Genomic DNA, 72089 nt, shown 5'->3' with positions numbered 1-72089 from the left:
ACGGTTTCCGAAAAGGAAAGTCCCATGCGTCTAGCTGCAACTACCATTCCGCGTTCAAACTCTGTTAATGCCTGTCGTGCGGCCATAATGACTTCGGAAAACTTTCCACATGAATCACCTGAGTACAAATGACAGCTCCGCCATGCACTGCCGTTTTACACCTTGTGTACGCGATACGACCGGCATCTGTATGTGTGATTATCGCTATCCCATGACGTTTCTCACTTTCGTATATATCGTTGTCATTAGGACGTACGTCCGGAATAGCATTGTTTCTTCTTTCGACATTTCGGCTGATAACCTTACAGCCATCTTCAGGGTGAGTCACTGGTGGAGTTTAAACCACTTTACATAATACCGTGGAACAATACAGCGCGCGTCACAGGTAACACTGTTGGGAACATCACAGATCAAACTCTATGCGTCTAAGAGGAACACAAAGCAAACGCAGAGTCTGCAAATCTACTGTCTTATGAATTCTGTGGTTGACTGTTAAAATGGATGGCGTGTGTTGGAATGACAGGCAGTGAAGACTCGAAACTGAGAGCGCAAATTGGAAATGAGCAGTTTCCATCTTCTGTCGTGCTCAAACGGCAGCGACACACCAGCTTTCTACAATGCAATAAATATGCAGTGGCTGAACACAAACCCGCTTTCTACAGCGTGACAAATTTACAGTGTTTGAGCACTGTATTTCAGTGACCATTCCGTGGATTACGGGATGATCGAAATACTGACCACAGCTTCGCCTTCTTGGGATTTAGTGGTCAAGGAAGCTGTGGAAACACACTTAGCAGAGCCTGCTCAACCAAGACCCGAGTTTCCAGCTCTACAAATTATGGAAACCACTCATTTCGCGTCTGCGATCTTTTTTGCCATGCCATCCATTTTAAAAATCAGCCACATAATCAGAAAGCTGTGTGAATTTGCTGACTGCAGTTGCTTTCATTACCCTTAGAAGAAAAACACTTATCTATGATTGACACACTTGTTGCCATGGCTGCTTTTTCAAACATGTTCAAATGTGTGTGAAATCTTATGGGACTCGACTGCTAAGGTCATCAGTCCCTAAGCCTACACATTACTTAGCCTAAATTATCCGAAGGACAAACACACACACCCATGCCCGAGGGAGGACTCGAACCTCCGCTGCGACCAGCCGCACAGTCCATGACTGCAGAGCCTTAGACGCTGCTTTTTCCTTTCATGATTCGCAGTGTAGTGGAACACGGAATTGCCCTCTCTGTCGTAACCAGATCTTCGTCCAAGAAGGTTTTCACGCCTTGTGAGAGGACGCCTGTAGTGCTAACAGGAGCTGATCTAAGAGATAGGGGGTGGGGGTGGGGGTGGGGGAAGCAACATGGGGGTCATGATTTCTCCATAAAATGTTTCTATAAAAGCCTTTTTTTAAAAAATGTATACCAGTTCCCACAGTGGTTCAGGACCTTTCAAAGATTAAGGTAGCATGATAACTAAGAATCTCGAAAATGCCAAGGGATTTCAGAAATTAGATTTGAAAGGGTTACTTATCATTTGCTTGTGTGAACACCTGACCTTGTGGACTGCCTTGAGGACTGACTGCCTGTGGAAAACATTCCAGCCAGGAAAAGGCGCTCATTCACAGGCAAGTAGTGGAACAACAGGGGCACCAGCACATTTTGTTAGTGTGGGTTGCCTACATCAGGGGCATTTATGCACTCAGAAGCAAACCAATTGTTCTCTTTTGATTGACAGGTGCTTAACCTATTTTTCTTTTATGATTGACAGGTCTTAATCTATTGTTCTGCTGAAAGGATCCTTCCTTTTGATTGACAGGCTCTTAACCTATTGTTTCCCAGCCCCCTCACCTCAACCCTCAGGAAACATCCCCCTCGCTGCTTCAGGTACACTTTCAGGTCAGAATTATTGGAATAGCCCCTCTCACTCTTACCAATTTGATTGACTGTTTAATTAAATTGATCAGTTAATTAACCTCTCCCCCTCTGGCAAATCCCCTCACATCCAACTCTCTCTCCCGGAAATTGGAGAGAATAGGACTCAGTTGATTGGTCATTTGGAGGGAATTCGATTGTAGTGTATGGAATATTGTTTAAACAATTTAGAAAATATGTCGAATATTGTTTATTTAAACAATTTAGGGGACTCAAGGCAGTGTATGGAATATAATTTACTTATTTATTTATTTAAAGAATTTTTCAGGAAGTCGATCACCACCCCCACAACCCCATCTCCGCCCCCCCCCCCACCTGGATATTGGCAGCTCTGTGATGGAGAGGAAGGATCTCCTTTTTTATTTCGACTGCGCAAGGAATACAATCATGAAACACACATCACACGTAAACCTTTCGATTGTGAAGCATGCACCGCCCGCCATCCCCTATCCACTGGACCTCACAGGACGCTACCGCCACTCTCCCAGGATTTGGGATGCACCGGCGGCCCCTGCAAAGTGACGACGCGGCCGTCAGCTGCCGAGCCATGCACAGGTTTACATTCAGGTACTGCAAGCATGAGGCGGTGGCATCCTTTTCATACTTGACACCTGAGATATTCCTGTAGAAATATGTGTTCCTCTAGGCACCATTGCCGGCATGATGACACAGAGCTGCGGGTCCAGCGCTATAGAAATCTGTCCCTATGCTTCCCAGAATAGCTCAGGGTGCATTGTTTCTAGTAATCCTAGAGGGACATGTGAGATGCTTAGGTTGCACACGTGTGTTTACTTGCCCAGCGAGGCTGACGCATCGCCACAAGATGTGTGCATAGTGTGGCTGGAATTTTCGGTGTCCTACAGCTACTGGTCTGGAGATGTCCTAATACCACAATTTTGGATGAGGGACAGCATCATGCCAGAGATACATTGTCTGCTTCAACTTTGTTTGAACACATGGTCAAAGAATACATCACCCTGCACTCAGAACTTTCCGTAGATAAACCTCACAAAAGTTGTCTACAGATCATAAAATACACAGAAGACTCACAAGAATATTGGGAACCAGGAAACTATTTACCAGTGTAACTACAAATAAATATTACGATTGCTGCTGCAGTTTGACACTGATCGATGTACAGGTAATGTCTCCCCTTGATGGCTGTGGTTCTGCAAAGGCTGTGGCACTGAATCTATACATCCCTCATGATAGGACACACACTCATTTCCTCTGGTCATGCCACAACATAAGCCACACTAACATTACACTTTAATATATACACATTTTACACAACACAGTGCAATTGTCTTTTATATCTGTACAGCGGCCGAAAAAATTATGGTATGCCTACACTCACACTGGCTATATGTCTTGATTCTCCTCAGTGCTAGGAAATTATCTGACAAAGTCTTCGAATCAGCGCTTCTGGCAGGTGCTGCATCCTGACAAGATTCTCTCAAACAAGTGTTATGAAGGACAGGCGTCTGGCACTATGTGATAATGAATACCGCACAACAAGGAAAATGTGAGAGTGCACTTAGGGGTGCCGATGAGGGGACGTATTGCCCGTCCTATTTGTACACTACAGCAGGTCTAGTTGGACTCTTGTATTGCTACATTGTGCAGCTGTTTAAGAAATGAATCTATCACCACATACGTTCGGATATACTCCAACTGTGTTGAAATCACAATTCGCCATGTTCAATCTATCCTTCCATTACGAATAGACATACATAATTTTTTTTGTTATTACGTGAATAGTAGTTTGATTACTTCCCACAAACGTACGTTCAAGCAGCAGCATAACATTTCTGGCTATCAATTATATGCGTGCCAAAAAAATTGTGATACATCCACACTTGCACCAGCTGCAAAAAAACGTCCTGCCATTACGTATTTGTTGATGAATAACAATTACAAAATGTTTCAAGAAAATGTTCTTTAGCCGTCAGGCGGACATCGATCAGCATGATTGCCTTCATTGTTGCTTTATTTTTTACAAAGATATGAACAGCGGTACGACTTTTTCAAATGGGCCCCTGTATTTTTTATTCAGTAATTCATTTCCTCTTTTTTTATGTCACTTCTACCCATGTGATCATGACATAACCTCTCGTTCCGTGTTCTAAAACTGCTTGTAAATGTAGTACTGCTGCCAAAACCTAGCGCAAATTCACTATTTTTCTGATCGGGAGGCTTAATATAGCGCTGTACTCGATTGCATCCAATCGCCTCCACCCACATATTTCACATTTTCAGTTCGTTTGCTTTGTTTTCTCTATGTTTACAGAGTGAGTGACGGCATGATGTGTAATGCCACGTGTCGGACGCTGATACTATGCATTTATCTGTCTCCTTGTAAGAGGTATTCTCCCTTGCTAACGATAATTTTATGTAGGACTGGTGCGAGAATAGTATAATTTCTGAACCATGATCTGATGTGAACAGTGGATGCTATACATCTCCAGAAAACTAAATTGTGCACGTATCACAAAGGATCGCTATTTTAAGGAAATTGTTTTTTCGTTTTGCAGTTTGTAACCATAGTTTATCGAAGAGAAACCTGCAGGAAGGATGTATGTCAAGCACTGGAAATATATTTCTTACACTGGAATGTTACAGCGCCGCATTCCACATGACTCATAGGTCAGAAACAGGAACGATCTACCATTGTAGTGTATTTTAAGTGCAGAACCGTGTAGCCTTAGGAGTGCGTGTGTTTATGTTCCCTCTTACCAGTACTGTCCTGGTACTGATCCCACACACTAGAACAATACTTTAAAATTGGTAGTGTAGATGATTTACGTAAAGTGCTTCGAACTCCATCCGTCTGGAACTCCATAATGCATAAAAACCACCTGTTTCTTGTTCTTCTTAATCATCTGCTTTTACATCACAGCATTGTCAAATCTACTACTATACACCGATAAGGGGTGCTAACATCCTCGACACGCATCTTGAGAAATCTTGTGTACTTGGATGGGCGACGACTTGGCAAGCTCCATTCATTTGCGAAATGCGGAATGTAGAGGTTTTAGTGGAGGGGCAACACCTTATGGGGATGGCTAGCACGGAAACAGTGTTCACATCCATGACTGCAATATGAGGAATTAGTCGAAACGGAATGCAGAGCCATCAGCTATTCCAGCACTGTGACAGATGAGTTTCAATGTAGATATATTTATTTATTTATTTATTTATTTAACCTGGCAAGATTAGGGCCATCAGGCCCTCTCTTACATCTAACCAGGCATTCTACTTATTTTACATTCATATGTTTTAGTAGGCATGTTAAACTACATCTAGTACAAAAAGTGAAATAAACAATTTGAAAGGTACACCTGGAAAAATACATACATAAAGAGTTTATATTCTTAGGTCACAAGTACTGTTATAATTAGACATTATTGAAGAGACAGATTTTAGATAGGAGTGCTGGCAGCAAGGAGTATGAGGGAGACTCATGGTGAAGGGAGGAGAAGAATAGAGACATGATGAAACATAATTAAGGAAATATAAAGGAAAAGAAGATTGCGTGGCTAATAGAGATAGATGAAGAGGAAGGCATCTCAGGAGCAAGATAGGAGACGCTAGCTTTGCTATTTGACAGATGAGGGGATTGTCCTTGTACATTAATTTTGTGGAGAACTTTGTGAGGATGATAGTAGGAAATGCTTCAACTTCTTCTTAAAAGCAGCAGGAGATCGAATTTTGCGCAAGGTAAGGGGCAGTTTGTTCCAGAGGCGGACAGCGGCAACTGAGAAGGAGTTTGCAAAAGTTTTTGTTTTGTGAGTGGGCACAGTTAGGATACCAAATAAGAGTGACCTCGTGTTTCGATTATGATGACATGCCAGGTTTTTAATCTCTGAAGCAAGGTACTGGGGTGCTTGCGCGACGAGGAGTCGGTGGAGTAGACATAGAGTGTGGTAGTCACGCAATTTGTCCGGCCGCAGCCACCCTAGCTCGGAGTATGAAGCACTAACATGATCATATCGGCGAATGTTGCAGGTGTAACGCACACAGGCATTCATGGTTAGCTCTAGCCGTCTTTTGTTTTCACTACTCATGTCTTGTTGAATCACATCACAATAGTGGAGGTTCGGTAGAACGAGTGCTTGCACGAGCTGGCGTTTCAAGTCCTGTGGAAATATGTTCCGAAACTTTTTGAGAGCATAGAGACAAGCAGACGTCTTTCGGCACACTGCGACTGTATTCTCCGCCCAGTTGAGATGCTCATCCAAAGTTACACCCAAATTCTTCACTGTTTTCTGATATGGTATTGGAGTACCGTCGAGCAGAATAGGAGGTAACTGTTCGCGGAAATCTGAACTTATTAATTTCTGATGGGCTATTAAGATTACTTGCGTCTTTTTTGCATTTAGTTTAAGTCCCAGGTTTTTCGCCCATCTCACTACTGAAGGCAGATCATCATTCATCTGAGCGATTGCAGTGTTTACATCTTCAGGTCTGACGCTTAGGTAGAACTGGAGGTCGTCGGCATAGAAATGATATTTACAGGAGGACAGAACCGACGAAATATCGTTGACATATAAAGAAAACAAAAGTGGTCCTAAGACTGATCCTTGTGGCACTCCCGAGGAAACATGTTTCCAGGAAGATTTTTCATTTACGCAGACAACACATTGCTGTCTGTCTTTTAAGTAGCTTTCAAACCATCTCATTGCACTATCAGGGAAATTAAGCTGTTGCATTTTTCTGAGCAATGTGTCAAAGTTAACAGTGTCAAAAGCTTTGCTGAAGTCCAGTAGTGTCAATATTGTTGCCTTTCGATTGTCGATGGCATATTTCAGGTCATCAGTTACTTTAATTAGAGCAGTGTTTGTGCTGTGATGTTTACGGAAACCGGATTGAAATTTGTCATATAGGCTGAATTCATGCAAGTGTTCAGTGATTTGGTCATGAACGATATATTCAAGTGCTTTGGAAACAGCAGGCATTATGCTAATTGGTCGGTAATCACTAGGCAGTTGCGGGTTTTCTATCTTAGGGATGGGTCGAATTAGGCTTCTTTTCCATGCAGTGGGATATATTCCGTTCACGAGGGAAAAATTAAATATGTCAGTTAAGACAGGTATTAAGATATCGGCAACATTCTTAATCATGGTTATACCGATACTGTCGTTGCCTATTGCATCAGAAGAGATTCTCGTTATTGCTTTTCTTGCCGCATTTGTTGTTGCATGTTTTAGATGGAAGGTATCGTTGTTAGTTATCCTGTTTGGGGATTCTTGTGGACAGTAATTATCAGCTGTGCTGGTATTCAGAGGTGCAGAGAAGAATTCATTTAATTCGTTAGCTGACACATGAAAAGTAGTTTCCGATTTTGCCTTTCCGACCCCCAAGCTATGGAGATTCTTCCATAGAGACGTGGGCGTCAGATCGCTGCATACAAGGGAGCGAGCGTGCCTGATTTTAGCATTGCGAATGCATTGTTTCACTCTGTTCCGTAGCTTTCTATATTCTTCGAAACGCTCGGGTTTCGGATCTGCCTTGAAACGCCTGTGGGCAGCATCCCTATTAGTCATCATTTGACGTAATTCAGCTGTCAGCCATGGAGCAGGAGATTTTCTTACACGGATTGTGCGCACAGGTGCATGTTTGTCATAGAGGGCAGTGAGTTTATCACCAAGTTCATTAATTTTGCCGTCGATTGTGGGTTTTCTGAGTACTTGATGCCATGAGATTTCTGAGCAATCGGCTGTTAGAGCGTCAAGGTCAATACGTTTCATGTTCCTACAAGTTATGTAACGCGATTTGATCCTTGGGGGCTGCACAGAGTAGGCCAGGAATATTGCATCATGTGCTGAGAGGCCAGGGGCCGATGTTTGACCAACATCTCTTACTTTGTCAGTCTGTTTCGTTGCGATTACGTCTATAAGAGTATGACTGTGCGCCGTATGGTGTGTAGGTTGTAATGGAAGAATGTTCATGCTATTGCAACTAAACAGTCTTCTTAGGTTTATTGCGGAGGAAGTGTCTCTTAGCAGGTCTATGTTCAAGTCACCCATTACGATGACATGTTCGTATTGACACTGAAGTGAATGTAATTCCGACTGGAAGGAACTCATTGAGCTTATTTTTGGCGGCTTGTACACGACGCCAGTCAAGAATTTCCGACTTTGTATATTTATTTCAATGAACATGAATTCAGCCTCTTTTTCTTCAGCAGGATTTGACGTACATAAGACTTTCGCTTTGATATCTGTTCGTATATACGCGCCGACCCCTTCACCTCGCTTTTTTGATCTGTCTGCCCTAAGAAATGTGTACCCTGGGAGATGAAAAGATGCAGAGGATATGTGTGGTTTCAACCACGTTTCGGATAAGAGGATTACGTGGTAGTTTAATTGGTTGAAGAGGAGGCTAAGTTCTTCGTAATGCGCAGGTAAAGACTGGATGTTGCAGTGAGCTGCTAAAAGCTCTGACGCGTTCCGCTGAGCAGCCTGGAGTAGGGTGGCAGACTGGTTTGTCCCTTTGTTAGGCACTACCTGCCGCGAGGGGCACTGGCCGCTGCTTCCGCCAAGTGACATAACACAGGGGTGTCCGAGATTTTGCACGCCCTGTTTGTGACACCGCGAGTGCCGAAAGAAAGGCGACTGCTAAAGATTTCCTGAGGTTGCGGGAGTATAGAAAATGGATTAGTGGTATTCGGTGCAAGGAGAATATGACCAAAATAGTGACGGCTGTGTGTCACTGTGTATCCTCTGTCGTATGAGGAGAAATGTAATTAGCGTATTTGAAACAGCTTAGGGTGGAAATAAGGGAGAAGGGAGTGATTTAAGAGGCCGATGCTGCCAGCAGAGAGAAGTAAGCTTAATAATTAATAGATTATCGTAGGAAGCTAGAATTAAATTGAAATTTACTAAAGTGATACTGGTAGTGATTATCGTAGGAAGCTACAATTAGATTGAAATTTGCTAAAGTGATACTGATAGTGATTTTTGTTATGAACAATTTAAACCGAAGAGATGGGTGATTAATGAACTAAAGGAGAGACTAATAATTGCAATAGAACTATTTCAGAACGGAAGAGAATAAACTGAGAAAATGAAAAAAGTATTAGCAGTAACTAAAATTAAGTAATGGTTAGAGCTACAGACACAAAAAAATAGTGAAAAGTTAATACAGTTACAAAAACAATTAGTTGAAGGTACAAATATGGGTATAATTAAGAAATTAATAAAATTACAAGATTATATCTGAGTATTGGGGCTGTTACAATTGCAAATGGTGTTAAGTTTGCACTTTTGGCTCGAGTAGCTTCACTTAATACTATTCAGTTCTGTCATGTTTGTGACTGTCTTCTTTCCAGCTGCTGTCTTAATGATTACTCTGCCATCCTGAGTCCACACATTCTGAAGACCGAAATGGGATATGGCACTGTTTAAAATCTTTAGCCATTCGTGTGTCAGATCTTCCCTTATTGTAAACCCTGTCCTTGCTAACTTCTTCTTCTGGGTAAAGATCTCTGCCCTTTGCCCTTTTTCGGTACGAGACAAATTTAATTATTATTGGACGAGGTTTGGTGGCACCTGGTAATTTTCGTCCCACCCGATGGCTCCTGTCAACGTCTGCCTTGGTCACTTCAACGCCTAATTTTTCACGCGCAACCTGTATAAGCAGGTTGTCCGTGTCTTCTTCCTTATTTTCTACTACTCCAAACAGTCGTAGACTATTTCGCCTTTGGTACTGTTCTAGTTCGTCAGTTGCGGCAGATAGTTTCACTTCCAACTCTCGTGCCTTTTTCTCGTATTCAGACACCGACTTTTTTAGTGCTGTAATTTCGGCAGTATTGGCCTCAACAGTTTCACGCATTTTGGCCAATACTGCTGCCGTTACAGTATCTGATATAGTGCCTGCTATCAGATCGAGATTGTTTTTATCGCGAAGCGCAGCGTTTACCTCAGAGCGGACCAGCTCCGCTATACCGGGAGCCGCGGCCGCACCTTCCGCCAAGAGCGGGCCCGCCGCACCTGCTGCTTCCCCGCTGCTGGACGCGCTGCTGTTCACTCTTCTGTTTACCATTTTCTCGAAGATATTGGCGGAGCACAGAAAAAAAATAGCACTACTGCACAGAACACTGTTGTTTTCACGATTTCCACTTGTACTAGACAACACCACCTGCGAGAACACCTTCGAATTCAACTAAATTTCGCGAGCCGAACTTAACACGTGTTACACTGCAGCCGCCATGGTGGTCCTTTTTCAGATATAGTCAGTCACCTTCGGACAGCAGTTTGGAAACTATCCACAACGCCGCCAAACTCTTCCAGTTTCCTTATGTTGTAACTGTCTTTTATTTAAAGTCATCCAATGTGTGTGGTGTGTTGTCACAGGCAACAGTAACAACATGACTTATACCGTGTGACGTCTAGTTTTCTGTGAGAAGCAATGGATCAGAACGTGTTAATGTCAGTTTAGAACCTGACACAAACCTCGAAGTCATGGCGGAAAACAAAATGTATGGCAGTGTGCAATTCGTGTTACAGCAGAAAGAAACAGTGATTCAAACAACGACACAGGGTCACAGGGAGCGTCTCTTACGACTTACAGTATACTTTGAGGGGTACGGTCACCCTCCTACAGTACAGGTGATGCACCTTTATACTGGTCCGTGCAATGGATCGATAGCTGTATGATTAATAGGATAGTCACGTGTGCTCGATGTCGGCACGCAGACGGTATTTATTTTCGATATATGGGAAGAGAGAGACGCGTCGAAAATCTTACTGATTAGTCTAACAGATGAAGTTAGTGGAGCTTTTATAGCTCGTAATTTTTCGCCGATGGATGCTACAGAATAACGATGATAGAATGTTGGGGTGATAGACGTGAATGGACCCTGAGGGACTCGGATATGTAGTACCTGTGCCGCGCGGGATTAGCCGAGCGGTCTGTGGGCGTTGCAGTCATGGACTGTGCGGCTGGTCCCGGCGGAGGTTCGAGTCCTCCCTCGGGCATGGGTGTGTGTGTGTGTTTGTCCTTAGGATAATTTATGTTAAGTAGTGTGTAAGCTTAGGGACTGATGACCTTAGCAGTTAAGTCCCATAAGATTTCACACACATTTGAACATTTTTGTAGTACCTGTTTGTAGTCTGGAGAAGCACCACAATGCAGTAGCAAAATCCACATCCTTCCCCCAGTTTTCATACTGTCTTTTATACTACCTCGTGTTGCGGGAGCTGGCTTCGTTTCCATTGAATGGTCGAAACACAGTTCTGTCGCAGTAACTCAGCTTAGCCTGTTTCTACGTGGGTTGCAGATGGTGGTAGATATAGCTTTCTCCGACTTATACTCAGCTCCGACTTACATTGGAACAATCACATGTTCAAAGCTGCAGGGATGGTAGCACTGAGTCTGAGGAGCAGTTGCAAGATGCATAGGGACTACCTAAAACCACGTTGGAATTTTACTGTAGCAGATAGGTCCGAGAAAGGTGGCTCATTTCGAGATATGAGAGTGCCAGAAATATGATTCACTAGTGGCTGTAATCATTAAAGGACTTCTCCATACGATCCAATGCAGTTAAGTGGTTGAATGGAAAGACTTGATTCCAAATCCCAGACAGCATTTCTACCGAAAGCATAGCACTAGAGATCTGAAAAGCTAGTTTACATTTCTTACGACCTCAATCAGCACACCATCTACTACTGTTTGTGATCCTTCTCACTCAACTAACGTCTATAACCCAGTCGATATATCACCGAACCTCTGACATGGCATCGAGACAGAATGCGTTACAAATACTGGAGAAATATCTAGCGGCAGCGGCGTGAGGGACTTGCAAATACCGATTTCATACCACGCTCCTTTGCCGAATCACTTTCAAAATTCGATAATTTTATTACGACTGTGTACCGTAGGCGGCGTGTAACCGCACTGCTGTTGTGATACCATACAGTCTGCCTATCACCGTCTATATTCAGTGTCACGGTATTTATCTGGAAAAAACCACTTCATTCAGAGGTAATGCCATACGTAGATTTATAAAGTCAGTATAGCTTTTAACATGGATACTTGTATGCACCTGTAAAATCAAGACAGCTTGTGATGGCAATAACGTTGTCTTTTTTAATATCCGGCAGTTTGTAAGACGATTACGTCTCTCTTTCTAAGACACAGTGGTACGACTCGCAACAAAAACTGACGAGACATGTCCACCCACCGCTGATTTTCCATCAGGATTTTTCGTATCGCCAGCAATCAGTTATTGGCGAAGTATTATACTTAGTAGCAGGGGATGCGTGATAGGTTCGCCTTGAGCATCAGGCTTATAAAGTATGTGTTTGTGTACCGATATGTGCAAAGGAGATGACTGTGGAATACTGTGATAGCAGGGGGAAGATTATGTCAAGTCATAAGAATGGTACAGATATTCCTAATTCCAGAGCCATAGCCGTCAGCAGGGTGTATTTCAGATACTTCGCTCATTCTCGAACGTCGTTCAACTGAGACTGCAATCGTAGCATTTAATTCTAAGTACAGCGATCAAATATATATGTGGCCGATTTCGTACGACTATTCTGTCTATGCGTGGTTGGCACGGCGGCGCTAGTGGCATGTGGCGGGAATCATTCACGTTTCCCGCTAACGGCAGAGCCTTCCAAATGGAGAGGCCTGCTAGGATGCAGGAATGTAGTTGACTTAACCATGTAGTCCTCTAGACGGCCGAATAGCAGACTGATACTTAGTATGTGTTCGACAACTTTCGTGATCACGTGGAAATTTGAGAAGATTCAATATGGACGCGTGATTGCGCTGGACCATTATTCCCTCTCATATAAATTGTCCGATTGACTGCTTCTTCTCATTCCTGTCTTTATTTGGTTGACAGAAGATCGATTTTGTGGTGTGTGTTGAGTGCACGTAGCAGGTGAAAGTCGGGGAGAGGACACATTTGCTGGTTTCCTAGACATGAGAAACACTTTAGTTGACATTGTAAATTATAAGAATGATTGGGAATCTGTTATATCACCGACATCGGCATTCGAGAATGGAAATACCGGTTTCCTCTATCTTTTCACGTAAAGGTCTTCGCACACGGGATAAGTTTCTAGTTACTCAATGGCTCACAATGATTTCTTAGTCAGGGGAAAATTGTATGATTTTGGTGGTGGAAGCTGTGAATGGAATGCACTAAAGAAAATACCAAAAGGTTTCGTGGAAGCGGTGAAATCGATAACCTGAAAAGACTCTAGGGATTTTAAAAATTGTAATTACACTACTGGCCATTAAAATTGCTACACCATGAAGAAATGCAGATGATAAACGGGTATTCATTGGACAAATATTATACTACTAGAACTGACATGTGATTGCATTTTCACGCAGTTTGGGTGTATAGATTCTGAGAAATCAGTACCCAGAACAACCACCTCGGCCTTGATACGCCTGGGCATTGAGTCAAACAGAGCTTGGATGGCGTGTACAGGTACAGCTGCCCATGCAGCTTCAACACGATACCACTGTTCACAAGAGTAGTGACTCGCGTTTTGTGACAAGCCAGTTGCTCGGCCACCATTGACCAGACGTTTTCAATTGGTGGTAGATCTGGAGAATGTGCTGGCCAGGGCAGCAGTCGAACATTTTCTGTATCCAGAAAGGCCCGTACAGGACCTGCAACATGCGGTCGTGCACTATCCTGCTGAAATGTAGGGTTTCGCAGGGATCGAATGAAGGGTACAGCCACGGGTCGTAACACATCTGAAATGTAACGTCCACTGTTCAAAGTGCCGTCAATGCGAACAAGAGGCGACCGAGTCGTGTAACCAATGGCACCCCATACCATCACGCTGCGTGATACGCCATTATGGCGATGACGAATACACGCTTCCAATGTGCGTTCACCGCGATGTCGCCAAACACGGATGCGACCATCATGATGCTGTAAATAGAACCTGGATTCATCCGAAAAAATGACGTTTTGCCATTCGTGCACCCAGGTTCGTCGTTGAGTACACCATCGCAGGCGCTCCTGTCTGTGATGCAGCGTCAAGGGTAACCGCAGCCATGGTCTCCGAGCTGATAGTCCATGCTGCTGCAAACGTCGTCGAACTGTTCGTGCAGATGGTTGTTGTCTTGCAAACGTCCCCATCTGTTGACTCAGGGATCGAGACGTGGCTGCACGATCCGTTACAGCCATGCGGATAAGATTCCTGTCATCTCGACTGCTAGTGATACGAGGCCGTAGGGATCCAGCACGGCGTTCCGTATTACCCTCCTGAACCCACCGATTCCATATTCTGCTAACAGTCCTTGGATCTCGACCAACGCAAGAGGCAATGCCGCGATACGATAAACCGCAATCGCGATAGGCTACAATCCGACCTTTATCAATGTCGGAAACGTAATGGTACGCATTTCGCCTCCTTACACGAGGCATCACAACAACGTTTCACCAGGAAACGCCAGTCAACTGTTGTTTGTGTATGTGAAATCGGTTGGGAACTTCCCTCATGTCAGCACATTGTAGGTGCCGCCACCAGCGCTAACCATGTGTGAATGCTCTGAAAAGCTAATCATTTGCATATCACAGCATCTTCTTCCTGTCGGTTATATTTCGCGTCTGTAGCACGTCATCTTCGTGGTGTAGCAATTTTAATAGCCAGTAGTGTACATCTTTTATTCATCGAAAAATACCTAATGGCGGGAGGCTTTTTTGCAATGCGTAAACGAAACCAAGCTGGTGCAAGTGTGGGTATATCACAATTTTTTTGGCACACATATAACTGATAGCCAGAAATGTCATGTTGCTGCTTGAACGTAAAGGTACCATTGCTTATGTTCTGACGTACGTTTGTGGGAAGTAATCAAACTACTATTCACGTAAAAACAAAAAAAAAATTATGTATGTCTAGTCCTAATGGAAGGCTAGATTGGACATTGTGAACTGTGATTACAATGCACTGAGGAGTATATCGGAACGTAAGTGGTGATAGATTCATTTCTGAAACAGCTGCACAATATAGCAATGCAAGTGCTTAACTGGACCTGCTATAGTGTACAAACAGGACGGGCAATATAGCTGTAACAATATGTCCCCTCATCGTCACCCTTAAGCGTACCCTAGCATTTTCCTTGTGCTTCTATCGATAGTGATGTTGGTTACAGTACACCATCCCACATCGGTGATGTCTTTCCAAGCATTACGTTCACGGGTGTAGTATTCATTATCACATAGTGACAGACTCCTGTCCTTCATAACACTTGAGTGTGTGTCCTATCTTGAGGGATGTATAGATTCAGCACATCGATAACTGTAAGGGTATGAGAGAGATTTTTATGTGGAAAATTATGTGTGCTGTAGATACTGAGATTCGTTCCAGAACCACAGCCGTCAAGAGGAGACATTACCTGTACATCGATCGGTTTCAGACTGCAGCAGCAATCGTAGAATTTAATTGTAGTTACACTGGTAAATATGTTCGTGGTTCCCAATATTCTTGTGACTCTTCTATGTATTTTATTATCTGTAGACAACTTTTGCGGTGTTTATCTACGGAAAGTCCATTTCCGTTCAAGTACAAGATGTTCATTCAGAACAATATCCCAAAATATCAGTAACTGAGCTGTCATAATCTGTTTAAACTATTAATATTGGCGCGCAGGTTTTATCTACTGAAACTTATGAGACTTTGATGGTAGTTAGGAGTAGTGTGCAACAACACTCAGGAAAGATTGTCATTAATCACATAAAATCTTATCTGACAAATCAAAATGAAGAGCCTTCCGCCAGTTAACTATACAGTACAATACACAGCTTACAATAACCTCAAAACACGGCCATTAAAAGAAAATACGGTGAAAGGGTACAGTACCGCCCAACATTGAAAATAGGTACGAAATTCTTGTCAGAACAACACATTTTTTGTGTAAAAGTAACTCAATTTCAATTAATACAGCGAAGCCGGATACCAGTGTGGGAAAGAATGACAATTTATTTATTTAATTCATCACATGTGCACTCCCTCAAAATAAATCCCTACATCCAGTTTGGTGAGATCTGTGAAAGGAATGAATGTATGGTCGTCTGCTAACCACAGATAGTGAATCGGAATGTATGATCATCTTTGAGTCGATCCTTTGGCTACCTTTGGTGAGACCAAAGAGATGGAAGTTACCAGAGCTTTGAGCGTCTGAAATGTGGCTGACCAATAAGGTAGCAAGGTGCTTCTCCCACTTCGAGAGAGGTGCGAGAGAATCAGAATACGGCCATGTTTCAGCACTCTGCCGCTGAACCTTCTGCTGTAAAGACCTGTTTTTTTGTTGTGCTCCGGAATGAAAGAGTGGAGGCATGGTATGGATGTGGAATATTTAAGAGTAGTTAGAATTAATAATTTCTCTTTCACAGGACCTTTTGTGGGGAAAATTACAAAGTGAGGCAGGTAATTTTAAGGGGATTGTAGTAAACCAACGGTCACAAAGAGCCCACGTGTAGATATAAGTTGAGATACTTCCGTGAGCTTAAGCTGAAATATTTAAGAATTAATAGCGTGTGTACAATAAGCTGAAATATTTAAGAATTAATAGCGTGTGTACAATAAGCTGAAATATTTAAGAAATAGCGTGTGTATCATAAGTTGAAGTATTTAAGAAATATCATTCCGTGTGACGCTGAATTTAAACTCCGAGAGAGAATCAAGGTGAGTCGGCCGTTTTTCCAGCAACGCCACATGGCTTGCATTGCACAGGAAGACGTGCGTTTATCTCTAGAGTTCACATTAGGAAAGTAGAAATTACAAAGTGGGGCAGTGTCGTGTGAAACTGGGATAAGTTGTAACCGTTCTTTGTGTAATATTTCATATTGTTGTGTTGTGTATGTCTTGTAATTTGGGTATGTGTGTTTTGCATGGGAGTAGCAAGGTAGTTTCGAAAGATTTGTGGGTATGCCTGTTCCTTCTGTATCGCTCGATCTGGAGGAAAGTTTCGTGAGGATTATTGTGAGAGGCGAAGTGTGAGGTATAATAAAAGATCCACCATCTGATCCAGGGAGTGCACTGTTGCGGTAAATAGATTACGAGACCATAGTATAGAGATTCACTAACGTAAAGCCATGCCCACTGGGCGGAATTTCTCATGTGATTTTGTTGTAGGTTGTAGAATTTGTGTGTTTAGGAATAAATCAAATAGTGAAAAGAAAGAGATTGGTGGCCTTTTTCATTAAATTGTATGTTATCGTAATGTCCCGAATTTATATAAAAGCCGTTAAATCAAAGACAAAAGGTAAATGTGGTATTGCCAGTGCGTAGTGTACAGTCAGAGTTCTATAAATCACTGATAGTCAGATGCGTGTTTCCGTTGCGTATTATTCATACAGGAGGATAATTTGTAACTAAATAGTAAGATACGAGAATTCATGTTGCTCGATAAATTAAGGAAGATTCCACTCGCTTGGCAAACCACACATCTTGCAGGCCTGACTGCTTGATGCCACAGTATGAGAAAGGCAAGTGGGTGCCTCTCATAATTTCGACCCTGCCAGGATTCCGTTTTTTGCCACGATAATTTTGTTACCAGGATATTTAATTTGTTGCCAGGATTCCGTTTTTTGTCACGATAATTTTGTTACCAGGATATTTAATTTGTTGCCAGGATTCCGTTTTTTTTTTTGCCACGATAATTTTGTTACCAGGATATTTAATTTGTTGCCAGGATTCCTTTGCCAGGATCGTTTTTGTTAGGATATTTTGTTGTTAGGGTTTGCTGTTAAGATTTTTTTTATGGAATGTATTGTGATAGCGCTAAGAAGTAAAATTTTTTCTGTTTGGAAATTCTTTCTGGATTGGTGAGGATCTTTTATTTTATTTTATGTAATTAATTGCTATATCGCACAAGGCTGGAAGATCGTTTCATAATTTTTTTTTTTGCGTAATGTCCGTAGTAACTAGGTCGCAGTCAAAAAGTGTAGCCACCATGGAGAATAGCGATTCTGGGGTGGACGTAGCAGTGCAGCAGGAAGTAACTGTTGACCATGGGTTAATGAGCGAGAAAGACAAACACTCCGAAGGGGCTGTATTGTTCAGTGGACCGCTGCAAGGGGATCCTTTATGCGGCGGGCTTTGTCCACAAACGCGGGCTTTTCCCGACGACGCGGGCGAGCCGAGACTAGGCCAGGTGTGCGGTGAAAGTGCAGCTACCCTTAGCGAAGCTACGGTTTCTCAGGCGAACGAGGTGAGCGCGTCGAAAGTAGGAAATAACGATGTGATACTGCAGTTTTTACAAGCGATGAGTAGGGAGACTAACGAAAGATTAGAAGCAATCAATAGAGATAATAAGGAGAGAGATAGGGAGGCTAAGGAGAGAGATAGGGAGACTAAGGAGAGATTGGAAGCAAATAAGGAAAGATTGGAGGCAATTGATAAGGGAAATAAAGAGGCAATGAGGAAGCTACACACAGTTATCGATGAGCGTCTGTCCGCAGTTAATAATCGGTTAGATGAGGGGGAGAAGAATCTGGATGCGGTGCAGCAAGAATGTGATGCTGTGAAAGAAAAGGCCAATAATTTGGAGGTACGAATAAGTGCAATAGAAAGCGATATTACAGAACATAGGGGCGTGTGGCCGGATGAGCGAATCAAAGAGATAGTGGAGGACTTACTTGCAGATAAACAAGGGGCATTAGACAGCGTGGAAGCTCAAGTCACACGGCAGGAAATGGCGCTAAATAAACACAGGGATGAAGTTGCGGAGGTAGTGGTCAGAATGAATACGATTAGCGCAGATGTAGGAAAGATCAGTATAAGAGGCGAAGCAGGCTCTGACAGTACGCAGCGAGAGGTTTATGCCGACCAGGAGGAGATACAATCACTATTACAGTTTAAAGAGGCACAATTAGAAACAAATAGGAAACATAGGGAAGAACTAGCACAGTTGCAATTAGCGTGCAGAAGCGAAGGTGAAACACCACCAGGTAGACTGCGGAGGGAGAGTGAGATAAATTCAAAAATCGAAAATAGGCAGAAAGAGGATGACGAACTCAGAGAGTTAGAAGAACGGTTGTGTCGGATAAAACAGGTGGCAAACCCAACTGGGTATAGCCCAAGGTCGGAAAACATAAATGCGGAAGAAGAATGTAGGAGACACTTCGTGTCGGTACAAACGTACACTTGTTTTCCGGATCCTGATAATTACCAACATCCATGCCTGTGGCTGTCTCAATTTCAAGATTCATTACCTTCATCGTGGGGACCGCTCCTAAAAATGAAGTTTGTGTGTAACCATTTGAGGGACGAGGCTAGAGCGAAAATGCAGGAAGTTATTAAAGACTGTAGTAGCTACAAGATGTTTTGTGACAAATTTTTAAATGAATTCTGGTCGAAAAGTAAGCAGGACCAGGTTAAGCAAAGCATATTGATGATGCCAAATTGTAACGAAGGTGGTATAAGAGATCCAGTGTCGTGTTATCAGGAAATGCTGAGACGAAACAGGTATTTGGATGTGCCATACGAAACTGGGGAGCTCATTAGGATCTGTATAACGAAGTTGCCAGTGAGATTGCGCAGAGATATAGTGATAGCAGGCAGAGGCTTAGACGATTCTGCGTCATTTCAGCACTTGTTACAGGAACTGGGTAATGAGAGGAACATCGTGAACGGAGACGCGACTCATAGGTCAGACAGAGTCGAGGATAGGAACCGCAGAAACTATCAGAATGACAGGAGAGCATGGAATCAGAGGAATGACGGGAATGGAAGATGGCGAGGAAGTAGGGGGCAGAATTCATGGGAATATCGACCGTCAAACCGGGAAAATAGAAGATGGGACAGAGATGGAAGAAGGGAAAATCAAAATGATGGGCGAAGAGAGGATAGGCAGTCATTGCGTTCACGACAGGACAATCATTGTCACAATAGAGACGATCAAGGGAAAACAATCTCGTGGGCTTCATCACATTTCTAACATCAAATTATGGAAAAGTTAAGGATAGATCTAAAGTAGGCAATTTATGGTAGATAGTCAGTGTATTTATTTGTGGTGTGTAACGTTGTGCAGGGTCAAATCGAACATAAGAATTTTCAGGCGGGATGTCAGGAAGTATGACGGAATAGACTGGTCAAATGAGTCATGAACAGGAGTCGACAGAGTGGTGTATGTATGTATTTTTTGTCGTATGAATAAGGATCAAGCAGAAACGACGTGATAATTTATGAGGGAATAAAGATGGTAGATAGAGAAGCGACGTGATAAATAGTAGTGGATAAAGGTGATAGGTAAGGGAAGAAGCGACGTGAAGCAGTGTGATTAATAAATAGAGATTCGACGTGATGAAACAGTGGTAAATAAAGGTGAGTAGAATTGAATAATGTGGAGATGTCTTAGATGTATGTTACAGAGAGACCTGTGTATGCTGCAATAGAGATTGATGCGAATGGCGAAGGAAGACCAGGAAATGATGGAGTAATGGATGGACGGAGAGCCGAAATACGAATGAAGAGATGAGGACAACTGCACAATGTGAAAGGACATAAAGGGAGTATGAGATCCAGATGGTGAACGTTGTGGAAAACTGACGTAAGATGTAATATAAGTGTAAGATCTAATTCTTAGCATAACATTTGCGATTTGGCAAAAATAATATTTATTGTTGTTGTTGTTGAAGCCTGGTACCAGGATAACTAATCAAAACGGTACCAAGAATGTGTACAGTTATTTTGCAGGTTGAATAATTTGTGTATTTTTGTTTCTTAGATGAAATGTCGCAATTCTAAGTTGATATTTAGCATGAAGTGAATGCGGAGGTAAGCCGATGGAGAGAGGTGCCAGAGTGAAAGGACGAATTCGGAGACTGGAAAGCTATCTCCGGAACAGCTTCATGTGTTATGTGGTTGAGTATAAGGGAGCAAAGGTATGGTATGTTGTCGTGAGTGTGGTGGTGTTATAAGTATAAGGGAGCAAAGGTATGGTATGTTGTCGTGAGTGTGGTGGTGTTAAGGTTAACTGACTTCTAGACCTATTCAGTTAGTGTATTAATGGATTGAATGAGAAGGAAAATGTGATGTCTGGTGAGTGAGAGTCGTAGAGTAGTGTGATCAATGCGCCCACTCCTGTAAAGGGGATCCTACCGATCTGTAACTAAAACATTATTGTGTATTGTTTGATTTGGATGAACCTCGATGGCAGGTCAGGATTTGACATCATGTGGATGGTTCATACATGTCCTAGAAATGTTGTTATATATAATAAAATGTAAAATGTATAAAGAGATACTAATTTCAGTCTGTCACAAACACAAAGGTGCATTGTATGTTGTAGATTTAGAGTCACCAGTTTCTAAAATGTTTATTGTCATAGGATGTTAAAGTAGTTTAATATTTAATAACCTGTGTTAGGTAATTGTGAGCTGTATAGATTATTTCTTATTTTTTTGTTAGAACACTTTCAAGTGGTATTAATTTCAATCTGTCACAAGCACAAAGGTGCATTGTATGTTGTAGATTTAGAGTCATGAGTTTCAAAAAAATGTTTGTTGTGTTAGGATGTTAAAGTAGTTTACTATTTAATAACATGTGGTAGGTAATTGTGAGCTATGTAGATTATTCTTATTTTTTGTTAGAACACTTTCAAGGGGTATTAATTTCAGTGTGTCACAAGCACAAAAGTTCATTGTATATTGTAGTTTTAGGATAAAGTTTCTAATATTTTCACTGTGATAGGATGTTAGAGTAGCCTACTATTTGATATTGTAATTATGAGCTGTATAGATTGTTTATTATTCCTTTTGTTTGTTTTTTTACACTTTCATGTTTTGTATGAGGGACGACAGGTACAATGAATAGCACGAGTGTGGGCTGTCTATAGAAAAGAGATAAATGTTGATGTTGTATGTGTAGAAAACTAGGGTGTATAATTTTAATGTAAGAATTTCCTTTTGTCTGTAATGTTGCGAGATGCACGGAAGGCTAACTGATTGGGTGTCGTAACGCCCATACCGCTAGCGGGCCGAGCTGACGATGCCATGGCGACAGGCGACAGAGCCGCGGCACTCCCCACTCCACTGTCGGACGGGGTACACTCCACGCGCCCGCTACAGCAGGTCAACGGCCTGGGGCGACACGCACGTACCACTGGCCATTCATGAGTTCCGCCACCCTTACGACTGGGGAAAGTATCCCGCGGAGGCAACAGCGGGTGGTTTCTTCTGCTCAACGGCGCGCGCAGCGGCGCTACTGGAGAATGGACGAGGCGCGGCAGAGCCCGGCGAGCATTTTTTTTTTACCAGCAGCTAATAACTAGTACTGGACTGTGGAGCCGTGAAACAAGATGACTGCGACTTTCCATAATGTGGAAAGTGAAGGACTGGTGTTTCCACGTTGTGAGTGGTGGAAAAGATTTTGTCTTTAGCAGACAGGACGATCGTTTTGTTTTGTCTTGACCACTGAATGGTGGGATCCATAGACTTTTGGCAGTGACTTGTTAAGTGTGCTTTGTGAATTGCACGTGGGACACTTGGTACACTTAGAGGACAGTTGTCGTTTGGTGAACAATTATTGTATGAAGGCAAGAAACTAGAGTGGGACATTGACATTTGCGTCTGTAGTAGGAGACATTTCTTGAACTGGTGCGGGAATAAGTGCTGTTTGTTGAAACTTACGACTTTTAATTACACCATGAACTGAAAGGACAGAACCGTGGGTAGTAGTAGTTGTAGGGCCATTTTTTTGGACGAACAGATTCGTGTGGATGGTACTCTGACAGTGACTATGACGTTTGTGTTTAATGTGAGATACAGTTTGCTGTCCAGTGCGTGTTCAAAATGCCGATTTGAGTGACTCAAAGACTTTCGTCCGGGTAACCATGGGAGAGCTTTGACACCGAGACAGTGGTTCTAGGAAAACTATCAGCAACTTTTTGACCACAAGAAAATCACAGAATGAAAGGTTTCCGTGTGACTCGCAAGATAGGAAATAATGTATTTGTAATTGTGTAAATGTTTTTTTATGTGTTTCATTCCTGAAGGGACAGCAAGTGTAATTGTATTTCATCAACATTTGTGTTTAGAATAGTTAGTGTTTGTTTTTTGTCTGTTCTGGGTTATCAAGTTCACGTAGCATGTTTATTAGAATATTTCGTACAATGATGCTCTAATTATAAGCAAGTGGCGTAATACTAACGTAGCGGTTCATGTAGCATTGATCAGTAAGATTGTCACAGGGGACAAGAGTTTGCATTGCACAACAAATATCGGAATTAACTGATGTATTTTGATGTCGTCCATAGTAATAATCTTGTTGGTGTTTTGACTGAAGCCACTTATTTTTATTATCACAGTGGTGACATTTCACATTAAAGTGTAACGAAGGCTAGTCGAAATGCAAGTTCTGGTCGTCTATATGTGTGACAACAGAGAAAGTATTTTTTATTTGTTTTAGAATTATTGAAATTTGGATTACTCATAAAAATAACGAAGATCCCAGTAACTAAAGCAAAATTTTATCTCAAGATTATTTTTTCATTTCTATGATGTGATGTTTTATTTGTCATGTAGATTGTTGTAAATTTGTATGTGTACGTTACTCCGGATTGTGGAGAGTACAATAATGCAACAACTGCCAATTGCGTAAAGTAACAACATTTGGTCGTCTATTTGAGGTCACCAGGGGCTAAGGTCTCCTCCTGGTTACTTTGATGATTTGCTACGTTTGTTCTAATACAGTTTTCTTAAAAAAATGTTCGGAACTACCCTCGCATTGCAAGGATAGTACCGTGCCATTTTTTTCTGCATGGGTAGCCGGTGGTGAAAGGGTACAGTACCGCCCAACATTGAAAATAGGTACGAAATTCTTGTCAGAACAACACATTTTTTGTGTAAAAGTAACTCAATTTCAATTAATACAGCGAAGCCGGATACCAGTGTGGGAAAGAATGACAATTTATTTATTTAATTCATCACATGTGCACTCCCTCAAAATAAATCCCTACATCCAGTTTGGTGAGATCTGTGAAAGGAATGAATGTATGGTCGTCTGCTAACCACAGATAGTGAATCGGAATGTATGATCATCTTTGAGTCGATCCTTTGGCTACCTTTGGTGAGACCAAAGAGATGGAAGTTACCAGAGCTTTGAGCGTCTGAAATGTGGCTGACCAATAAGGTAGCAAGGTGCTTCTCCCACTTCGAGAGAGGTGCGAGAGAATCAGAATACGGCCATGTTTCAGCACTCTGCCGCTGAACCTTCTGCTGTAAAGACCTGTTTTTTTGTTGTGCTCCGGAATGAAAGAGTGGAGGCATGGTATGGATGTGGAATATTTAAGAGTAGTTAGAATTAATAATTTCTCTTTCACAGGACCTTTTGTGGGGAAAATTACAAAGTGAGGCAGGTAATTTTAAGGGGATTGTAGTAAACCAACGGTCACAAAGAGCCCACGTGTAGATATAAGTTGAGATACTTCCGTGAGCTTAAGCTGAAATATTTAAGAATTAATAGCGTGTGTACAATAAGCTGAAATATTTAAGAATTAATAGCGTGTGTACAATAAGCTGAAATATTTAAGAAATAGCGTGTGTATCATAAGTTGAAGTATTTAAGAAATATCATTCCGTGTGACGCTGAATTTAAACTCCGAGAGAGAATCAAGGTGAGTCGGCCGTTTTTCCAGCAACGCCACATGGCTTGCATTGCACAGGAAGACGTGCGTTTATCTCCAGAGTTCACATTAGGAAAGTAGAAATTACAAAGTGGGGCAGTGTCGTGTGAAACTGGGATAAGTTGTAACCGTTCTTTGTGTAATATTTCATATTGTTGTGTTGTGTATGTCTTGTAATTTGGGTATGTGTGTTTTGCATGGGAGTAGCAAGGTAGTTTCGAAAGATTTGTGGTATGCCTGTTCCTTCTGTATCGCTCGATCTGGAGGAAAGTTTCGTGAGGATTATTGTGAGAGGCGAAGTGTGAGGTATAATAAAAGATCCACCATCTGATCCAGGGAGTGCACTGTTGCGGTAAATAGATTACGAGACCATAGTATAGAGATTCACTAACGTAAAGCCATGCCCACTGGGCGGAATTTCTCATGTGATTTTGTTGTAGGTTGTAGAATTTGTGTGTTTAGGAATAAATCAAATAGTGAAAAGAAAGAGATTGGTGGCCTTTTTCATTAAATTGTATGTTATCGTAATGTCCCGAATTTATATAAAAGCCGTTAAATCAAAGACAAAAGGTAAATGTGGTATTGCCAGTGCGTAGTGTACAGTCAGAGTTCTATAAATCACTGATAGTCAGATGCGTGTTTCCGTTGCGTATTATTCATACAGGAGGATAATTTGTAACTAAATAGTAAGATACGAGAATTCATGTTGCTCGATAAATTAAGGAAGATTCCACTCGCTTGGCAAACCACACATCTTGCAGGCCTGACTGCTTGATGCCACAGTATGAGAAAGGCAAGTGGGTGCCTCTCAACAGAACAAAGTGACTTATACAGAAATATATCAGATTTAATTCTTACACTAGCCAGTTTGCAACTGCCACAATTAAAATACGCTAAAAATCTCAGACAGATCTATCTAGTCACTTAAATCTACCTTTTTTTTAAAGAAATTATATTACACGTATTATTATTTCAAGTCTAGATTGATCCTTCCAAAAAATCTACCTCCAACAGTAATCATCAAAGGTTTCAAAGAACACTGTTTAGTCAAAATACGCCATACTCAAAACATTAGCAGTAAGGACGCTACCAGTTATCATAGACTGCCTTAGAAGAAAACATAGCAATTGACATTTAAATGGCAACGTTAAGTTACGTGGCCTATTCGGAAAATAAGGTCCGATCGGTCGCAAAATAGAAACCACTGTGAAAATCAAAAACGTTTTATTTGCAACAATAAGCTACAAATTCCAGCTACTTTTCTACATAGCCGCAGCTCTGATTTAGACATTTGTCGTAGCGTTGTGCCAACTTTCCAATACCCTCGTCATAGAAGCAAGCCGCCTATGCTTCCTCTGCGCTGGTTTACAGCTCAGTGTCTGTGACAGAACGTTGTCTTCATAGCTAGCGGTTCATGTCTTCAGAGATGAAACTCAGGGAGAGTCAATTACGGGCTCTATTGTAGGTGATCAAACACTTCTCGTCGATAACGCTGCAGGAGCATTTTCATTGCCCTTCAGGGTGCGGCCGAGAATGCAGAAGGAAACTTATGACAGTTATGTTATGTGGGCTGCATAACATCAGGCGAAATCTCACACCTGGCCCTCGTACTTGGCGGGAGGTACTATTGTTCTAAGCATCTTTACGTGTTCACTGTGCGCTCAAAACTGAAAAGAGCGACGTGACGCGATCGACGGGCATCCTATCCGACCTTATTTTCGGAATAGCCCTCGCAACTGGCGCTTACGACAACTAGTCAGTAATGAATACAAAATATTTATGCAAATAAAGAACAAAATAACCTTTAAACTGTGATTCTTGAGTTTCTCCCGGCGTATTTGATAATCAAAATATCCACGGGTATGCTGCCGGTCTATAGTGTCCAACGGGCACAATATTTCGGCGATCATACATGTCGCCATCATCAGGTGAACTGACGGACTGAGCTCCTGTGAACGTGCCGGCAGCCATAGCGTACGGATCTCCGTGCCGGCACATTCACAGGAGCTCAGTCCGTCAGTTCACCTGATGATGGCGACATGTATGATCGCCGAAATATTGTGCCCGTTGGACACTATAGACCGACAGCATACCCGTGGATATTTTGATGGTTCAAATGGCTTTGAGCACTATGGGACTCAACTGCTGAGGTCATTAGTCCCCTAGAACTTAGAACTAGTTAAACCTAACTAACCTAAGGACATCACACACATCCATGCCCGAGGCAGGATTCGAACCTGCGACCGTAGCGGTCTCGCGGTTCCAGACTGCAGCGCCAGAACCGCGCGGCCACTTCGGCCGGCCGATATTTTGATAACCTTTAAACTAGTCAATAGCGAGGTTTACAGGACGTCCGTAACGGAGTGCCCCTGACACCCAACAAGTTCCTAGCGAGCCAAAAATACAATACACTTGAGCTCCACTTCGTACAAGCAAAAGCTGAGCCGACCCCGACACAAAGTAATATTCCGGCAGAAAATCCTGTTGGTAAGTACCACTCACCGGCAGGTCGAGGCACGTGGCATGCTCAACCCACGGGGTCCTCGATGTGACGATAGACGATGTTTTGTTGCAGATGGATCAATAGAGCAGAGCTCGCCCGGGAAACCGCTTCGCCGAAACGGATCCCGGAGCGCCCCCTCAGTAGCTGCAGCGAGCGTGTGCTCTAGCGCAAGGCGTGACACACCCGTTCGGCGGGCGTTTAAAACGGTTCGGTGATGTGGCGCAATTGAACCGTCACAGATACAAATGAAGGGAGATAATAGCACTGTAGTGGAAAAATTCCAGCGCTTATTGATGTTGTCGAGTATTTGACGTCAATAAACTACATGTTATGCGACAGTCCACTTCAAACGTTTTCTTTCTCAGAACAGATGACCTGGGAAGAAAGTACTTTATAAAATATTGCACGTCGCTGAATAAAGGTCAGCCTGAGTATCAGTGTTTCTGAACATTTCAGGAGTAAATATAAGGTGCATTGTACGAAGTTTTGACGACATCCATACCAGGTATATTGTTCTACAGATGAATAAATAAACAAATCATGGCTTAAAATAATTAAAAGTAAAACACAGGTACCAGTAAATAATAAGAATCTTCCGTATAATGATATATCCAGGTTCTTTCTTCTCTTGGCGAGGTTGTCTATCACCTGCTATGGTGTAATACGTACTGAACGATGAGTGGACAAGAGGGTTAATCCATTGACTCTTCTCTGAAAGGATAAAATAAAATTAGCAATTTAATTCAACTGATAGAGCAACATATGCTATTTCTTTTTAGACTTTGTAAATACCAATAAATAACAACCTAATAATTGTTTTATGACTTAATGTGAGACAATAAAGTTCAGAAATTGCAAGAACTGCTATATTTCGCAGGTATGTGCTGATTCTCTTTAAAGTGGAGATCAACATCTCTGCTGTGGGTTTGGTTACAGGCCAAAAGCTTCAAAAGGTTGTTGAAACTTGGATACATGATTTTGTTGCGTAACTGCAATGCTTTCGTGGTAAATGAAGGTGTGCATTTTCCTTTCACAGATTTCGTTCTCCATAAATATAATTTAGCAAGAACATCGTCAAGTCCACATTACATATCCCCAATGTAGATTTAAATTAAGGGCTTGAACTCTTCTCGTTCTTCACTATTTCAGAGCATTTCACTGGTTGAAATCGGGAACAGTGAAGAAAATGCAGACAGCATTTTGTTATGTTCTGTAAGCTTTAACACTGTTGTAAAACACTATAAAAATGTGGTAAGAATTGCCCCTCGGTAGTACTCTTCAGGATCACACATCAAGTAGTTTTCTCTGTCGTTTTGGATATTAACCACCTGCGCACCCAAGACTGAGATGTCCAGTTGCTGATAAATTTCTGAAGTTCTCTCAAAACAACCCTGAAAGTTGTAGCATCAGATCTTAGAATTTCCAGTATTTCTCAAGTGTCTTCAGCTGATTCCGTGGGTTATCTCAAACACAGTGTTCATTTCTGAAGTCATGTTTCCACTCTTCAAGTGATTTTTACCCAACGGATCCGTCTAATGGAGCATTTCCCTTATTTTTAATGCATTAAAAAGGCCACTAGAGACAAAATGTTTACGGTTCATTTAAATGATAACGCCCTAACCTTAATATCGAATGTATTATACGTAAGTTACATTTATTGTCATGTAAAGTTAGCATGTTTAAATTAACGCAATTCTTTAATTATTAATAATACTTCACTCTTCCAAAATAAGAATAAAAGTGCTGATGATGAACTATCACTTTAGTGAACTGGACAAGCAACACAATCTCAGTCTGGCTAAACGCTGTAGCTCCCTTTTTGCTACCAGTGAGAAGAAACGTCTTAAAACTTCCACAGGCTCTATTCACGCATGTAAACAAATAAATCCTAAATGACTGCTCAGTGACCCTAGAACATAGCCATCAGGTGTTGTTACGCCATTTGAAATAGTTTCAACTTATGTATTACGTAAATCCTGGTGACATCACTACGAATGAAACTCAGACACGCTATAATATACCGTTTTGTTACGTTGCACTTATGTATTCCAATCAAATCTGTGTACTGGCAGTGCGTAAATTTACTGACTAGAGTTAACATTGTACGGTAGCAGTCTGCTGCGCTCCCTGAGCTTGGTCTCCATGCTATGTTCTGTTGTTTCTATATTTTATCCAGAAGAAGCATCTAATGTCATTATCTTTGGTTCTGGAGCGGGAAGTGTAATTGGACTTTGCATTATCGATGCCATTGCTCATTATACAAGTTGTAGAATTTCATGACGGAAAATTGATTAACATACGTCTCTCCGGAAACATGGTGAGGCTTAACTAGATTCCTTACGCCTCCTTAATATTTCTGATCAAGTCTGGCGAGAGTACAAGAATTTATTATGCTATGGAGAAACTGAGAGTTCGATAAGACTACGAGAGAGCCTGCGGACGGTCGTCAACTAATTTCACAATTCTCACATAAAAGTCCTGCCATACAATCCGGCGCGCATTGCCCTGAGAGCACCCATATTCCGGCCATTACTTTCTTTACAGGAATCAGAATTTTCACTACTGATGTTTCACTGAAATTTGTGAATGATTCCACAATCAATCTCAATTCAAAGTGAAAAGAGAACTACACAAACTTCACTAGGTATTTATTTCAGATTAATAAGTCTTCAAGAACAAGAGATAATTTAACACTATAAAGTCTAAAGCATTACAAGGCCTCAAGTTTTTGGTAATCACTGTGTTGTTTAAGCCATTTTTAATTTCTTTCAAGGTTCAGTGATCTCAGAGGCAATACGCTCTTTAGACAGCTTCAGTAGCTGCGGCTAAGTTAAGCTTCGATGTCAGTGGAGTGTAAGGTGTGGAGAAAGCAGGCAGGAGGACTTTGTCGACACGTTGAGGGGGGGGGGGGGGGGGCGTAGAAAGGAGAATGTTGTCGGTCTGCCACAAAATGATGCAACTTTAGGACTGCGTGCTCGCAGACAATCAGGAGCTGTGCTGTAATCTAGCCACGGAAGTAACAAGGTTATGTGAAAGCATGTCATACGGTTGTTCATGTTGAGACACACTCGTCACGCTATTAATTTTCGGTTGACACACAACACGAGTTCACCGGGGTGCTTTAGCACCCAGGGCCTGCTCAAGGGATTTTGCCGCCTCGTGCGAAAATTTCAAATGGCGCCCTTCCACTTCTTGCCTTTTCAGACATATTCAACATTTTTCACAATGTGATTCATCCATTACGTCTTATATTCACATATCACACGTACTCATACGGATTTTTGGCGTAAATAACTCATAGAACCAGTTATGAGGAATCAGTCAGCGAAACAGAAGTGAAACGAGCATTAGTCACAAAGATATTTAAGATAAAGAAAGCTGTGATGGCGAGCCATTAAGGGCTGCTCGTTACTTGCGTGGTGCAGGTTGCAAAACGTTTTGCAACCTGCGCGACGCAAGTAACGAGCAGCCCTTAGTGGCTCGCCATCACTTGCGTGGTGCAGGTTGCAAAACGTTTTGCAACCTGCGCGACGCAAGTAACGAGCAGCCCTTAGTGGCTCGCCATCACTTGCGTGGTGCAGGTTGCAAAATGTTTTGCAACCTGCGCGACGCAAGTAACGAGCAGCCCTTAGTGGCTCGCCATCACAGTTTTCTTTATCTTAAATATCTTTGTGACTAATGCCCTTTTGATATATTTATTATTTTATAAATGACATATAAGTACTGCCAGTCTTTCGCGATGATTCCGTACCTATATTCTGTATAATACGTTTTTAGTCATAATTCTGTGACCATGTTATAGACCATTCTTTGATTTAAATTCTGAGGAAGACACTCCTAGCAGTGTTGAAACCTGGTTAATTCGTTAAAAATAGTGTCAGAGGGCTGTTTTCTTCAATTGTAACTATTCACGGTCTCTGAACGTGCACCCATGTACAAAATTTTGAGAAGTGAAACGTTTAGAGTGTAATATATTTTGAGTTATAACTCCAGAATTAATTACGTCAACCAAAATATGTTATGTCACACGCAGAGTACGTAACTAAAATCTGTTAATTTGTTTTCGATCTCTGAGCAGAGAGGAGCAAGACCTGCACAGCGCGGTACTGTATTGTCGGCAGTTTGGTCGGAGTTCCTGCTATAGGATGTGGAAGGTCATAGGACACCGAGTAACTTACATATAAATACTTTATTTGTTGGCAAAACTAGTGTGTAAACCGTCAGTCCCCTCTTTAGTCAGTATATAGTACTTACAGGAAAAACTACTATGGTTGGATATCGAGAAGTTGTGCTTTCCGACATGCCACGACCGTATTTATGGCTCAAAACAAGCAGTTTTGAAAGCAGTTTCATTTATCGTAACGAAATGCAGCAGTTAAATCTAAAATATAATTGTAGAAATACGACGAGACTGGAGAAACAGTTCGTGCAGTAGAGTTAAACTGCTTCAGTTCCAAAGTAAGGTTTGATAGGTTTTTTCGGTATGATCTTAACATTAATATGTATTGATTATGCCTACAACTCCGAGAAAGGAAAAGGAATACGGGAAAGCTTGAAGACGTTGCAGATAAAGCAGAAAAAAAATATTTATAGAAACGTGGTAATAAGAAGAAGAATGTAAATGGCATTCATGGTAGATCCAGAGGAGATATATTGGCGGGGAGAATATTCGGTGCGTCTTTCCACGACGTGTACAAGCCTCTTAATCACGTGATTCAAATGACTATGGCATGCGATGGGCATTGTATATTTTACTGTCGGTGCATGGTAAAATTGAGTTGGCAACATTTCCATTAGCAACTTTTGCTATTTGAAAGACCCATCCATGGCGACCAACTCCAACGCTTCATTTGTCATCTGTTTCACAATATCGTACATTATTTCCAGTAAGGTACTGACTTTTACTAATGATTTATATTTCCAGCTTATCCTCACTCTTCTTCATTATGCTAAACTTCCATTGTCTTGTTTAATTCATCCTCTTATAGCCATATTAAAATTTACGATTTTGTCGCCACCAAAAATCTGCCACCCTGGGCGGTGGTGATTTCCTCCTCTCCCCCTCCCCCCCCCCCCCCCACTCCGACACAATACCGACATGTACTGGTAACAAGTAGGGAGCCAAATATCAATTTACAAGAGAAGAGTACGAAATTCCCCCCTCACGGATTTGATTCATAGTGTCAGGCTATGTAGGGCACGACTAGGACTTCAACATACGTGCACCGTTTTCAAGATAATTGAGTTTGAAAATTTTGGGCCTGCTTATGTGCTTTGAATGGTTGCTAGCATTCAAGTTATCTGCAGCTGAGCGAATAAGCGGTTAGTTTCATTAAGCGATAGGTATTTGGATCGGAGCTTGCTATCAATGTTTTTTTTTTTTCATTTCCACGTTATTCTTGTAACAAGCAGAACTAAAATAAACCCTCCCAAACAGACTCCGTTGGTTTAGCCAAATTTTTCCTTGTTGGCGAAGAACTTTATAAAAAGAGTATAAAACTGCGTCATCGAAGAGAATAGAGAGATAGCTTCTAGAGCAGTTTGGATAAAAATTCAGTGAGTCTTATACCATCAGTTGTCTGTACCAATCTTCAGTGATATGGTTCCATATGCGCAGTACGCCGCTGAAGTGTGTGATGACGAGAACCGCTTATGAATATAAACTAAATTTGTTTTAGAATACACACAACGAAAAATAATGCACATGCAAAAATTCGTAGTTCATTACACGTAATGCATGTCGCAATAATTATTGTTTCCCATGTTTCCAAGATCAGTATCATCCTGATTCGTGCAGTGATCCACGGATTACATATTATACTTGTTATAAAAGTAGATGCAATAATATAAATGAAATGACTATACTGATTTGATTGAAAGTTCTCGTCCGACGGTTTTTTTTCCAATCTCCTTATGAAAAAAACTTTTTCTCCATTTTTCAGGATTAACATTATGTAAATAATAAATAAATAATTAAATATTGATAATCTGCACAGTCGTAATATACCTGTTGGTAGAATTACGTGAGAAAGGAAAAAAATTGCCATTAGCGAAATTAGATCCAGAAGCCTTGTGCTTAAGAAATTACACGCTTACTCGCACGGCTGAGGACCGCTTAAATGTTAGTGAGAATAAAAATTGTATAATGACACCTACAATTTTCAGACACGACCTTCTCGACTATGGTTGTGAGTTGCGTCTTCCTGTTCACATATGTTGAAGTCCTACTCGTGTCCTACACATCCCGTCAATCTGAATCAGAACGGTGAGGGGAAGTTCGTACGACCCCCTTGTTAGCATCGATACCTTATAGACATCGTGCCACTTCTCGCTGCGGCCAAACTTCCAAACTTTGTAACAAGACAGTCTGTGTAAGAGTTCAACAGGACAAATTTAGTTTCATATTCATTACAACTAATAATTGCCGTATTTCAACGTGAGCCACTTTAAACCTACATTTAAAAAATAAAAAAAGCTTTGTGGTTCTGAGGAGGGGGGGAGGATCCCCTTGTCTCCTCATTCCTCCCTCCTCCCCCCCCCCAGCCCACCGTAAATACGCCCCTATCATTCACGCTCCATTGCCACTGCAGAGGCTACTCTGCGTGGTGTATTGGAAATTGTGCACGGGGATTAATTGTCAAATGATGAACAATCCACTTAGCAGAGCCTGAACAGGAAGACCTCTGAAGGAAAATGTCTACTCAAAAGATCCCTGCTTCTGAGCGTTAGCGCCTGCTGTGCGGAGAACCAGCACAACAGATAGCCTTCTTGTACTATTCCAGGGCACTCTCGTTTCAGATTTTGCGGCCAAGAAATTCTCTTCCCTTAAAGCATGCTTACACGAGCCACTAGTATTTCATATAGCTGACAATATGGCTCAGCAATGTTGCCTGGTGACATTGGCAGCCAAATGAATTGCACCCACATGAACGGCAAAATTTGCAGCCGCTGTTGCCAGGCAATGTTTGTGCCAATACACTTAAATGCTTACACGGGACGCGCTGTTAGCTCGACATGGACGAAAAGGAAGCAATGGCAATGCGGTTATCCATTTTTCTGAAGCCCGAGAGGAAAAAAGTTACAAAGAAGACGAGAAACAGGGATTTGTTGATGTGTTATTTTTAAGTATGTGAACTGATTCCGAAAGTTTAAGGAGATCTTGATGTCATGACCCTAAAAATATATACACTGAAGAGCCAAAGAAATTGGTACACCTGCGTAATATCGTGTAGGGCCCCCACGAGCACGCAGAAGTGCCGCAACACGACGCGGCATAGACTCGACAAATTTCTGAAGAAGTGCTGGAGGGAACTGACACCATTAAATCCTGGCAAGACTGTCCATAAATCCGTCAGAGTACGAGGGGGTGAAGAACTCTTTTGAACAACACGTTTCACGGCATCCCAGATATACTCAGTAATGTCCACGTCTGGGGAATTTGGTGTCCAGCGGAAATGTTTAAACTTAGAAGAGTGTTCCTGGAGTCACTCTGTAGCAATTCTGGACATGTGGGGTGCCGCATTGTCTTGCTGGAATTGCTCAAATTCGTCAGAATGCACAATGGGCATGAATGGATGCAGGTGATGAGACAGGATGCTTACGTACTTATCACCTATCAGAGTCGTATCTAGACGTCTCAGGGGACCTCATATGACTCCAACTGCACACGCCCCACACAATTACAGAACCTCCACCAGCTTGAACAGCCCCTGCTGGATTCATTAGGTTGCCTCTATACCCGTACACGTCCATCCACTCGATACAATTTGAAACGAGACTCGTCCGACCGGGCAACATGTTTCCAGTCATCAACAGTCCACTGTCGGTGTTGACGGGCCCAGGCGAGGCGTCAGTCATCAAGGATACACGAGTGGGCCTTTGGCCCCGAAAGCCCAAATCGATGATTGAATGGTTCGGACGCTGACATTTGTTGATAGCCCGACATTGAAATCTGCAGCAATTTGCGGAAGAGTTGCACTTCTGTCACGTTGAACGTTTCTCTTCAGTCGTCGTTGGTCCCGTTCTTGCAGGATGTTTCTCCGGGAGCAGAAATGTCGGGGATTTGATGTTTGCCAGATTCCTGATATTTACGGTACACTTTTGAAATGTTCATTCGGGAAAATACCTACTTCATCGCTACCTCGAAGACTCTTGTGTCCCATCGCTCGTGCGCCGACTGTAACACCACGTTCAAACTCACTTAAATCTTGATACCCTGGCATTATAGCAGCAGTAACAGATTTAGCAACTGCGCTATGCACTTGTTGTCTTATGTAGGCGTTGCCGACCGCAGTTCCATATTCTGTCTGTTTTCATATCACTGTGTTTGAATACGCATGCCTGTACCAGTTTCTTTTGCTCTTCAGTGTAATTCATGTGTGGTACCTCACCATTTTTTGTTTGAATGCTTTATAAAGCAGATGCGGCGCGTGAATGCCTAACTTCGCACAACTGTCAAACATAAAATCTTGCCTGCAAAAACTCGTTATTTAATTTTGGCGCCTCTATTTTCATAGCAACTCGTTTGTATAATATTGCAATCGATCTTTCTGTTGATACAAGTAGATGACTTGAGTTTACTTACGTTTATCGCGTGCGTGTTGTTAGCATGCCAGTTTTTCAGGTTGGTGTGATGGACGCCTCAATATGTTTTAGTTATGGAGTAACAAGCAGATTTAAAACCATGAGTAGACTATCCATCAAAACTGGGGACAACATGAAAAGAATGCTGCTACGAGTGGACAGGCAACGGGTCACTGAAGCTGAAAAAGCTGCTGGAAGCATGACAAAGGAAGCCAGAATAACAAAGAAAAGAAAGAAAACTAAGGAATATGAAAAGAAAACTGAGAATCAACAGAATGATGGAGCTGGTATATTTCAGTCGTCCAGTGGTCTGGACCCAGCTAACCTGGCCCAGGTAATGTCACAACCCCCTGGGTTTGGCAGAACACACCTCGGTTACCCAGGGGCGCAGCAAAGCATCCTTGCCAGATCCCCACCGACAAACAAGATCGTCGGCATGCAGAGCACCTGGTGTTCTGTGCTTTGTGCAAAGAAGGAGGGGAATAGCAGCCACCCAGTGCAGAGGAGTCGCTCACAAGATGAGCAACACCCCCTGGCCTAGCAGCCTTCTCCTGAGGGACAGATCTTCGGTCCCTGGACACAGCTCCACCTGTGTCACGCTCCCTTGACTTTCGCATCGGGTTGGGTCGCAGCTCTCCCTTCTGACGCAAGGCAATATCTGGACGGCCCCGGGAAATGCTGAGCTTGACGTCTGGCACCACGAGAAGGTGGAAAGAGCCACTTAGGAAGGAGAGGCTATGTATGATACATTACTTCTCCATGTGAGGCCTACCACGAAGCAATACGTCATGGTGCGAGATTCCGTGCCTTACGGCGCTCAGGCAGCAGGCGGGCCCGTACCAAGTGCACCCCACGAGCGACCAGGGAGTTGCGAGCCCAACCCATCCGACCTCACGCCAGAATGCATTTTTTTTTAATTCTTTATTCAGAAAAACTACAATGATACATATTAACCCACTACCTAACTACATTGGTGGGTCCCAACTGCAGCTTAATTTACTAATACTATAGGTATGTTAGTACTTCGACTATATATCCACTATGGGCATTTCTAATTTACTTTTATTCTATGCTACAAGTTTCCTTGGTTACTGATTAATTGTGGCTAATTCACTATGGCTGTTTCTGTTTCTTTTTTTATATATATGCTACTTTATCTATACTTAAACTAATCTACACTACCTGCAGCGTTACACGTGTGCCAGTGTGTTACAAACCTATGTTGTCAGCCATGTCCACCTAGCTAATCCCAGTGGGCATGCCCCAGACACTGGGCTGGCCTAAGACGTTGGAATCGCTGCAGTACTATCCTCCCCCTAATCCGAGACATGACGGATCCCAGCCATGAAGTGGCTGGCCAAGTCCAGACCCCAGCAGAACAGGACAGGTGCACAGAGTCTCATTCGGGTATTGCTCACTGTCGGTTGTTCCTTAGGAATTCTTTGAGAAATTTACTAGACATTTCGCCTGAAAGTTTGTTCAAGACGTGAAATGTGTTCTCATGCCTGAGCAGGTGGTGCGTGTCATGACTGGGAAATTGTTGCCTGAGTTGCCTGCAACATCGTCAAAGAGAGGGCACTCGTACACCACATATTCTGGAGTGCCCTATACAGCACCACAGTCACACGTTGGTGTAGCCCGCTTCCCGCACTAGGTAGGATTGGTGCCCAGTAAGAAAGTGCAGCAGTCCTCTGGTTGGTCTGAAGTATGTAAGCTGTAGGCGCTCCTTGATGTTTGGCAGCAATTCATGTGTTCTTCGCCCCATTTCATCGCTATCCCACTTCTCCTGCCATAATTCTGCCCCCCTTCTTTTGATTCCAGATGTATCCCCTACATAAACCACCATTATGTCAACTATTTTTTCCCTCTTTTCTTTCTTCACCCAATACCAGGCTGCCTGTTCTCTAATTTTTATGCCAAGGGGACAGAGTCCCATTAATACTAGCAATGCCCCCCCCCCCCCAGTAGTTGTTCTGTATGCCCTTACCGAGCGCAGGAGCTTGTTTCACTGCACCCTTCTTACAGTGGGCCTGACCCTCATGAGCCTGTGTGCCCAGACCCCTGGCCCATATCCTACAATCAAAGTTAGGATACTGTTATGATGTAATTTAATTAGGTCAGGTGGGAGGTGGAAACGTTTGTGACCAATCTGAATTAAGTTATTTAGCGTTTCCAAAGATCTTTGTGTTACGGTATCAATATGTGATACGTAGTTAAACCTCTCATCAATGACTACACCTAGATAACGAGCCCCACGGTGCCGAAGAACTGGTGAGCCGTTAGTTCTAATGGTTGGATTTCTTGAAAGTTGTCCTTTTAATAGCAGATACATGGACTTCCTAGGCGCTACAGTCATTTTGGCTTTACGGCACCATATGGCCCTATCGACTATCGGTTCTAAGCCTTCACAGCTACGACCACCAACCAGCAGGAAAAGGTCGTCTGTGTAGGTTATGACCTCTAGCACATCGTTACTGCTCTTTAAGTTGTCCAAAAGGGGATCGATATTAATGGCCCAAAAGAGTGGCCCCAGGACAGAGCCCTGTGGACACCCCTTCGTTATCTCTTTACTGATTTTTCCGCTAGGAGACGATAGTCAGACCTCCCTTTCTTCACAATAGCTCCTAAGACAGCCATATAGCGGCCCTGGACACTCATTCTCTTGCAAGCAGGAGGAGAGCGAAGGCCATCACAGGTTGTCAACGACGCCACTGATGTCCACCATGATGCCGACAATGTGCTTGTGTGGGACTGAGTCACAGACATCTGCAGCCAGGGAGATTGCGTCAGACGCTGATTGCCCTGACCATAAGCCGAATTGTCTGTCATTCATTCTACACAGCACATGGTGTGCTGTCAATCTATCTGTCAGCAGCCTCTCAAAAAGTTTCCCCAGCAGGTCCAGTAAGCAGATGGGTCTGTATGATTTTGCTTCTTTTGGGTTTTTATCTGGACCTTCTTTAATTACTACAACATTTGCTTTCTCCAGATAGAGGGAAATTTACTGAGCCGTAAGCACTCATTGTATAACTTAGTGAGAGGTGCCACCAGCAGGGGGACAAGGAATTGCACCACCTCCACTGTAATGCCATCTGGGCCAGGAGCTTTGCCCTTCTTAAGGGCTTTTATTTTGGCACCGACCTCCACTTTGGAGAAGGGATAGACCATGCTATTATTTTCAGACCCATTAGTTTTCTATCCTGATTCTTCGTTGTTCCTCTTAATCGTCCTCCTCTCTATCGCCAGGGAACAGGACCCAGAGGAGGACCCCAGAGATCTCTCACCAAGTCTCAGTCATCCGGCCCCCGTCCCTGACAATGGAAAACACCATTGGTGACCTTATCTTTTCCCGTACTAACTTGTTCGGGTCACCCCAAGGGTCAGCAGCTAGTTGGCTTTGAATATTTTTATCCCAGCTCCTCAACCTAACTGTCCTAAGCTCCTGTTGAAACTGTTCTTTTGCTTCTCTGTATACATGCAACGAATGTTGATTTTCTTCCCTGAGGACGCTTCGCTGGTAGTACACCCTCGCCCTCCTTACAGACTGGTGCATCTGTCTCAGTTTGGCTGACCATGGTGATGGAGAGGCCGCAACGGATCTCCTCCTGATTTGTATGGCTGCCCTCACCGTCCTGGTAACTGCTTTCACCAGTTCCTCTACATTGTTGTCACCCTCTGGCACTGTCGGTATGTCGCACTCCCTCGCTAAGTGGTCCCAATCAGTTTTATTGTAAGTGAGTTGTATTTGCCACCCCATGTCCCAGTGGCACTCCCTGTCACCCAATGAGAATGTTATTAGATTACATCGCTCGTGGTAATTTGATCCCAAACAGTCCAATCTTTCACCTTCGTTGCAAGGTTTGGCGTTACTAAAGTAACATCAATATTTGTGCCTGCCCCCCTTGACCAGAGTAAGTACGGGGGTTCCCTTGCTTGTTGGCAACCATTAGTTGCAGCGCCATGATGGTTTCCTCTGCTTTTTCTCCTCTGTCATCTCGGGTGCCACTGAACCATATGGGGGACTTCGCATTTATATCCGCTGTCACGACAAATCTGCGCCCCCGAAACGCCGTGGCCACCTGAGTTAATTTATCTAGGAATTCTTCAATCCCTGTGCCATACTGGAAGTACATGCTGACAGGGTATAGCACTCCTACAGGCGACTGTAATTCCACGACGTTGCAGTGGTCATCGGAAAGCTGTGCGAGGACTGTAGCTCTTAGTGCCCTATTTATAACTATGACTGTGGCTTTTGGTTTTCCTTCACAATGAATTGTTTGCCAGTTTGCTGCTATGAAAGGGATCTGCCCAGCTTGGAAGTCTGGCTCCTGCAGATGAAACACGTCCAGACTCCTCCCCTCCACCACTCTTCAGAGTTCTTGCAGTACTAGTTTGCTGTTGTGCGCGTTTATCAGTCCAATGTTTAAAAGGCTCATGTGGAAAGTATGTTCAATTATAAGAGTCTCGTCAGTTCTTGTTCCAATCATGTGCTATCTTCCCATTTATAATAATGGATTGATTGTATAACTCATTCAAATCAAATTTCTCATTCCGTTTTTCGAACACCTTTTTGACTAAGTCTCGCTGGACCCCAAAGTCAGTGAGGAGATTCATCGTCTTAAGCTGTATCCAATCCACAGCCTCCATTCCTGGGAAGGTGACATCTCTTCCACACTCATGTCCAACATGCACTACATGCCTTAAGACTGTAGTGAGGACAGCCAGCTCCTCCAGGCAAGCTAACTGCGGAGTGTGCTCCAGGTTGGGGTATAGCCTAGCAGGATCCACTGCCAAACCTCTCTGAGATGGTGGGCCTATTGGCGAGCTTTAACTGCTCACAACATTAACCTGCACTTGCTCTTTAGTACACCTTTCATCATGGTTTTTCACCGGTAGACTCCCTACTACAGGATGCCCTTGTGGTCGTACGAGATCTTCAGGCGACCTTAGTCCCCAACTTGGAGGAGAGGGAGCATTTTTCTGACCACAAGGGTCTGTTTGTATACATACATCTTTCATTACCACTGTAGGAGTTTGAAACTTGCTGAGCTTCTGAATAAATTGCCTAAATCTGCTTGCTCTCATTGCATCCCTCAACCATTTGCTCGGGGACTTTCTCTTACGCTTCCTGTGTACATGTGTAGCCTCAGCTATAATGAATTCGGGCAACAAGCCTTTGCTCTAACATCCTGTAGGTAGGGCAATTTCTTCCGGTAGTGTTGCAGGTTTTCTTCCCTCTTCACGTACAGGGGATGCATACCCCAGCTCTGCCACAGTTTTTTCTTACGTGGACTTCAGCCCCACACCTGGAGCATACCGGTCTCCATTCACAACGCTTATGCAAGAGGTCTAAGCCGCCACAATTGAGGCATCAGGGAACTACTAAGTAATCCCTGACATTGATGGCATGGATGCCTATATAAATCATGCCCATAGTGGTGAGCCTACGCCACATTTTCCCAGAGACCTCAGCAACGTGATGTACAACGTCCCGTTCCCAGGGCCCAGTTTTCAAATGTAACTTCAACTCGTTTTGAACGTATCCCAGTTCATGTTCTCGAAATGTTGTTGATACATTGTCTCGTAAATGTCATTTTCTTTTAGTTTGACTGGTACATCGTCAACGATTATCAGTGGGTTCCGCTTTTTAGGTGGCTCACACTTTATAGCTGTATTCAGTTTTGAATTATTTAAGCTTTTATTCCTATCTTCCTCCATGGCAACATCTACTATAACAACGTCTTTGGTCGCCTTTACTTTATTTATTTTAATTTTGGCTTTTTCAGGGTCTATACTGGTAGTAAAAATGTCCTGCACCTTTTTTATGTCCTGACCTCGCAGGGGTCTCAAGAAGACCACCGTGTCTGGTCTTTTCGATACTTTAGCACTCGTTTCCTTGGTAGTCTGCGTCGTTGTGGCTGCTTGTGCGGCCACTCCAACCCATGTTTTGATTGGTTGCTGACGCAGTCGCTCATTATCTTTTTCTAACTCCTCTACCCGCCCATCGTGCTTCGCACTAGCGATAGCCCATGCAGCGAGTTCGTTTTCGATTGCCAGGAGTGCTGCCTGGCTAATTTTCCCGTTCTTAACACTAGAATCTAGTATTTGACTAGTTCTAGTATGCCTCTCAAAGGCGGTTTCTTCGTTCTGTCCCAGGCCCTCTTCTGAGGTAGGAATAGTAAGCATCGACGGCCTCGAAAGTGCACTCGTGTCACTTGCCTCTTGGTCAGGCATTGTGAAGTGTAGATGAGTGAAAGGATGGGAACCCATCTCTTGCCATGGACCAGCTCCTCTGGCAAGGGGGGGGGGGGGGCGGGGGGGGGGGGGGGAGACTGCTGTAGCTCGCCCACCGGCCTCTCCCCTAGGCCAAGGGCACGCCTGAGCTGCCGGGTTTAGCACGCCATCGCCAACGTACTGGTCCCCCTCGGCGGCCCCGTCATCGATGATTTCACTCAGCACTCCTTGGCAAGCACATCCCACACTCCGGAGAAGCGGATGCACTTCTTGCCCTTCACCGCCTACTTGTCTGAGCCTTCACCTCCTCTCGACCAAGGACCCATTCAGGTGGTGGGCCAGTCACCCAGTCGTTCAGTGGTCTGGATCCAGCTAAACTGGCCCAGGCGATGTCACCACCTCCTGTTTTTTTTAATTATTTATTCAAAATTAGTTACAAGGATACACATCAGGAGAGTCCGAGCGGTTCTAGGCGCTACAGTCTGGAACCGGGCGACCGCTACGGTCGCAGGTTCTAATCCTGCCTCGGGCATGGATATGTGTGATGTCCTTAGGTTAGTTAGGTTTAAGTAGTTCTAAGTTCTAGGGGACTGATGACCTCAGAAGTTAAGTCCCATAGTGCTCAGAGCCATTTGAACCATTCTGATACATATCATCCCACTACCTTACTAAATTAGTGCGTCTTAATATTACAATCATATTGCAACTACTGCAGCTTAATTGTTAACCCTACAGGTATGTTAATACTACTTGTACTATTATTTCTCTACAGTTGTTATTGCTGATGTATATGCTACTATTTATACCTAACTAATCTGCACTACCTGCAGCGTTATAGACGTGCCAGCACTTAACAAACCTATGCTGTTGTTGGCCTTGCTCACTGACGTACCCCAGTGGGCGTGCCCCTGGCACTGGGCTGGCCAGAGACGTTGATTGCTGCAGTCCTATCCTAAGGTGTTTTCCTAGCTTATCCTACAACTAACATATTTCTTATCTATACTGTCATTGTCAGTGCATGTTATGTTTGGTGAAAAGTGTGCAGCCCCCTCCCCCAAATCCGAGACTTGGCGGATCCCAGCCGTGAAGCGACTGGCCAAATCCATGTCCCGGACGAACAGGCTCGGTGCACAGAGTCTAATTCGGGTATTAAATATTTTCGATTGTTCCGTAAAAATTCTTTGAGAACTTTACTGGAAATTGCATCTGAAAGTATGTTCAGGACGTGAAAGGTGTCCTCGTGCCTGAGCAGATGGTGCATGTCATGGTTAGGAAGTTTTTGTCTAAGCTCCTGCCGGCCACTGTGGCCGAGCGCTTCTAGGAGCTTCAGTCTGGAACCACGCGACCGCTACAGTCGCAGATTCGAATCCTGCCTTGGACATGGATGTGTGTCATGTCCTTAGGTTAGTTAGGTTTAAGTAGTTCTGAGTTCTAGGAGACTGATGACCTCAGATGTTAAGTCTCGTAGTGCTCAGAGCAATTTGAACCTTTTTCTGAGTTCCTCTGCAACATCGTCGAAGAGACCACATGGTCTGGAGTGCCTTGCATGGCACCAAAGTCACACATTGGTGTAGCCCACTTCCCGAACCGACATAGGTATGTCAGGTAGGGTCCATGTCTAGTAATAAAGTGCAGCAGTCCTCTAGTTGGTTTGAGATATGTGAGCTGTAATCGCTCCTCAATGTGTAGCAGCAACTCATATGTTCTTCATCCTGTTTCGTCATTATCCACTGCTCTTGCCACAATTCTTCCCCCTTCTTTTTAGTCCAGGCTTATCCCCAACGTATACCTCCATTATTTCCACTCACTTTTCCCTACATTCCTTCTTAACCCAGTAGCAGATGGCATGTTCTCTGATTTTTAAATCAAGGGGTCAGACCCCGATTAGTACTAGCAATGCCCTCCCAGGAGTTGTTCTGTACACCCCTACCAAGCACAGAAGCATAGAAGCATGTTTCGCTGCACCCTTCTTATGGCCATAGCAGGCATAACCCTCGTGAGCCTGTGTGCCCAGACCCCTGACGCGTATCCCACAATTGAGGTTAGATGCTGTTGTGGTATAATTTAATTAGGTCGAGTAGGAGATGGAAGAGTTTCTAATGATGTTTGTGTTACGGTGTCAATATGTGATGCATAGTTCCACCTCTCGTCGACGGCTACACCTATATATCGTGCCTCCCGACGCCGAAGAACTGGTGAGCCATTAACCCTAACTCTTGGATTCCTAATAAGTTGTCCTTTGAGTTGCAAGTATGTGGACTTGCTTGGCGCAATTGTCATTTTTGCTTTGTGTCACCATGCAGTCAAAATAGATATAGCTCTTTCAACTTTTGGTCCTAAGTCCTCGCAGCTACGGCCGCCAACCAGCAGGAGGAGGTCGTCTACGAAGGCTATGACCTCTAGCACATTGTTACTCCTTTTGAACTCATCCAGAAGGGGTTTCGTGACATCCCAAAAGACAGGCGTCAGGACAGAGCCGTGAGGACAACCTTTTGTTATTTTCTTGCTAATTCTTCCGTTAGGGGCCGATAGCCAGACCTCCCTGTCTTCGCAATAGCTCCTAAGACAGCCATATAGTGGTCCTGGACAATTCTTCTCCTGGAAGTAGAAGAAGAGCGCAGGCGACCACAGGTTGTCAAAGGCACCACTGATGTCCACCATGTTGCTGACAATGTACTTGTGTGGGGCAAAGTCACAGACATCCGCAGCCAGGGCGATTGCATCAGACACTGATGGTCCTGACCAGAAGCTGAATTGTCTGTCACTCATCCCAGACAGCACATGGTGTGCTGTCAGTCTGTCTGCTAGCAACCTCTCAAAAAGTTTTTCCAGCAGGTCTAGTAAGCAGATGGGTCTATAAGATTTCACTTCTTCGGGGGTCATCGCGCCCCTAGAACTTAGAACTACTTAAAGGGGGTCTTTGGTTGGTTCAAATGGTTCTGAGCACTATGGGACTTAACATCTGTGGTCATCAGTCCCCTAGAACTTAGAACTACTTAAGCCTAACTAACCTAAGGACATCACACACATCCATGCCCGAGGCAGGATTCGAACCTGCGACCGTAGCAAAAGGGGGCCTTTATCCAGGACTTTTTGCTTATTACCACATTTACTGTTTTCCAAATGGATGGAAATTTTCTCAGCTGTAGACACTCATTCTACAACTTAGTGAGAGATGACACCAGCTGGCAGGCGAGGAACTGCACCACCTCTGCTGTAATGCTGTCTGAGCCACGAACCTTGCACTTCTTAAGGGCCTTTATTTGGGCACCAACCTCCTCTTCAGAGAAGGGATAAACCATGGTGTTATTTACGTAGTGCCATTGGTTTTCTCTCCTGATCCTGTGGTGTTCATCTGAGTCATCTTCCTCTCTATTGCCAGGTAGCAGGACCCGGAGGAGGACCTCAGCAGTTTCCCACCAAGTCCCAGTCATCTGGTCCCCATCCCTGGCTATTTTTTTTAAATTTTTTTAATCTTATGGGACTTAACTGCTAAGGGCATCAGTCCCTACGCTTACACACTACTTAACCTAAATTATCCTAGGGACAAACACACACACCCATGCCCGAGGGAGGACTTGAACTTCCCTGACTGTAGATAACACCGTAGGCGACCTTATTTTTTTCCGTACTAATTTGTATGGGACACTCCAGGGGGCAGCAGCCAATTGGCTTTGTATGTGCTTGTCCCAACTCCTCAGCCTGACTGCTCTGAGCTCCTGTTGGAACTGTTCTTTGTCTTCTCTGTACACTTGTAGCCATCGTTGCTTTTCTCCCCAGATGACACTTCGCTGGTAATACCACCTCGCCCTCTTTGCAGACTGACGCATCTGTCCCAATTCGGCTGACCATGGTGAAGGGGAGGCGGCAACGAGTCCCATCCTGATTGGTACAGCTGCCCTCACCGACTTGGTAACTGCTTTCACCACCTCTTCGGCGTATTCCTCTACATTCTCATCACCCTCCGGCAGTATCGGGATGTCGCAGTCCCTCGCTAAGCGGTCCCAGTCGGTCTTGTTGTAATTAAATTGTATTTCCCACCTCTTGGGTGTGGCAGATCACGCCCCGGTTACCCACAGGCGTGGCGAAGCGCACTTGCCGACTCGCGCCGAGGTCCCACGCCGACAAACGAGGTCGCCGGCATGCAGAGCTCCTGGTATGCTGTACTCTGCACAGAGAGGGAGAGGAGCATCAACCGCCCAGCGCAGAGGAGTCGCCCACAAAGTGAGCAACACCTCCCCCCCCCCTCCGGCTTAGCAGCCCCGCACAACCCTCCCCCCCCCCCCCAAGGGACAGATCTTTGGTCCCTGGAAACAGCTCCCCCTGGGCCACGCACCCTTCGCTTTCGCATCAGGTTGGGTCGCAGCTCTCCCTTTTGACGCAAGGCAACATCCGGGCGGGCCCGAGAAATGCCGAGCTTTACGCCTGGCACCACGGGAAGGCGGAAGGGGCCTCTTGGGAAGGAGAGGCCATATGAGACGCATCACTTCCACATGTGAAGGCTGTCGCCGGCACGCCCGACCAGAAGCGATACGCCCTTGTGCGAGATTCCGCGCCTTACGGCGCGCCGGCGGCGGGCGGACCCACACCAAACGCACCGTGCAAGCGACCGAGGAACTGCGAGCTTGCGTCCGCGCTCAACACGTCCGACCTCACGCCAGACTGCATTTACATATACGTGCCAGTTTTTCAACTGAAGCGAAACAATATTGTTTCACTGCTCAAATTTCATGACTTTCTACTAAAGAGCTCTCGCGGGAGAAAAGAGAATCAGCGGTGAAAGTGAGGAGGAAGCTTTTTAGACAGGGGCACGTGACGTATTTTCCACTCCTGATGGAAAACACTGGTAAAACTTCGGTCATACATCGGCAACATGCTGCAACAGCCTGCTCCATCCGCAACATTGCCAGGCTATACAGAAATATGCTGTTTATAGCTGCTACATTGCAGCACTGTCGACGGCAACACTACTGGGCCTACTACACCGTGCCGTAAAATACAGACATCAAAAAAAATTTTGCATCATCGCGGTTCCCAGAACTCCTGAAGATAGACGTTGACTGTGGATAATGTATCACACACACAGTCCCTTTGACTTTTCAGAGATGTCACTAAACCCGCCCAAAGATGTAAACAGCCATGCATGAGCACCGCCTATTAGATGGAGGGGGTCCGACAGCCGATCAGTTCCAGTCATTCAGCCAGGAAGGAGGTACACGGCTCGTGTTGTCTGCAATTCAACTATGCCTAGGGGGTCAGTACCTCGGTTAGATCGCGTCCGCATTGTTACTTTGTGCCAGGAAGGGCTCTCAACAAGGGAAGTGTCCAGACGTCTCGAAGTGAACCAAAGCGATGTTGTTTGGACATGGAGGAGATACAGAGAGACAGGAACTGTCGATGACAAGCCTCGATCAGGCCTCCCAAGGGCTACTACTGCAATGGATGACCGCTACCTACGGATTATGGCTCGGAGGAACTCTGATCATGTTGATTAATGCTTTTCTTGCAGCCACAGGACGTCGTGTTATCACTCAACCTGTGTGCAATAGGCTGCATGATGCACAGCTTCACTCCCGACGTCCATGGCGAGGTCCATATTTGCAAGCACGACACAATGCAGAGAGATACAGATGGGCCCAACAACATGCCGAATGGACCGTTCAGGATTGGCATCACGTTCTCTTCACCGATGAGTGTCGCATATGCCCTAAACAAGAGAATCGTCGGAGACCTGTTTGGAGGCAACCCGGTCAGGCTGAACGCCATAGACACTCTGTCCAGCGAGTGCAGCAAGGTGGAGGTTCCCTGCTGTTTTTGGGTGGCATTATGTGGGGCCGATGTACGCCGCTGGTGGTCATCGAAGGCGCTGTAACGGCTGTACGATACGTGAATGCCATATTCCGACCGATAGTGCACCCGTATCGGCAGCGTATTGACGATGCATTCGTATTCATGAACGAAAATTCGCGCCTCCATCGTGCACATCTTGTGAATGACTTCCTTCAGGATAATGATATCGCTCGACTAGAGTGGCCAGCATGTTCTTCAGCCATGAACCTTATCGAACATGCCTGGGATAGATTGAAAACGGCTGTTTACGGACGACTTGACCCACCAATCACTCTGAGGGATGTACGCCGAATCGCCATTGAGGAGTGGGACAATCTGGACCAATACTGCCTTGATGAACTTGTGGATAGTATGCCATGACGAATACAGGCATGCATCAATGCAAGAGGACGTCCTACTGGGTGTTGGAGGTACTATGTGTACAGTAACCTGGACCACCACCTCTGCAGGTCTCGCTGTATGGTGGTACAACATGCAATGTGTGGTTTTCATGAGCAATAAAAAGGGCCGGAATGATTTTTATGTTGACCTCTACTCCTATTTTCTGTATAGGTTCCGGAACACTCGGAACCGAGGTGATGCAAAACCTTTTTTTGATGTGTCTATGACCCGTGTAAACGCACGTTTAGAACCAGTACAAGCATTCGAGCTATGTCATGGCAGTGCTAAATACAAAAACATACACTGCAGTAGATGCGTAATCTCCGAAGATTTCAACACAATTCTCCACTTCTTTAACTTCTGCATGATTTTTACGAGGTACGTTCAGTAACTAAAACAACACATTTCTTATTACAGAAAGCAGGTTGGTTTTATTTAGGATTCACATACAGGGTATTATACGCTATTCTTTTGGCTGTATTTTTCAAGACAATCTCCATTCAGTTCGACTGCCTTACACCACCTTACTGGGAGGACCTGTAAGCCTGCATGGTACCACTCTACTGGCCGACGTCGGAGCCAATGTCATGTTACATCAATAACCTTCCCATTTTCCATTTACTGCTTACCGTGGAGTGCATCCTTCACTGGGCGGAACAGATGGAAGTTCTTTACGGTTCTCTGTTAGGCGGCGAGGAACTCAGCAGCCACACACATTGGGGTACACCAACTGGTGGACGAATGTGTTAGCACTACCAACAGAGACGTTTAACTGAGCGACGAGGTGTTTGATTTTGATCCTTCGATCACCTCGTATGAGTGTGTCCGCACGTTCCAACAATGTAGGACTCACAGCTGTTTGCGGCCCTCGGGCACTCAGGAGATCGTCGTTTATGCGACCTTATTGCGATGATGACAGACGCATCGCCCAACACTGCTTTTATTCACAGCTGGGTTTTCGCAGACATTCTGCAAGCTCTTATGAATATCTGCGATGCTCTGCTTTTGTGCCAAAAGAAACTAAATCACAGCTTTCTTCTTGGAAAGCTCCTTCGTTAAAGACGCCAGTTTGAAGACCTGTCGAGACTTCGTGAAACAATAGGTCTAAAGCTGGAAAATTTCATGATGTTCCACAGAAAATTCTGGATTTTTTCAGGCGAAACTGGCAGTGAAAAAGGTGTGTTGCATTATTTACTGATCGCTCCTCGTGCTTTGGGAGAAGCAAAAATGCGATCAGCAACAAGAAAAAAATGCCTATTTCATGTTGTGGTAATCGATGCTGGTTACTAAAGCGAAAGGTATGCGTTCGATTCCCGACAACCGCCTTAGAGGTTTCTCTTGTGGAAAGGTTTTGGGCTGTCCTTGAAGTGCTGGCAATAATCATTCCGCATCTTTGCTCCACATTTTCAAACAAATGGTTCAAATGGCTCTGAGCGCTATGGGACTTAACATCTGAGGTCATCATTCCCCTAGAACTTAGAACTACTTAAACCTAACTAAGCTAAGGACATCACACACATCCATGCCCGAGGCAGGATTCGAACCTGCGACCGTAGCGGTCACACGGTTCAAGACTGAAGCGCCTAGAACCACGTTTTCATGTAGTGTCAATTTGTGTATAGTAGACCACCACATTCAGTTATTTTACGAGGTAGCTCACTCACAACGAACATGTGGACATAACGTGGTAATTTTCTTTTCTTTTCTTTTTAACATACAACACAGGGATATCTACTTCATTTAATCATTCCATTTTAGATCGTGTCACTATGGCACGTTCTGCTTCTTGTTAGGTCTTCCACTCTCAACAAGAAATATCATTTTAGTACGGTTTTTTAGTAACGTGTGATACAAATTGCTTGTAACAATCTTTCGCACTAGTTCTTGTTGTCATTGTGTAATCAATACTTGGCTATATTTGTCTCTTTTATTTTCATATAAAAAATTTTCATACGCATTTTCCGTTTTCGACGACGAGCTCGTTACAAACAAAGCACGAACACATATTGTGGAAAATAGAAAGAGTATTTGCACTGCCACTGTGGAAAAAAATTAGATGAACCACGTAAAACCTACATCTGTGTGGTTTCGTATGACCATCCTCCCAAATATGAGTCCAGTGTGTTAACCGCTGTGCACCATCACTCAATGATCACTGTATTTTACTCTGATCGCGGTTTTCCAGTTGAGTAATATCAGCTGTATAGAATGTACGCAGGCGGTCCCAGGTGAGCTCATCTTCTTGGAATCTTTCCAGATGTGCTCCATAGAAATGACGTAAGGTGACTTGGCACGCCAAAATAAGCACTTTCGTTTCTGAGGAGTGTTCTTCAAACCATTCTGACGCAGTTCGATTGAAATGGGATGTTACGTTGTCCTGTTGAAGGTAAAGGTCGCTTGCAGAGTGTTGTAAATTAACAAACGGATGCACGATAGGGGACATTAGGTTGCTGGTGAGAAACGACGGCAGAGCTATCACGAGGGTGTGCGGACATTTGCCACGCCGGACATTTGCCACGATTTTACCTGCTCCGAAGGGTTGGGTCCCTTGTCTCTCCCTCCTCCTCCTCCTCCTCCTCATCGCTTACTGAGCCTTTCCGCTGATTTACATAACATAGAACCAGAATTTCTTTGAATTTTCCGCCACATTTCTAGAGAGAGTTTCTTTGTGGAAACTGTTAAATGCATCTCGCATTGAAATCAGCACCAAATTTCGAGCCTCAGTAAAACTTCGCCAATCTGGGAGATTTTGCGTTCGTCTAAATTATACTTGCCTTTTTCGGTGCTCCTGCAGCAGCTTTCTGTCGTGTTTTGTGTACCATGGGGGATCAGTTCCGTCTCTTATTAATTTATTTGGTATGAATCTCTCGTGTGCTGTTGATACTATTTCTTTAAACTTAAGCCACATACGGTCTTCACTTACATAGTTTGGGAGGATTGGAGACTGTCTCTTAGAAAGATGTCAACCGAATTTTTGGTTGTTTTTATAAATAGGTATATTTCGCGTTTAGTTTTGGTGAATTTCTTTGTTGAGCCTCGCTACGACTGTGTGTTCACTAATCCCTGTACCCGTCGTGATGCTCAGGATTATTTGTGGCCACGGGCTCAAGTGTGTTTCCGTAACCATATACAATCTGAATGGCCTCGTGAACTAATTTTTCAAAATAATTTTTTAAAAAAGCATTTAGAACAATTACGGAAGTTTTTTTCTATCTGCAATAGGGTCTGAAAATGTATTTTTGTTAACATACAGAAGGTAGATTGAAGTCACTGCCAACTATAATTGTATGAGTGGGCTACATATTTGTGATGAGACTCAAGTTTTCTTTGAACTGTTCAACAACTGTTTCATCTGAGACCGGGGGTCGGTAAAAGGAGTCTGTTATTAATTTATTCCGGTTGTCGAATATAAACTCTGTCAATACTAAGTCACAGGCACTATCTGCTTCAATGTCGCTTGTGAGCTGAAACACACATTACATTATTTTTCCTTAAGTTGTGCATCTTATTTTTGGTGTAGTGCAGATCAGTACAATTACGGCTTTTCCCTCCAAAACCTACGGTGCTATCTCTGTGATCCTGTAAATACCAGAGCTAAACAATGTAGAACAACAACGTACGTTACAAGCATAGCGTTCTGTATTACTTCATTTCCTTATTTCTAACATTTTAAAATGTACGTCGACTTTAGATGACATGTCAATCATAGATGTTCTTATTTCAATTTAGTGAACGTATTTTCAGTCATGTTTTGAACATTGTCCGGCTACACTTTATTAACTAATGTTCCACCGCAAGGGATATCGCATTTTAGAGAGTAAATTATTATGGAGTATGTCGTTCTTCTTTTCAAACATTCACATACCCATTTCTTCTTTCCTTATTGTCTTTTGGGCATGCAGCTGCAGCAATTAAAGTAGGCACAAATGCAGTGATCAAAAAGAAATGATTAGCGTACATTCGCATTCTCTTTACATCGCTCCTTTCTTGTTGCTCCCATGGCGATGGACTGTTTCTATCGCAATCAGTAAGCGTGAATGGAAGGTACCGTACAGTCAGAGGAATCCATATTTATATTTGGCAGAACTAATTATATACTGACATAATCGTCAGTATAAAAAGAAGCTCTGTATTTGGCCAAGACGTCGAAGAAGAAAGTCTCTTACGTACTGGTTGTATCGAGTAAGATATGGAGTCGGCGGATTGAAAGCGGACAGAAGTACGAGGAAGGGCGTCCCTTACCTGATGAATCGCTACCTTGCGAAGGGGCAATTGTGGCAAATGTCCGGCGTGGCAAATGTCCGTCGTGTCAAATGTCCAGCATTCATCACGAGCCCCTTTTTTTGTCCCTTGTACGAGGAGAACCTAAAGCCATCGGCACACGGACCGTGCATCCGAACGTTGAGCGTGCCGAGTTTCTGACGTCATAACGTGGAATAGCAGGCTCGGGAATCTTCCCGAACGTGCAGAGCAATATCTTGCATGTCAGATATTCTGAGCGTTGACCAATCAGATGTACAGTACAGAGTTGTGAGGCGCCATATTGGCATTCATTTGAAGCCTACATGTATATATGCCGTTTCTGAGCACCAGAAAATTGAGAATCACTGGAAAACCCGTTGTTAACTGTGTGATTCGTTCCAATAAAATAATGAGAAACATCATATTCGTGGCAAAATAATTATTGTAACTTGCATATTGTGAGAGTAGGCTATTTGAAGGCAGCGATCACTGAACATCCAGTCAAGACGTATTATTCTTGGTACAATTTGTTATAATTAAATTTCAATTAGTAACGTACCTACGATTAAGGTTTTCAGCATGGGGTGAGATAATATGAATAGATCCGAGTGCTGTGATGTTGGTTTAGCGTAATGAGTAGCGTCACTGTGCTATAACGAGTTATTTTTTGGAGCAGTGGTTCGCGCCTTCAACCTTCCAAGATTTCTTTCTTAACATTCGCGTTTTTATTAGGTTCTGAACTTTATTATTAGTTTAATATAAGCATATACTATAATATTTGATGTTACACAAATATAAGTTCACCTTTTTTTGAGGGGTGACTTTGTTCGATTGGCTTAATGTACAGGACAGCTTGCGCTACTTGTATAAAGATATTTTGCTACTTTTTCTTTTACGCTTCGTAATTCACATGTTGCAAAGATGCTGCTACTGGGTAGGAACAGTGATCAAGTAAGACTGACCTTGGGGCTTTACTAAAATGTGGGAATGATGAAATAATGTTTATCTTATGCGGAGAAGTATTCCAAATTTGTAACGCACTGTTTGTAATGGAACTTTTATAAGCCTGTGTCCTTATTGATTGGACATGGTACTTTCCTTTTCGTGGACGATGGAGGAAATGTGCGTTTTAATAGAGCTAGCATGGGAATTTTACACGCGCCCATTGACCATACAGTGTGATAACGAACTAGAAGCATCCCTCAATTGCCGCTGGAGTGAGTTGCGATCGCGTATACCACGTTGGGGCCCATTTACCGTATGCACAAGTCGCATCGTTCCTGAGCATTCAGCAGCACGTTGAACTTGGCACGCTCAACGTTAACGTTCGACGGCACGGTCCGTGTGCCGACGGCTTAACACCTGCGTGAATGGCGCTGTATCGACAAGCGGGATGCTTTACTTTGCGTACCCTGCCATCAGCACCTACTAATATGTGTAACGTGACATGTTATGTTATGTTAACCGGGGACCTAGAAACGACGGAGAGGCTCCGTCCCCGCTGCAGCCGCAGTGGTCCACAACCCCAGGAAGACTACCGCAGTACACTTCACCCCTCCGCCGCCCGACACCGAACCCAGGGTTATTGTGCGGTTCGGCCCCCGGTGGACCCCCCAGGGAATGTCTCACACCAAACGAGTGTAACCCCTATGTTTGCGTGGAAGAGTAATGGTGGAGTACGCGTACTTGGAAAACTTGTTTGCGCATCAATCGCCGACATAGTGTAGCTGAGGCGGAATAAGGGGAACCAACCCGCATTTGCCGAGGCAGACGGAAAACCGCCTAAAAACCATCCACAGACTGGCTGGCTCGCCGGACCTCGACGCAAATCTGCCGGGTGGATTCGTGCCGGGGAACGGCGCTCCTTCCCGCCCGGAAAGCCGTGCGTTAAGCTGTCTGCACATGGACCTTGCTGTCGAACGTTAACGTCGAGCGTGCCAAGTTCAACGTGGTGCTGAACGCTCAGGAACGATGCGACTTGTGCATACGGTACGTGAGCCCCAACGTGGTATACGCGATCGCAATGCACTCCAGCGGCAATTGAGGGATGTTTTTAGTTCGTAAATCCCACTGTTTACTCAACAGGCGCGCGTAAAATTCCCATGTTAGCCTTATTAAAACGCTCATTTCCCCTATTGTTCACGAAAAGGTAAGTACTATGTCCAATCAATAAGGACACAGGCTTATAAAAGTTCCATTACAAACAGTGCGTTACAAATTTGAAATAATTCTCTGCATAAGATAAACATTATTTCATCATTCCCACATGTTAGTAAAACCCCAAGATCAATCTTACTACCGAGCGAGGTGGCGCAGTGGTTAGACACTGAACTCGCATTCGGAAGGACGACGGTTCAATCCCGCGTCCGGCCATCCTGATTTAGGTTTTCCGTGATTTCCCTAAATCACTCCAGGCAAATGCCGGGATGGTTCCTCTGAAAGGGCACGGCCGACTTCCTTCCCCATCCTTCCTAATCTGATGAGACCAATGACCACGCTGTCTGGTCTCCTTCCCCAAACCAGCCAACCAACCATCAGTCTTACTGCCGGCCGCGGTGGTCGTGCGGTTCTAGGCGGTGCAGTCCGGAACCGCGGGACTGCTACGGTCGCAGGTTCGAATCCTGCCTCGGGCATGGAAGTGTGTGATGTCCTTAGGTTAGTTAGGTCTAAGTAGTTCTAAGTTCTAGGGGACTGATGACCTAAGATGTTAAGTCCCATAGTGCTCAGAGCCATTTGAACCATTTTTTTCAGTCTTACTTGATCACTGTTCCTACCCAGTAGCAGAATCTTTGCAACATGTGAATTACGAAGCGTAAAAGAAAAAGTAGCAAAATATCTTTATACAAGTAATGCCAGCTGTCCTGTAGATTAAGCCAATCGAACAAAGTCACCCCTCAAAAAAAGGTGAACTTATATTTATGTAACATCAAATATTATAGTATATGCTTATATTAAACTAATAATAAAGTATCAGAACCTAATAAAAACGCGAATGTTAGGAAAAAAATTTGGAAGGGTCAAGACGCGAACCACCGCCCCATTAAAAAATTCAATTTAATAGTGACACTACCCAGTACGCTAAACGAACAACGTTGTCATTGAATCGTATAATGCTAGCTTACCGTTCCTAAAAACCTTAATCGTAGATATGTTACTAATTGAAATTTAATTACAACAAATTGTACCAAGAACAATACATTTTGGGTGGATCTTCAGTGTGTCGCTGTCTTCAAATAGCCTATTCTCATGATACGCAAGTTACAATAATTCTTTTGCCACGAATATGATGTTTCTCATTATTTTATTGGAACGAATCACACAGTTAACAACGGGTTTTCTAGTGATTCTCAATTTGCTGGTGCTCAGAAACGGCATATAAACATATAGGTTTGAAATGAATGCCAATATGGCGCCTCACAACTCTGTACTGAAGGGAGACGGCGCCGGCCGGAGTGGTCGTGTGGTTCTAGACGCTACAGTCTGGAACCGAGCGACCGCTACGGTCGCAGGTTCGAATCCTGCCTCGGGCATGGATGTGTGTGATGTCCTTAGGTTAGTTAGGTTTAATTAGTTCTAATTCCCGAACGTGCTATTCCACGCTTGACGTCAGAAACTCGGTACGCTCAACGATCGGATGCACAGTCCGTGTGCCGCCGGCTTTAGACCGCCCGGGCCAACCGGGCGGGCCCACGTGACATGTTACTCCTTCTTCTAAAGAAAGGAAGATTGGGTTTAACGCCCCTTCGACATCGAGGTCATTAGAGTTGGAGCATAAACTCGGATTATGTCAAGGATGGGGAAGGAAATTGGCCTTGCCCTTTCAAATGAGGCATCCCGTCATCTGCCTGGAATGATTTAGGGAAATCACGGAAAACGTAAATCTGGATGGCCGGACGTGGGCTTAAACCTTGGTCCTCCCGAGTGCGAGTCCAGTGCGCTAATCACTACATCACCTCGCTCTGTACTCCCTCTTCTCTGCTTTGTGTTTCAATTGCGAGATAATACTTCCTGGTGTTGATTACAGCTCTTCTTTGGGAAAGAAACGTAAATGTATGATTGTACTTTAAGTGAATTTTGGCTCGTCAGATTTTGTCTATTTACCAGTCACATATCACTTCAGAATCGCTCTCTTTTATGATGAAGGCCAATTTATAATGTTGTAGCAGACAGGCTAGCTGCTTGTAATTAAAATTTATGTAGCTGGAGTTTTACTTTACAAACAAGCTAGATGACACAACGAAGAGGTTCAAATTGTCCTGGTTTATTTACTAACATCAGTTAATTATATGCACTAATTATTACAGTCATTTCAACAGCAGCCAGTTTTCAAGACAAACAATTTGAAAAAAAAGAAAGTAATACAAACCGAGAAACCTGCTGAGTGCTCAAAGCTCCTACAGTTCCACCATACGGAAATCTTCTATATCACAGTGTCGAAAAAAGGAAAGTCCAGAAACTTACACAGTCCAAGAGACACAGCTACTTCTAAGACAGACACATCTTGACTCTTTCGAATCGGTGTCAGAACTCCACTAATGCCGGAGACTCAGCTTCTTCTAAAACGAAAACGTACCCCCCCCCCCCCCCTTCTCAAGTCTCCGACTGAAGCCTCTAATCCAGGAGGCTAAAATAGACAGATTTTGACTCTTTCGAGTCCGAGACCCAGTTGCACACTTCCTGAAAAACAGCTGCGAAAACCAATACGTCTTGACTCTTTCGAGTCCATGACTCAAGTCCTCTTCGCGTCTCAACGTCAGTCCCCAGCTACACCTTCTATGACCTCCACTATAGCCTATAGTCTGCCTCCTATTGGCTCTTGCTTCTGTACTTCCCCCACCATTTTATTTCGTTGTAGTTACAACTGTGAGCTAAATAGCCAATCTTAAAAACTGCAACTAACCAAAAGTTAAATTCTAAATCGCACTTTAAACCCTACTTTTAACGGTACCAGAAATTACATACAGTGTGGGGCAAATAAAAGTGGCCCAGAGAACAGAGTTCCAGGGTACAAAGAAACACAGCAGAGTAAAGGAAATACAGTACTAAACTCACTATAGGAGATGCTGAAAGTGACCACCATTCAGCTCTTGCTCCTTTTGGGCCCTGGTCAGCAAGTTACGGAAGGTGGATTGAAGCTGAACTGCTGGAATTGCTGCAATCTCATCCGAAATGTTCTGCTGCCGTTCTTGAAGACTATGAGGATTGTTGCGATACACCTTATATCTGAGAGCTCCCCACACAAAGAAATCGCACAGTGACAGACCAGGTGATCTGGGTGGCCAACTAGGGCCTCGACAAGACTGACCTCTGCTAACAACTGTGTCTGGTGTGAAGACTGTGTAAATGTGCTCCAAGGTTCAAAATGTTCAAATGTGTGTGAAATCTTGTGGGACTTAACTGCTAAGGTCATCAGTCCCTAAGCTTATACACTACTTAACCTAAATTAGCCTAAGGAGAAACACACACACCCATGCCCGAGGGAGGACTCGAACCTCCGCCGGGACTGCTCCAAGGTTCGGCGTGGTGTGAGCGTCACCTGGAGTGGTTTTATGCATGCATTCACGTCCAATCGTATCCACTCGTCCGGACCACTTTTATTTGCCCCACCTAGTATTTACTAGGTCTAATCTCTCATAAACCTGAATTATTTCATTAACATGTATTCATTTTTTCATCAAATTAAATAGGGGAAGGTGAGGTAAAGTGGCCAGGACGGGAAAAGTGGACATTGCTAGTTTTCTGCCCTGAACATTGCTGCTGTCTGCCATGGAGTGATCATGCTAGTTCTAATACACACCGTCATTGTTGCGAATGAATCTGACAGAGAAAGCTTGTTGTGCCATCTTTTAGTAAACACCTTTCTGATTTTCAGTTTCCTGATGTAACGTATTGAGAGGCACCCACATGCCTTGCTCATACTGTGGCATCAAGCAGTCAGGCCTGCAAGATGAGTGGTCTGCCAAGCGAGTGGATTCATTCTTATTTATCGAGTAACATGAACTCTAGTACTCACAATTTGAGTTACAAGTTATCCTCCTATATGATTAATACGCAACGGAAACATGCATCTGACTATCAGTGATTTACAGAACTCTGACTGTACACTACGCACTGGCAATACCACATTTTCTTTTTGTCTCTTATTTAACGGCTTTTGTCAACACGTGGCCACCGCACTGAATATGAATGGCGCACACATTATAAATTCGGGACATTATGACAACATACAATTCGAAGGAAAAGTCCGGCAATCTTTTTCTTTTCACTATCTTATTTATTCCGACAGATTCTCTAACCTAAACACACAAATTCTATAACCTACAACAATAACACATGAGAAATTCCGCCCAGTGGGCATGGCTTTACAATGGTGAATCTCTATATTATGGTCTCGTAATTATTTTTAACGCTACAGTGCACTTTCTGGATAGGATGGTGGATCTTTTATTATACCTCACGCTTCGACTCTCACAATCATCACTAAACCTTCCTCCAGACCGAGCGGTACCGAAGGAACAAGCATAACCCACTAATCTTTTGAAACTACCTCGCTACTCTCCCATGCAAACCACACATACCCAAATTACATGACATACACCACACTACAACATGAAATACTACACAGAGAATAGTCACAACATTATCACTTTCAGCTTTCCCACTTCAATTAATATTTATCCCAGTTTCACACGACACTGCCCCACTTTGTAACTCTACTTTCCTACTATGAACTCTAGAGATATTTGCACGTCTTCCTGTGCAATGCAAGCCAAGTGGCGTTGCTGGATAGACGGCCGACTCACCTTGCTTCTCTCTCAGAGATTGCATCAAGCGTCACACGGAATCGTATCACGCAAAGTAATATTAAGAACATCACACACGCGAGTCCTCAAGTGATACCATGGGCGAGTACTTCTCTTTATCTTTTGTCTCATACACAGTTTGAGACTCACACAGTACTCACCACGTGGAAGTACTCGTCTCTAATTTCAAGTCCTGCACACGCCATTTCTTAAATATTTCAACTTATGGTACACACGCTATTTCTTAAATATTTCAACTTATTGTACACACGCTAGTAATTCAGCTTAACTTAAGCACACGGAAGTATTTCAACTTATTGCTACACGTGGTTTCATTGTGACCGTCGGTCACTTCCGAAGATTCCTACAATCCCATTAATATTACCTGCCTGACATTTAATTCTCCCCACAAAAGTTCCTGAAATAGAGAAATTAATATTTCAAACTACTCTTAAATATTCCACATGCATACCATGTCTCCACTCTTTCGTCATTACGGAGCACAACTAAAACAGGTCTTAACAGCACAAGATCCAGCGGCAGAGTGCTGAAACATGGCCGTTCTCTAGGTCCTCTCGCACCTGTGTCGAGGTGGGGGAAGCACCTTGCTATCGTATTGGTCAGCCACATTTCAGGCGCTCAAAGCTCTGGTAAATTTCATCTCTTTGGTCCCACCAAAGGTGGCCAAAGGATCGACTCAAAGATGATCATATATTCACATTCACTATCTGCGGTTAGCAGACGACCATACATTCATTCATTTCACAGATCTCACCAAACTGGATGTAGGGATTTACTTTGTAGGAGAGCACATGTGATCAATTAAATAAATAAATTGTCATTCTTTCCCACACTGGTATCCGGCTTCGCTGTATTAATTGAAATTGAGTTATTTTACAAAAAAAATGTGTTCTTCTGACAAAAATAATGAAGTATGTTGTACCTATTTTCAATGTCGGGTGGTACTGTACCCTTTCAGTATGTGATTTAAATTATTCTTGTAACCTTACTTAAAGATAGAATAACACTTTTTTACCATATCAATGTTTAAACAATATCTTTTGGTCAACAAATATAGATTCTTTTTGTTTCTTTCAGTTTCATAGTTTCACCTGTGACCCACTACTACCGGCATGGTGTCCGATAGGCAAAAGTGGCCACACTTCTCATCGGGAAAAGTTATCAACGCATTTACCCCAACAAGAGTTAGTTACTGTCACATATCACGCATAATATCACAGATCAGATTCATTTCTAAATCCTATATATTATTTTCTTTTTCACTTGAAAATACGTGGTGTGATACCTTATAATACATAGGTTTAAAAAGTGTAAGAGGCAGGCTTCTGTCAATACCAGTGATATGATGAAAATTCAATTTCCCTTAGAGCAGACACTTTAACCCACCTTCCCCTACATAATTGTTCCGCACATTTTAATCATAGACACCTCATGTGTATTTCGATTCAACAAGATGGTTCATTAAAACACACGCAAAACAGGAACAGGCAGTCTGACACTGTTTGTGCCTACATTACTTAAACATGTGTGAGTGGTCGACCTCAAGCAGAGGTAAAAATACGTCTCTCTGGCGTCTGTCCTTTTAGAGACGTTTAACATACGTGCATCCAACAATCCAGGTGACTAATACTCACTGTCAGCTGACCATCCTCTGGCGGTGAAAGAATGCAACCATCTCCTGCATTTGAGGAGACAACGTCCCTTTGTGAATCTTCTTGACAACTCTCACCTTGGAGGTGCTCGGGAAACTTGCGGTGTTTTACAAATATGGTCAGTTTTGATCGCAAACTGTAAATTAATACAATCTTCTTCACAACACATTGAATATCTAACCAAGACTTATCTCTGGAAAGAGACAATGTCCTTTCGCATCTCATTTTAAGACACATTTCCCTTGGTGCCAGAATAGTCTTTAGAATGTCTGAAGTGAGAAATAAGACAAGCAGTTCAACTCTGGGCATTCCTAAAGAGTGCGACCTGCTTGTCTGTGAGAGATGAAAAAATGTCTCCTTTGTGGTGCGCTAACATGCGTCTCATTGGCGCCGGTGACGCCTCTAGATTTTGATGAAGTAATGAATGACTGACAAAACGACTTTTTATCCTGGCCCGCCCCCAGCTCATTCAAACTCGCCGCCGTATGTCTCCCTCGGCTCCCCACAGGGCTTTTAGCACCGCTAGACAATACAGGAAGCGCGCGGCCTAGCGTCTCCTCCCCTTGTTCGCCCATGTGTACTCCGGTTATCTTTCACTGTGCACAGGCATATATCCGAGGATGGAGGCATGAGTCACGTGGTACAACGGGCACCCTCGAATTCGTCGGCTTATAATGAGCACAAGAAGGGTATTGAAAAAGGGTCAGTTAATCCCTCACACTAATTGGGCAACTCTGCACTCAGGTAGCAGAACCGCCGGACCCTCTGAATGAGTCACCAGGGGTGGAATCCGGGCTGTAAACATACCTCGCCATTTCCGTTGTTGCCATCAACTGGCTAGCATCGTACAACCTTATATAGTCTTTCGATGTGATCTTCAAGTTGCGGTTATCGAAGAGAAAAATATGGGAAGTAGAAATAACTTGCAAGTTATTTGTAGTAATCGTGGTAACCTACATTTAGTTTGCAATGACTATAAGTAAATTCAAACCTTATAGGAGGGCTTTAGGTTCTGAAGAACGTGGATGGCGTTGCTGCGATAACAATACACGGAGCTCTGTGGAATTGTTCATTATAGGCAACAAAAACTTATTTTCGCTTTTGTAAGGCCAACACGACCGCACATCAGTTCCAGGACACTTAACACACAGCAGCCGACCGCTGTGACCGAGCGGTTCTAGGCGCTTCAGACTGGAACCGTGCTGCTGCTACGGTCGCAGGTTCGAATCCTACCTCGGGCATGGATGTGTGTGATGTCCTTAGGTTAGTTAGTTTTAAGTAGTTCTAAGTGTATGGGACTGATGACCTCAGATGATAAGTCCCATAGTGCTTAGAGCCATTTGAACACTTTTTCGGGTTTGTGTGCAGTTTCTGTACCACAACAAATCGTGCTTGTAGTTACAGCGTTGGAACGGCGTTGTTGAAATTTTATGTCTATGTGGAAAAATATTGGGAGTAGATGATTTTTATTGTGAATTTTAGATAAATTTGTTTTTTCATGAATGATCACGAGAAGTAAGGCACGACTATTATCGAGCGAAACTAAAACAAAAGAGGATAGCATAATGGATAAGAGGCAGGTTACTGACGAGGATAGGTTCGGAGATGAGATGGGCACATTTTTAGCAGCACAGGACGACAGGGTCATTGATGAGGAAGGTGATTTGGACGCGAGCTTAGAGCAACGTCGCGACCGTGATTATGATAGTGAAGTGGAGGATGGAACAGAGACAGGCACACAGGTCGAGACGGTAGCAGAAGTTTATAATCAAACGAACGAGAGCAGACAGGGGCCAGCTCGGTCACGTCAGAGCTCTAGCGCCCAGGTGTCCAGAGTTACATCACCCATGTGTGACGAGGATCAAAATGATGACATTAACCCAATACTGAGCTTCCTACGATCAATGAAAGAAGAAGCTGACGAACAGCGTAAGAAGGAGAAGGAAGAAGATGAGAAACAACGCAAGAAGGAGAAGGAAGAAGATGAGAAACAACGTAAGAAGGAGAAGGAAGAAGATGAGAAACAGCGTAAGAAGGACACAGAGAAAGTAATTTCGCATATAGGGGAAATTCGTGGGGAATTACTAACAATAAAGAAAGAATGTGGAGAAGCAAAACAAATGTCAATGGTAGCACAAAAAGTAGCAGGCCTAGCCAAAACGGCAGCAACAGGGGCAATGAAAATCGCAAAAGTAACTTCTCAACTTGCAGGTCGCTTGCGACGTGCGACACAAGCCCACGCAAAATCCCTAGCGTTTTTAACAACTCAAGGTAATATTGCGGTTACGAACATCACGAAACGAATGAAAGAAGTAGAGAGTCGGATAGCAAAACTAGAGCGAAACGGGCACATGAGCACTGCGCGTTCGGATACCAATGATGGAGTACACAGAATTGTGTCTCCGAGGAAAAGCCCGCCGTGCTCTAGCCCAGTGACAGAGTGCAGAACTAACAAGGCACACGCAGAAACACCTAGTAATAGCTCCAATAATTGTAGCCCACTTAGGAGAGTGAATTCGAAGTGCCACTTCCACTGTGATACAGAGGTAGCACATCACAGTTATCAGCAAGATAGATCAGGACACTCAGCAGACGTGCAAGTATCGGAAACGAGTGACAGCACCAGTGCGAGGATCGGACAGGATTTTGATCACAATCACTTCCTGTCGATACTAAAATTCCAAAAGTTCAGAGATAATGGAGGGTCGATGCATCCCAAGAGCTGGGTGATGCAGTTTACAAATTCATTACCGTCATCATGGCCAACCCTGGCAAAATTAGAATTCATGTGTGGACACATCGAAGGCCAAGCCGCGGAAAAGATGCGGGGTGTGGCAGCGACGTGTCAGACTTATCAGGAATTTGTTGATGCGTTCCTGGGGATCTGCTGGTCAAAGGAAACGCAAGACAGGATTAAAGAGGAAATAATATTTTGTCCCGAACTGGAAGTGTCCGAGCAAAGGAGCGCAACCAAATTTTTTGATGATTTACTCAAGAAGAATCAATTTTTAGATAGTCCATACGGCAAGGGAGAAATCATCAAATTTTTTTTTTCCAAATTGCCTGTTAGGTATCAACAGACACTTGTCGGCAAGTGTGGATCTGACATAGAAGCATTCAAGAGTCTATTGCGCGAACTCGATGTAGTCTTCGATAAACAAGACGCAAAGGACAGGAAGAAGGCGCAAAATAACAAATACCACGGGCCAGCAAGGGCAGACGACAACAGATCGCATAATCGCGTTCGTCAGTTAGGAAACCAGGGTTACGGAAATCAAGGTTACGCTATTCAAGGTTATGGAAACCAGTGACACGGAAACCAGAACGTCAGGGAACAGGGTCATGCTAGACAAGGAATGTGGGAGAGGAGGAATAACGAACGGCAAAGCGACCGTAATTGGAGAGAGCGAAACCAAGGACAACAGGAGAACCAGGGGATTGAAATTAGACCTGCAAATCCTAATGCACGTCAGAGAAGGGGGAGTCTGACAAGGGAGTGGCGCTAGTCCATAGGACTCCACCACATCTCTCACACAAAGAAGTTCGTGGAATAATAGTAGTTTAAGTGGTGTACATAGTAGAATAGGCAAATATATGAACCTTTCTTCGGGGAACAATAATCGTTGCATTAATAGATTAAGATTGTTAAAGTATTAACACGCTGCGTTTTCTCGCATAAGAATTTACTGCTGTTCATTTTTTTTGTCTATGTTCGCGATCTCCTCTGTCGTTGCGATTTGCGATAAGAGGCACTACCTTTCCATGAGCAATGTTTTTGTGCTTTCCTATCTGGTGTCCATGTTAAGGGATAAAGATGAGTGACGAGATGTCGCACAAACGGGCGCATACAAGAACGTGCTCTTAGAAGCGTTCTGAGAAGTCGTGATACGCTCCATAGCGGCCACAACCAGTTCGTGAGACGTTCATACCAATGCTTGCAGGCACGCGTCAGTGCACTGCAAGATTGTGGTATATTGCGTGATTTCGAGGATGAATATGGGCAGTTAGTTTTTGCAGAGCTGCGCCAGCATCGTTGTCTTGCAAGTCGGGGTGAACCTGTGAGCGTTTGACTCCAATGGTGCCCTAGACGATAGAAATGCGGGCATAAAGCCTACCATGCCAATGTGCTGGTTGGGGATTTAGCGTGCTGCTCGTGACTGTCACAGACGAATAACCAAGGAATTATACTTGGAAATTCGTGACATACTCTGTAGCTGGCGTGTGTTGGGCGATTGAATCCGCAACAGGAACCAGTCCTGGCTTGGTCATATTACATTGCCTCTGGAAAGGTGTGCTTTGATCGCGAAAACCGCATCACATAGAGAAGGAAGTTGCAACTATAAATTTATTGTCGTGTATAGCCATGGCTAACCCAGTCTCTGGAGTTTCAGTGAGGCGTAATGAAAACTCGGAGGTCATGTCGTACGGCGCGCACATCACTGTCGTCAATAGCGGCGAGCAGCGAGACATCTCAACGTAACAGGAATTATGTAAGAGTATCGTATAAGGTAAACAAAAAAAAAAGGTAACATATACTAGGATAAGTTAAACTGTAGGATTTAACAATAACTAGATTAATAATTGTGGGGGTTTTCTACCACAAGTGTTTGGCGCGCGCCTGTTGGGATGTTATTTTCAGGTCATCAAATCACAGACTGAAGATGGAGGGACGACCGGCGAGCGAACGTAGAATAGTTGCTTGTTCTTTATAGGCTCAGTAAAACTTCAACCTGCATAATAACATAATTTATTCAAAAGACATAGAATGTAGATCGTTGGCAAATGGTAGTTAATTCTTGAGCATGTCTACTGTCGATCTATATAATTAATAGTAATATTAGTGCGGGCCCGCACATTTAGCTGTTCATCCAGTGTAGCGTCACACACCATGTACAGTAGTGAGACCGGTCTCTACACAAATATCAAGATAAATTATTTCCATGTCTAAATTTGATACACCAAGATTTTGTTATAATGATAGCCATAGATTAATAACTATAAAAGTAAAATAAGAGTGTCTGAAATGACAGACCATCAATGTGTCATTATGTAAATTTATTATAACATAGAAGGTCATGGGAAAAAGTTAGGCATAAGATTTTTGTCAGAACTGTGCAGATGACGGGTATCATGGCAATGCAGAAGCCAGCCAGCGCAAAAAAATGACGTCTTCGGCTACCTGCAAGAAGGCGAGCGTCCGGTCCTGCAAGCTGACAGTCACCGGGCCGTATACCTGAGGGATTATGCGGGATCCTCGCCGGGCCACAAGCGAAAGTGAGGCTGGCCGTTGACACTGACATGCGACCCACACCCGACAGCCTGCTAGCTCTCCGGACGTGGCAGCCATTTGGAGGGATTCCCTGTGGCAGACCACGTTGTGTGTACACGAAGAAGATCACATATCGTGTCAGAACCTGTGCCTCATGTGCCTCAGGACAGAAAGGGACGCTATATACTCACCTGTTTGGGTTTTTACAACTCACTAGCATTGGCCGATCTGCATACACAAAGCAGTATCGTGCCACACTAACAAATGTATGGTCTCATTTCTAAGTTCTGCTCTCTATTAGAGATCAGTTTTAGCAATCGTCGCTCCTAGTTCGATCCTGTATGGATGACCTCACACACTTGTGGAGTCACTCCACGTGCCATCATCCCTCATCGAACTGCAATATTGGGAAACGTAAAGTACTGTCCAGCGAGAGAAGAGACCTAGACTAGTGATGTATCCCAACAAGTAGACCTCAGAGACAATTAATCGACGTGAGGAGAGCCTATCACTGTGTCTTCCTACCGTACTGCCGTGATCATATGCGTGGGTCTTGTTGCAATCTCAACAGAGTACAGCAGATGCTCCAGCACACCCTATTGCTGTTGCAACAACGTAGCAACAACACTTGACGTTTAGCCCTATGTGATGTCAGTACTGTGGAATTTGTGAAGTGCTTCCAATATTTCTAACAATGTGATTTAGTGCCTCATTCTCAGCACAGTCGTGAACTTTGTGCAATGTGCACGCACAACTTGATGCCCCATGAACCTTGTTTTTTTTCATAAATTTCTTTCTCTAGTGTTGTTTTTGTAATGTATGTTATACCTTGTATGTGTTTGTGTTTTACACTGTAATTCTTATTACAAATTACTGTATTTTTCTCCACACCATGTTTTTTTTTGTATTTTGTATTTATTGTTGTGTGTATGCAAACAGTGTGCCTGAAGTCCCCCTAAACTGAAGCAGATACCACCACTGTCATTGTGAATGGACCATCAGTTCAGGGAACATTTTGTAAAGGTTATTCTTGCTGCAGGGAGACAGAATGAATAGAAGGTTGTAATTAGATTCTGAAAGCTCACAAAGAGATTGTTAACCTAAATAGTATCATGTGTGAGTGAGTTCAGGTTAGTTTAATGATTAAAATTGTTGTAACATCTTGGCCATTTAATTGCGGAGCACTCCAACTCTGATTGTAAAGAATAAATTGCTCCATATTTGGCTCACATGCCCGGACCATATTTAGAGAGTGAATGTCTGTGTGAATCGGTGTTTGGAAGGGGCTCCCTGGGTATGGATGTGTGATGTGAGTGTTAGTGTTCCATATTAAGAAGGTGAAGTTGGCTACATCATAAATAATCCTCCCTCTATGAGCTGCATTTTTCAGTTGCAGTGATTTTCTTTATAGAGTGCGGCATGTGCAGCCAGTTTGCTCCTAAGTGAGCCAACCGCTCACCAATTACAATCTAAAACAGCATAGGGGCTATGAGAGGTGGCATGAGCCCCCTCTCATATATCTATCTTACGATTTTCCTCTCTAATTGCATGCAGTGAAAAGTCGCTATTCCTTCACACGTAGACTTCCCACGCAGCGTCTCTCATCACCCGGGTGGTCCGGTGACAGGCGGGCTCTACTGATCTGGAAAGGGTTAAGCCGATGGGTGTGAGGAAGTCGAGTGAATGCTTTGCAGACGCCGACATTGTCTAAAGACATGCCCGGAAGGGTCTGAAGTAGCGGCTGGGCTAGAGGTTCCATTACTTTGCAGAAACTTAGCGAAAACACTTTCTGGTGGGCTACCAGCGAGGCATGGGAATGACTTGTGTAACCAGGCAGTTGTGGCGGGAAAATTCCCGCGCTTTCTGCAAAATAGTAACTGTGATTGGCTTGCTCAGGGCATAGCTCCGTGACGTAGCAAAATCAGCGCAGAAATTGGTGCCAAGAATCTCCATTGGTGGAATGGTAGTGCTCCGGCAATAGAATGGAATTTTCCGCCGGTTTTCGAATTGCTGATTGGAACATTTAACCACGGCCACTGTCGTGGGGGAGGGAATGTTGTGTGTTCGGCCTGTATGGGTGCTCTAGGTAGTCGGCTCTCGCCTTTCGGTCAAGGACGTCGAAGCAACCAGCCATTGCCTCCGGTACGCCAAATCGTGTTCTTGCAGTTAAGAAGACAAATTGGTAAGGTATGTCCGCAGCACCGGCAGACAGGGATTTTCCTAGGTGATAATCAGAGCTCAGCAGAGCGCGCCTGTTCGTCTTTTTCTAACTTTGTTCTGTCTTGGGTAGCAGTAATTAATGTTGGGTTGGCTATGTGTTTTCTCTTAAGATTTGAGTTGCAAGGAATTGGCTCCACATACCACTCCGTCATAATCCTCACAATCTAGTTTAGGGACAACTTCACATTCACAGCGTTTGTTTGAGTATCCAATTTGAGCCAATTTGATGTATTGTAAATGTTTCATGTGTTTTTGTTTATTATTTTGTGTTTAGTCTTAATAAATCATATTGTTATTTTGGACAGAACTTTCATTCTGTTAATCGGTAGAGCAACCCTATCATTCCTCACTATGTTAATGAAACCTTCGTTTATTTAACTTAATTATCAAATTAAATTATTGCAGGTGCCAAACTCTCTTCTGCTCCACTGGCAGGGTTGATTAGAGTCAGTTCGCATTTTTTTTTTTTAATCCTTGTGCAACAGCAAAAGTTGGAGTTAGAATTGGGGGGGGCTTAGAGCATCATTTACATATGTAGATTCTAGAAGAATTTAGTGTTAAATACACTGCTAGCCCCGGCACCTCGCAACTTGACACACAAAAGACAGCCGCATGGGATTAGCTGAGCAGTCTCAGGCGCTGCAGTCATGAATGGACTGTGTGGCTGATCCCGGCGGAGGTTCAGTCCTCCCTCCAGCATGGGTGTGTGTGTTTGTCCTTAGGATAATTTAGCTTAAGTAGTGTGTAAGCTTAGGGACTGATGACCTTAGCGGTTAAGTCCCATAAGATTTCATACACACACACAAAAGGCAGCTATATAATTTCATTAAAAGAAAAGGCGAAGCTTCGGATTAAAGACCATCAAAGCTTACACATGAAGACGTGGGTGACAGTCCATTAACAGTAAAAGCTTTAACTAGGAAAGATGTAGAGTATATACGCAATAACATTATTCAACCTTATTTGAAGAGTATGCTGGAACTGCCGAAACCTGAGGCGGAAGTTCAGATTGCCTTATCCAAGATGGAGGTAACAACTACAAAGGTCAAATTTTTATCCTCAATAAGAACATAGAAAATAGTATTGATTCAAATCTCGAATTTCTGTGTCAACAGGACATTATATTTATGGGTTTTATTTTTCAATATGCAGCAAAATATTTTCTTCAGCTATTTACAGCACGCTGTTACTCTGGAGGTTCTTACTGGTATTCAGCCTTATGAGAGTTCAGAAGGAAACATTTTTGAAGATTCTGAAGAGTTGAATGCGGGAGGACACAACTGTCTTTAAACGTTGTTCATAGACTTACAGTTCATCCATGAAAGCGTAAAAATTGCTTCCTCATTAACCAAGATTGTTGGTTGTCGGTTTCATCTAGCTCAAGCTTGGTAAGCACGGCTATAAGTGTTGTTTTATGAAAGATATACTTTTGTTGAATAATAAACGGTTAAATTATCCAAAATGTTTATGTAATTTTCCATTGGTACTTGGAAGAACACAGACATATTACCGGCTGGAATGGCCGAGCGGTTCTAGGCGGTACAGTCTGGAACCGCGCGACCGCTACGGTCGCAGGTTCGAATCCTGCCTCGGGCGTGGATGTGTGTGATGTCCTTAGGTTAGTTAGGTTTAAGTAGTTCTAAGTTCTAGGGACTGATGACCTCAGCAGTTAAGTCCCATAGTGCTCAGAACCATTTGAACCATTTTGAACAGACATATTATGAATCGAAAAATTCAGTGTTGATGTTTGTGGATCATTAATACCGCGTATTTCAATCCATGATATAGGATTTCGTTCACACCATTTGAACTCCCGAAGTAAACACAAGTGGTGTTGCAAGTTTGACGCCTCTACGTGTTTCTGTCATGGCGGTTTTAGTGCAATTTGAAGACGTTTGGTCGGGACGGCTCGTAGCTACATTTTATGACAATTTGTACATCCGTTTAATGACCATCAGCTATACAAAGTAAAAAGTGTGGTGACAGCCCTCTTTCTTGAAATGCCTTGCCTAAACACTGAGAGAGTCACAAGACTGTGTAGTGTCGAACTGTACATCTGAAATAAAGAAAGGAGCTGAATATACACTCCTGGAAATTGAAATAAGAACACCGTGAATTCATTGTCCCAGGAAGGGGAAACTTTATTGACACATTCCTGGGGTCAGATACATCACATGATCACACTGACAGAACCACAGGCACATAGACACAGGCAACAGAGCATGCACAATGTCGGCACTAGTACAGTGTATATCCACCTTTCGCAGCAATGCAGGCTGCTATTCTCCCATGGAGACGATCGTAGAAATGCTGGATGTAGTCCTGTGGAACGGCTTGCCATGCCATTTCCACCTGGCGCCTCAGTTGGACCAGCGTTCGTGCTGGACGTGCAGACCGCGTGAGACGACGCTTCATCCAGTCCCAAACATGCTCAATGGGGGACAGATCCGGAGATCTTGCTGGCCAGGGTAGTTGACTTACACCTTCTAGAGCACGTTGGGTGGCACGGGATACATGCGGACGTGCATTGTCCTGTTGGAACAGCAAGTTCCCTTGCCGGTCTAGGAATGGTAGAACGATGGGTTCGATGACGATTTGGATGTACCGTGCACTGTTCAGTGTCCCCTCGACGATCACCAGTGGTATACGGCCAGTGTAGGAGATCGCTCCCCACACCATGATGCTGGGTGTTGGCCCTGTGTGCCTCGTTCGTATGCAGTCCTGATTGTGGCGCTCACCTGCACGGCGCCAAACACGCATACGACCATCATTGGCACCAAGGCAGAAGCGACTCTCATCGCTGAAGACGACACGTCTCCATTCGTCCCTCCATTCACGCCTGTCGCGACACCACTGGAGGCGGGCTGCACGATGTTGGGGCGTGAGCGGAAGACGGCCTAACGTTGTGCGCGACCGTAGCCCAGCTTCATGGAGACGGTTGCGAATGGTCCTCGCCGATACCCCAGGAGCAACAGTGTCCCTAATTTGCTGGGAAGTGGCGGTGCGTTCCTCTACGGCACTGCGTAGGATCCTACGGTCTTGGCGTGCATCCGTGCGTCGCTGCGGTCCGGTCCCAGGTCGACGGGCACGTGCACCTTCCGCCGACCACTGGCGACAACATCGATGTACTGTGGAGACCTCACGCCCCACGTGTTGAGCAATTCGGCGGTACGTCCACCCGGCCTCCCGCATGCCCACTATACACCCTCGCTCAAAGTCCGTCAACTGCACATACGGTTCACGTCCACGCTGTCGCGGCATGCTATCAGTGTTAAAGACTGCGATGGAGCTCCGTATGCCACGGCAAACTGGCTGACACTGACGGCGGCGGTGCACAAATGCTGAGCAGCTAGCGCCATTCGACGGCCAACACCGCGGTTCCTGGTGTGTCCGCTGTGCCGTGCGTGTGATCATTGTTTGTACAGCCCTCTCGCAGTGTCCGGAGCAAGTATGGTGGGTCTGACACACCGGTGTCAATGTGTTCTTTTTTCCATTTCCAGGAGTGTATATAATTCTTATGGTTGAATCCCAATTATCATTTTTGTTTTGTAGGTGCATTCCAGGAAACCTGAAAAGACGAAAATAGTCGTTGTGGGGGGCAACGTCTAAGAAAATGGCTCTGAGCACTATGGGACTTAACTTCTGAGGTCATCAGTCCCCTAGAACTTAGAACTACTTAAACCTAACTAGCCTAAGGACATCACACACATCCATGCCCGAGGCGGGATTCGAACCTGCGACCGTAGCGGGTCCAGACTGTAGCGCCTAGAACCGCTCGGCCACTCCGGCCAGCGG

Source organism: Schistocerca piceifrons, chromosome X, assembly GCF_021461385.2.
Source record: "Schistocerca piceifrons isolate TAMUIC-IGC-003096 chromosome X, iqSchPice1.1, whole genome shotgun sequence".
Taxonomy (NCBI): Eukaryota; Metazoa; Arthropoda; class Insecta; order Orthoptera; family Acrididae; genus Schistocerca; species Schistocerca piceifrons.
This window is presented reverse-complemented; position numbering follows the sequence as displayed.